General features: G+C 42.0%; 1 protein-coding gene across 1 annotated transcript; it reads left to right on the forward strand.

Moving 5' to 3' along the window:
• The first annotated feature begins 934 nt into the window (after nt 1-934).
• Nucleotides 935-50,998, forward strand: LATS2 (large tumor suppressor kinase 2). The gene is made up of 8 exons (XM_065644336.1): nt 935-1,219; nt 5,793-6,373; nt 36,352-36,484; nt 40,525-42,062; nt 44,808-45,390; nt 46,023-46,205; nt 47,526-47,632; nt 48,375-50,998. The coding sequence occupies exons 2-8, from the start codon at nt 6,035-6,037 to the stop codon at nt 48,867-48,869; spliced, it is 3,378 nt and encodes a 1,125-aa protein (XP_065500408.1). The 5' UTR covers nt 935-1,219; nt 5,793-6,034; the 3' UTR covers nt 48,870-50,998.
• The last annotated feature ends 21,091 nt before the right edge of the window (nt 50,999-72,089 follow it).

Genomic DNA, 72,089 nt, shown 5'->3' on the forward strand with positions numbered 1-72,089 from the left:
TCCCTGCCAAGCAGAGCGCCTCTGCAATGGGTGTCTCCCAGCGTTGCAACAGGATTTCAAGAATTTTGAAGTTTTATTTTCGGACTGCAGGCTTCTTCCTTGTCAATGATCTAGATATATGCACGTATATATAGGAAAGCTTACTTTCTTGTTGTTCTTACTATGTATTAATATTCCCTGGTCATGGCTAGTGTGTGTATCATGCTGAAGGGTCAGAGCCAGCCTCCCACATCCAAACACTGCTGTATTAGAGTGGGATTTTTCTAACCGATAATTGTCTTTAATAAAGACCACAGAGACATATCTAAAATCAGTATGTTCCGACTCTCATGAAAAGCAGGCTCAGATCCAGGCAGCTCCATAATGAGGTCAAGCATGAGTTTTGCATCCAAAAATCCTTTGCAGCTTGGGTCTGCATTTTTGATCCGGATGTGAATTCCCTGGCTGCCCCTCTCTGGCACCTCATAGCCCCCTTGACGCGACAAAATACATGAAAAATAAGTAACCTCTCCTCAAAAAAAAAAAAGAAAGAAAGGCAAGCCAGAAACCAAAAGCAAAGCCCAAACAGGCACTGATTGCCCCGCTACTTCATGTGTGTGGGGTTTAGTTCAGCATGGAAGGAATAATAAAAAAAGATGATCATCGCAAAACTCACACTTAAAATGAGTTTGGGGCGCCCAGCAAGCAGATGGGCGCCTCCAAGCCGCCTCCCTCAGCCCTTTTTACCTCAAGGGGCGCTGGCAGCGCCATTCCCTCACCCCCCTCAGCCACCCCCCTCCCCAAAACCCGGCGCGGGGGGGTGTCTGTGGGGCGGGGGTGTTCTTTGTGAGCGGAAAGAGTGCTACAAGCTGCCAGTAAGCCTCGGGAAGGGCACCTCGGGGAGAGCGGAGGTGAGCCCGCTGTGGCGGGGGCCGCCTGTCCGCCGCCCCCCGGAGGTGCCACAGCCCCGAGCGGCCCTTCCCGCCCTGGAAGCCCCTCCCCCCGCTGGTATGCGCCGGGAGGGGCGGGGGAGGGGGGAGTGGAGTGACGCGGGCGCCGCGGGTCACGTGACGCGAATGGAATGCCAACAATGTAGCGAATGTCCCGACTGCGCCCCGCACTCGCTGCCCGGGACGGCCGAGGGGGAGGATGGAGACCGGCCCGCGCCGTCGGGGTCGCCGTCGAGTGGTTCCGTGACGGCCCCCGGTAGGCGAGCGACGGCGCTGGGCGCCCCGAGGAGGTGAGCGAAGGGGGGTTTGGCGGGGTGCGGCGCCGCGGTTTCCCCTCAGCAGCGAGTGTGAGCGCGCCCCCCACCAGCTGCTGCGGCCTGAGGGGAAGGGGGCGCGAAGGCGAGTCGGTCCTGGAGGCGGGAATGGGCGTCCCGTGTGTGTGTCCCCCTCCCGGGGGCAGCCTGGGCGCTCTGCCCGCACCCTCCGACATTTTCCGGACACCCGTGTGACAGCCCAGCCCTGGCGGGGTGGGAGGGGGGGGTCCTGCCTGCTTGAGGCCTCTGCCCCGGGCTGGGCATCCCGGCTTCCCCGCCGCCGCGGGGTGCCCCAGCAGGCCGGAGCTGCTGGTCAGCGGCCCAAGTTTATTTCGGGAGCTTTCTGCCTGCGAAAGGGCTGGGTTTGGGGCTGGGGGAGAAGGGGGTACTCCCGCCTAGCACGGGGGCTGGAGGCGACGAGCCAGACCCCGCCGGGGTGTCTCTGGGGGCCGGGGAGCCGAGCGGGGGCACCCGGAGCCCGCAAGGTCCCGTCTGGCTGCGGGGGGGCCCCGCTGTTCCCAGCCAGCTGAAGGTCACTGCCAAAATTCAGTACTTCACCACCCTCTCTGCTGCCTCGCGAGTGGTGTGCGTGTTGAAATACCCCCTTCTCCGGCAAAAGCACTCGTGCAAATGACGCGGGAAAAAAAAAAAAAAAAAAAAGCAGCTTATTTTGAGTGTCCAGGCTCTGTGGTCAATTACTGCTGGTGTGCTGTGGATGGGGAAGGTGAGCTGCTCCCACAACGCTGGATTGGGCCAGTGCTTATGGTTGGCAGTGGGACATGGGCAGAGTTACTTTTGGACAGTTCTGTTAGCAGGAGGAAGGAGAGGAGGAATGATTTTTGGGAAAATACTTCAGTTCTTTTCAATTTCACTGTGTGCCCACTTACAAAGGGGAGCACAGTTTCTATAATAACAAAATTCCTGAAACAGCACCCAGCCCCGTTACAATCTTGGGCTTCAGTACAAAGTGCTTCCATGAATTTGTGATCCAAAAAAGCCAAAGCAATACCTGCAAATTGAGAGAGGGAAGGCAGTTGTAGCAGTTTCTTAAAACTTTGCTCCTTCCTTCTGCAGTGATAGCTAGTTCAGCTCACTACAGTGCCTGCACAGCTATAGTGGAGGAAGCAGCTCGCCAGCTTGGAGTTTAGGACTTAGCTCCTAAAACACAACTGAGCTTTGATTTCTTGCCTCTGTCCCAGCTCTGCAGAAACACTAGCACATACAGCCTGTTGGTGAATGAAGAGACAGGAGAGTGAATAGCTAGTGCTGCTGGGGTGACAGACATCAGCATATAATTTCAGTGTTGTTGGTTGGTTGCTGCCAGAGCAGCTATTGGTATTTCTCAAATGAAGAAGAATGATGTTATTCAAAAATTGTTCTAACTTGATGCAATTAAAGTAGTGCTACGCTTATTTGAAATAGTGTCTCTTCAGGATAATGGACAAGCTTCTAATTGGTGCAGAATGCATAACATTTTGGAAAAAAACCCTTAGGTTTGTTTAGTCAGAATGGCTTGAAGCTCAAAAATAATTCTGAAAAATTGTTTCTTGAGATAGCAGGAAGGCTATTGATACATTAATGCTCTAGGCAAGGTGCAGATTAGAAGGATTTGGAGTTGTCCAAATCCAGATGTACAGTCAGAAATCCTCAAACAGAATTAGGCACAGTACATATCTTTTAAAGCATACAACCCTTTTATTTTTTGTTAAAAATGCGAATCACAGGAAGATTTTAAAAAGCAGGCAGCTTGTCTTTCTTTGTAAATCACCTGTAATATTTAATGTTCTGATTTATTGGCTTATCTTACATATTTAGTTAAAAAACCCTTCTGCAAAATATTAAACACGTTTGCAATTAGCTCCAGTACGTACTGCTGTTGCTGTTCTCATTCGTGCTGTCTAAACGATCAATGTTTCTTTCTGGTTTAGCAGTATTGTAAATGTAAGCTGAGGAAGTTGCCAGCTGGCTTGACTTAGCATTATTAGACTCAAGCTAAGGCTAAAGGTCACAAAAGTTCTTTATGTGAAGCATGTGTGTAAGTGGGCAAGCAGTCCTTTGCTGCAAAAAGGTGGGGGGGTTGGAAGCTTTTCCAGCGTGTCCCAGGCCTCAGGATTGGCACAGGGACTGAAAAGGAAGAAAAACTCGGATTCCTAAACCCAGCCATATGGTGCCTGCGGCTGTCAGGAAAAGACAGACAGTTATAGACCCAATTAATTGCTCTGTATATTTTGAGCACTAGCTACTTATGATGTCATCCTAAAAAGGCTGCAATACTATTGGGTTTTGTTTGTTTGCTTGTTTTTTGTTTTTTTTTTTTTTTTTTTAACAAGGCTATGTATTATCTTTTGCTATATTCTGTGTAAGTAGACAAAATCATGTTCTTGGGATCTTTCCGTCGCTTTTGTCTTCATTGAGAACAATGAAAACTTGTTCTGTTATCACCTAGTAGCTGATCTCTTTGTGGAAATATCAAAATCTAGGTGAGCATCTTTAGCACTTCCCTTAAAACAAATGACAAACCCTGTCCAATGTGCATGTGGGCATTTATGTTACTCTTAGTCCCGTATGAGTTAGGGCTGCAGGACATCCTTGGAGAGTACCAAGTGGAGGAGCTCAAGACCTCAAATACATTATAGGTGTCTTTCAGTAAACTGGGCACTTAAATCTTAGAAAAAGAGGTTGACATGGGTGCCCTTCATTGTGTGTTCTCAAGCAGTTTGATCCTAGAGCTTTCAGTGTAGAGCTAATCTACCACCTTTCAGCTAAGATGTGGATCTGGACTGATGTTACACTGTACAGAGATTTCCCATTAGAGCAGTATGTGGCGTGCATTGTAAGAACATAACATGTAGATCATATCTCGAGTGATTTATCTATGCCTCTGCATTTCAAACTGGTGAACCATCATAAAAGTCTGGGGTCTGACTTCACTGTTGCATTTCAGGCCTTGGTTGTAGAGGAAATCTTGTACTAATGAGGAATTGGTGATGGGGTTCAGAGGTGAATGTGCCCAGATTCTCTTGGCCTTCACAACAGTAAGCTGTTCACTTTGTGGTGAGAAGTGATAGTAAGTATCTGGAAATGGTCGTATAGTGTATTGTTGGGAAATACTATAGCTGTCACAGGAAGAGCTGTTGCAATGAGTTAGGTTTTAGTATAAGCATATGAAAGTAAATAACAATACTTTTTGGATAAAACTATAGCTGTCACAGGAAGAGCTGTTGCAATGAGTTAGGTTTTAGTATAAGCATATGAAAGTAAATAACAATACTTTTTGGATAAAACTATAGCTGTCACAGGAAGAGCTGTTGCAATGAGTTAGGTTTTAGTATAAGCATATGAAAGTAAATAACAATACTTTTTGGATAAACTATTTCCAATGATATGTATATTACGATCAGAAGTGAAACTTCTTTTAAAAAAAAAAAGAAAAAGGTCAACTTCTTGACGACCTAAAGGAACATGCAGTGTGTTACCATCTTCTGTATTTGCAATTTGAAAACAACTGAACAAAATTCTAACTTTGCACTTTGCAAGTGCAGATACCAGCAGCAGAAGCAAAGTTGCATAAGCAGCATCAACAGCGAGATGACATTTCTGATTAAGCTATCTTTCTAATCCTCTTCTGAATGCACCATTATTTAATGTTTCTATGATGGTGATGCCACAAAGACTTATTTAAAGTAGGATTCTTGTTGTAACTTGGTGCTGCATGGAGATTGCAAGTTGCACAGTAGCTCAGCTCTGCTGTGTAGTTCTCTGCTGCATGTCAGAAGGGATGCATAAAGCTGTCTCAAAGTCCTCTTTTTGCTGTGTTGGGATGCTAACTGAGCTGATTCTGCCTCTTCTGCTGTTACTGGGTAGCTCCATCTACCCCTCTTTTCCCTTCCCTATAAGGCACAGCTAGTGAAATATCATACATGCATCCCTCCCTTCCCCCTCCCCGCCCCGCCCCTCCCCTCTCTCCCCCCCCCCCCCAATCCTTCTAGTTCTGGGGATAATTCTTACCTTCAGACTTTGCTAAGATATTCACGTGGAAAGGCAAAAAAAATCTTGTCTTGCTGTTACTCACTTTGTTATTGGAATACTAGCAGTTGCTATGGTTAAAGTCATCAATATTTCCATTATAAATCTTCTTCATAAACTTCTGAAACTGAGCTGAGCTAGTGTAAAACAAAATCTTTCATGAGCATACTCTTGCCTAATTATGAAATAGGATAGGCTTGTCCAGGATTTGGTTATGCAATTGTGTAGGAAACTTGCCACAGTAAGGTCCTGTAAAATTCTTAAAGACTGTAGTTTTTAAGAGTTTTGTTTTTATATATTTTGAAAATGAAACTTTAAAGAAAAATGAGTTATTGGTTATGTTGAGAAAGCCTTTTGGAATCCTATTTTTGAAAACAAAGTGAAAATCGTTAAAGAGAATCCAGCTGTGACAGCTTAATAGGTTAAACTGATTCACTCTCATGATTAATTGTCATGCCGTCCCTTCAGAGACATTTATAATATCAACTTAATTGCATGTACTTTCTATTTTCTTTTGTTTCAGACACTGTCAGTCTGCAAAATGATGATTCCAAGGATTTTCATTTTCTGTAGGAAACATGAAGATCGTGAGCTGAAGTAAAACGCTGGCAGAAATTTATTGAGAATTTTGCCTTTTCTTTTTCTCTTCAAAGGATTATGTTTACAAGAAATTGATACCATCAAGCAACACTTTTTTTGAAATAAAGTAATTCAAAAAACCTAAGACTAAAGCTGTATTTATGCTCAGAGAAAACTGGATTAACAATGAGGCCAAAGACTTTTCCTGCTACAACATATTCTGGAAACAGCAGACAAAGGTTACAAGAGATTCGAGAAGGTTTAAAGCAACCATCCAAATCTTCAGGTCAGGGACTACCAATTGGACCAGGCAGTGAAACTTCTCTGGACCATAAGATTTTAATAGGGAAGGATGCTGCAAGGCAGCAGCAGATGAGACAAACGCCCAAGTTTGGACCGTATCAGAAAGCTCTGCGAGAAATTAGGTATTCTTTGCTGCCTTTTGCTAATGAGTCGAGCACTACAGCAGCTGTTGAAGTAAATAGGCAGATGCTTCAGGAGCTGGTGAATGCAGGCTGCGATCAGGTACGTATGAGTTTGGAGGGGGGATTGTCACTACCTTCAAAATGAGTTTATCCTCAGGACTGAGGAAAGGATTTTGATGGAAGTTATCAACAAAATGCACTGAATCTTCTGGCAGTTGTGTTGCTGTATGACTAGCAGAGTAGATGCATTTACTGTTGAGAGATGCGTCTAGTATGGGGTTAATTCATGTTAAAGATGATCACGGTGACCTCTAGGATTCTCTTATGATTTCTCCAGTTGGTATATAAGGTTGAACAGGGTAGCTTGTCTTTCACCTTGCCCCACCCCCACTTTTTTTCCTCTCCATACTGGAACAAGCCTTAGCTATGAGTTGAATTTTATCTAGCACATCTAAACTTGGTTCACTATCAGAAGCAACTAGAAGAAATTACCGAGACTGTATATGCTCTTTGAAAAAGCTCACTCGCTGTTTGCCAGAAGCAAGTGGAATCGTCTAGATGTTCAGCAAGCAGCAGTGGTTGGGTGTACACCTTTTCTTCCTCGCCTTCTCTGTTCTGTCAAGAGGTGGTAGCCCTGTCTCAGATAAAATACTTGGCGCAGAGATGCTTTTGTCATTCCAAGATTGACGCTAGAATGTATTCTTAATTCAAAGACCATTCACCTGGTGCAGAACATGGTCTTTGTGTTGAGCTGCATTCATCTTGCATGTGACTCCAGTGCTGGTGTTGACTTTCACCTCTGTCCAGGAATAGTTCAAAATTTTGCTTTTTAGAGATGAAGTGCTGTTTTGAGTTCAGATTCTGATTGTTAAAGAGGCAACTTTTTTCCCATGTGATTGAATGGCAGTTGTTGACAAACCAAAACATTTCCATTTATAGATCTTGATATAAATTAGAGAGATTTAAAACCAAAATGCTTTCAGAGGCATTTCCTTGATTTCAAAACTTAACCCCCCTCCACTCATGGCAGAGTGTGATTCTCTTGGCTCTCCTAGACTATATTCTGAATCTATGTAACGAAACTAACACCAGGCATTATTATAATCAGTCTGCATTTCTCTGTAGCTATATAGACATTAATTAGTGCTGTTTCTATTCCAAAGAGTTTATGCTATGTGAGATAATCAGAGAGTAGATTGCAGATCCAATGAGAAATGCTACGGTACAACTAAACACTTCCTCGTCCAGTGAACCAAGATGCTGTGCTGAATTATTTTACTGGAGAAGCCAGGGATTTTCTCTGATATTAAGCATCCCATGAAAACACAGTTTTTTAGAACTCCACACTCTAAATTTCCCTAGCAGTTTAGGATGAGAATGCTCCCTATGCATATGAGCCAAGGTTAAATGAGCACAGCTGGATTCTGGATTGGAAACATGGATTTGGTAGGTTACATGGATAAATTGTTCACACACAGAACAAGCTTGTTGGACTGAAATATTGAAAAGTACTTTGAGCATGCTATAGCATAGGAATGTTAAGCCAATGTATAAAACAGAAACACCTGAGCACCTGTTAAAATGTCTTGGTATTAAAGGCAATGAAATGCACTATATATGTGAAGTTTTTGATATCTTTAGCTATTTTGACTTCAGTGTTCATGCAATGTTATTACTTCTCTTGGAACAGTGAGAATGAGCCCAGTTCTGACTGATGTGGAGATTTTTGCTACCTCATTAAATTTGGCTGCACAATTTTGGTTGGTGTTTGGTGTGTGGGGAGGGGTGATGGTGGTGGTGTTGTGTGTGTTGTTTTGGTTTTTTTCCCCCCTCACTGACCATGATGCTTCCATCCTCACATTTAGCTTTTCTCCCTAGCTGTGACTTGTTGCCTCGAGATGACATTATTGAGCCTATCCCTTAGGTGTGTTTGGTGTTCAAACCTAAGCACAAGCAGGATCACATTTGGCTAGAGTCCAGACAGGGTTCCAAAACTGGAGTCTTATGGCTAAAAATGCTGGGTTTCCTAATGTGGGTCCAAGCCATAGGAAGGTTGACTGTCCTGGAGGGTTGTGAATGAATGAAGCTTCTTGAGATGGTGTGAAGGGTATCTGGCCCCAGGAGTGGCATGGTGTAGGGCAACAGACTTGATTACAACTTCTGGATTCTTCTTTTCCTCATAGTGCCTGAGCTGTTATGAATCAAATGCTGAACAGTGTCAGAGCATGATATGTAGTAAAGCGGCCATCACAAGCTACCCTTTCACTGCTTGTGAATCAAAGCCTTTGAATGCCTACTGCAGGGATGTGTTCTGGAGTCAGCTAACAGATCAATAGGACAAGGGGTAATGGTTTTAAACCAAAGGAGGGTAGATTCAGGCTAGATATAAGGAAGAAATTCTTTAAATTGAGGGTCATAAAATACTGGCTCAGATTGCCCAGAGAGGTGGTAGATGCCCCATCCCTGGAAACATTCAAGGCCAGGCTGGATGGGGCTCTGAGCTACCTGATCTAGTTGAAGATGTCCCTGCTCATTGCAGGGGGGTTGGACTAGATGACTTTTAAAGATCCCTTCAAACCCACACTGTTCTATGATTTAAAAGAAAAATGAAGACTGCTTTGGTTTCTTTGGGGATAGTTTTCTTTAACTCTGGACTGACTGCTAGTGTGAAGTTAGTAAATGGATATGGAATCCTCTCCCACTCCCTGAATGCCAGGAGCAAGTATTTAGAGGTTAAGGATTTCAGTCCATGAATACCTAATGGTCTACTTGAGCCTTCCCTTACAGCAATCCTGCAGAGTACAAGATCTTACGCCTCCTCATTGTGCTTCGCAGTGCACTAATCAGCTGTTTCATGGCTGCAAGCATCCTGAAGTTGGCAATTTGTCATGAAAAGCTCTAATCATGTGTGTTATAGGAAGCTGTGAAGAATTCATAGGTTATTCAGTTTGATTTTATGTGAATTCCGCTTTCAAGTTGGATTTGGGCTCATGCTTTTTGGCCTTCTAGATACAGCACTGGAAAGTAATCCTAACCTTGTGGGTAAATTTGTTTTGGTGCATGTTATGCAAGAATCAGGATTCTTCTTCAGTTGGCTTATTGGGCCACAATAAAGATTTTTGGAAGGGTGGAGGGGAGCAGTGCCAGTTAAGGAAGAAGTATGAATTTTAGAGGCTGGGGAAAGGTACTTCTATTTATTTCTTTTATTAGCTCTGCTCATCTAACATATCTGTAGCACGGTTAGATTTTAACAACCACCATTTTACATACTACAAGGTAGTAACATAAATATAGGGTTTATAGCTCCCTGTTCTGCCTTAAGTGACTCTAGGTTTTAAGATAAAATTGAAGTTGGTTTAATTAAATAAAAAGGAAACATCATGACATTTTATTACTTTTTTCTTGCTCTGTGAAAGACCCACACAGGCAGGAAATTGGTTATAAGCTGGTTGGTAAATTTGGCAAGTATAGAAAATGCAGTGTAATTCACGAAGTAAATACAAAATTCTTGTGTCTCTCAGTCATCATAGGTGTTACATGTGAAAACAGACTTATTATTATTATTTTTTTTATATTGATTGGGAAGTTGCCAGTGCCCTTTTAAATGACCCATATTCTTTCACAGAGATTTCTTTTCAGCCATTGTGTAGCTTATGATTTTGTAGTGAAATCCAGCGCCTAAAACATAATGGAGACTTTGCAAATGACCTGAAAGAAACCGGGGTTAGTTTTCTTTTTTTTTAAAGAGATACAAAACAGAATTACACACATAATTAGTCATACTTCTTCTCAAACAAGTGGAGTAACTTCTCTGTGTTTGCTTAAGTCATCTTTTCAACAGTAATTATTTAGCAAATTTCAATCAAAAATAATTAGTGCAGCATAAATTGTTTTGAAACTTGTGGAACATGACTGCGAAAGCCTGGACCTTTTTTGTTTGAAAAGCCTGAATCCAAAAGCAGTGCTAATGCTACTGTTCTTTAGTAAATAAAACTCCTTGGGCTTGGAAGTGTAACTTGCAGTCACTGCAGAGGGACAAGAGTGTGGAGCGTCTGTCATGCAGGCTGGTAAACCGCTAGAATCACCTGGGGCAACTGGATGGGGCTTGGGGTGTGGTGGTAAATGCAGCTGCTGCTGTGGATTGAATTTTTCTAATGAATAGATGCAATTGAGCATATGATCAGGGACATTCCAGCAACCTGAATGGGCTGTACTGTACTTACTGTACTTCCTTAGAGCATAAACAGCCACTGACATTGTAATTTAGAGTGGGCTGCAGCAGTTCTAGATGAACTGTGGAACATTACACTCTTTAACTTTTTTTTTTCCCCCTCGAGCAAACTTCTTTTCTTTGAGTAATGGTGCATTTTCTGGGTGAAGATTTCTAGACATGGTTTGTTTGGACGGCTATTTTTAAGGAAAAAAAAAAAAAGGTTTAAGATTTTTTTACAGGATATCTACTTCCAGTAACATGCGTCATGTACTACATACTGTACAACTATGTGAATATGTGAAGCGGAAAAGTTCTTATGCTTCATTTTTTCCAGAGGCTTTTATAAATACCTCTAATAAAACATGTGCCTCACCTGTGCCAATATGAGAACATTCCAAAGGGGAGGATCTTTGGACACTAATTACAGGGTCTTTCAAGGAAATGGAATGGTGCTTGTGGGTACTGTAATGTGTCTAAGAATATCAGGCTGACCATCTTGTCCTCTGTGTTACACTGACTTCATGGAATTCACTTTGTAGAAGTGGGGTGGTCTTTGTTTTCATTCCTTCTTCTTGCAATCCAGGATTCTTTTGGTCTCTTCATTGTGGATTGCAGCCTTTTTATTCAACCCATGTGGCAAAGGTTCCACATTGATTTGGGAACTACTGCTTGATTTTTGGGAAAATTTGAGAATGAGGAATACAGTACTTATCTCAATTTAAACAAATATTTGCACTTGTCTTAAGGGAAATTCTGCTATGCCAAATAGATCTTGGGCAGAAAGTCCTTTTTATGTTTTGCATGTTGAATTAGTATTCTGGTTTTTCTTTTCTATATAGGGTTTTAGGTCATGCTTGTTCACATATAATCCATGTGTCATATGGCAGTGTGTTACTGAGCAGTATGACTTACTGCTCCAGTGATAGGATGAAGAGAGGAAGCAGATACAGTGCAAAGTTTTGGTTTGGTAACAGGCAATGCATGGCTGGAGTTTTGCTTATAGTAAAGTATCTGTTGTGATGTATTTGTTAAGAGGACAAGTCTGAAAAGACAGCTTGCCTTCAAAGTGGAGGATAGCAAACTTGTAATAGCCCTGAGAAAATGACAGAATTAATTTAATAACATTTAAAAAAATTGTCTTCTGCTTGGGTAGATTTTACCTGTGTTAGAGTTCTGCTTGCCCAACTATTTACCAAAACCTCCAAGATGAACATCTTAGTCGTCTTATGAGTGTTGTAGGTACAGGTTGTTTTTTGTTAACAGCTCATTCTTCAGTCATTTTTCATTAAGATTGCCTGGGTTATTCTGTGGCAAGAGTCATTACAAGCTACATTGCAGGTCAGGAGGAAATAAGTATTCTTGAGTTACAAGGAGAAAAAAAGGGGGCTTCAAATGAGGACAGTCACAGCTGAATGCAGGAGAAGGATTTTATTTTAGCAGTAGGTTTGATAATTCAGGTCAACAGTCTCTTGTGTGTTCATTTGCCTCCCTCATTTGAAGGTAAGTTGTTCACTCTGTCTTTGCTATGTGTGGAGAGCTTGTTCTGTAACCTTTTCCTATGCTTTTTTCTTTCCAACCTCCCTTTTGGGGTTCAACCTTTTTCTTATTTCTGAGAAATTTCCAGTATCATCCAGTGTTCTTCCATCGAGGCATGTAAGGGATTGTTTTCCCACCAGTGTGCCTGAAGTTAGCCCATTAAGTCATTTCAGTTTTCAGCTGCCTCAGAAAAGTTAGTCATAGCTTTCCAGGGTCTGAAAGCACGAGGTGAGGAGCACACCTGAGCTGATACCAGCTGTCACCTCTATCTTCTATGTCATTCTCTGTCTTCACTCTTCCTATGTTGCTGTCACTTCTTCATGACACTGTCTTAGTTAATATACTTAAATCCTCTGTGTTACGATGCAGTTCCTACACTGTATTTGGGAAGGTGCTCTTGGCTTTGTGTAAGTGTAGCTTGGAGTGTGCTCTTGTCCTGCAGAAGGCAGGAAAATAATTTTGTCTTTTCCCTTGCATTTTCATGGTGGTAGGAAGTATTCCTTGGCAGCTGGAGGTGATTCCATGTACTCCTTCACATGACAAGATGTGGCTTCTTGACAGCTGGACATCAATACAGCACTGAATAAGACTGTAGTATGTTTTAGTCTCTGCCTTTTATTATTGTTAGTCTCCTTTCTTCTTTGGCAAACTATTGAATAACTTGCAACTTGGTAGTAGGATGATGTTTGAAATGACAGAACAGGAATCAGATGCCAGACTTCAGCTGTAAATAAGTGTGAATCTTATTTTAAACTAATGCTTCCCTATTCCTCATGTCCCAAAATCATTCTAGAAGCTTGGGAGTAAATATAAAAGTCTAAAATTATATTGCTGTAACAGAGTGTAAGATTAACTTGCATTGGATACTTGAATTGTATTTATTAAAATCTAATCTTCAGGAGAAGGTTGAGCTATGGATTTTTTCTTTTAATAAAAGAGGAAACAGTTTTATTACAGTCACTAAATATTCTGCATAAGCATTAACTTCAGTCTCTGAATAAAAAAGCCCTCGTGACCAAAAGTAAAGATTGCCATTATTATAACAGGAAGTTGATATCACAATAGTAGTAGGGTGTAGCTGTTCCTTTTGCTTTTTTTTGTTGTTGTTGTTCTCAGCCAAAATATCTACTGTTCTTTTCAGCTTGTGTTTGAGAGGAACCAATGTGATTTTATGCTGAGACTGAAAAATAGCATCTCTGCATGGGGGTGGGGTGTTTTTTTGGTTGAGTTTGTGGGGTTTTTTCATTCTCAAAAAATGGAATGATGCCTTTAAGTTTAAATTTCCATAGAGTACTGAATGCAAGGCTTTTGCATGCTGCAGTCTTTAGAGGTAAACCAAGATGTGCATTTAGAACTCTTTTAATTCAGTCTAGGAATGCTTTTCTGATAGTTGCCAAACTAAATAAGAGCTTACGTTAAAGCTACTAATTGAGTATCGATAGAATGCAAATAAAAGCCCGTGACTACTTCTCATGTGATATACAGGTACGTGCCATATTGTGTGGAGTGCTTTTGTTTTTTCCCCTCCCCTAAAGCATGGCTGAATATACATAGAGTAACTTACAGTGGTATTCCTTTTTCCTCACTTTTTTTTTTTCTTGCTGTACCTACAGGAAGAAATGTTTTGCAGATATTTTGAAGTTACTTGATCAGCAGAACTGAAACTAAGTTAACGGGAACTAAAAAAAAAAAATGGGGAATTTCATCTGTATCCTGTGCAGAAATACTAATACTGTCACGAGATAAATGAGTTTATAGTAATTTAAGTTACAAGAATGTAGCCAGGCATTCAGTTGCATAGTATAATCTGCTAAGCTGAAGGGAACTAAACTACCTTTTCTTCCATTTTATAAATAAAATATAATTGCCAGATATTGTCATATTTGCCCAAGGGCAGAATGAAGTTACTGTGACTGCATTTTCTGAAAGCATGGTGGTATTACAGCTGTGTGTCTGTTTTCTGGACATACTCAAGATGCTGGCTGGATTCTTACCAGACCACTGTTGGAAGGAGAAACAGTGACCAGCATGGTCATGCCCAGGAGGCAGGGACTGAGGATCACACCAGTGTTGCTCTGAAGGTGAATGGTTATGTGCTACAAAGCGCAGCAGAAGTGGTTTTTGGTTGTGAGGTTGATTATGTCACTCTTGAGCAGGTCACAGCTTGTTGACGCTCCCTTGGGCGCAGCATTCAAACCCTGCTCAGCCCATGTCTCGTGTGTGTTGTCCGTGTATCTACACAACCTATTATAAATCAGGCTCCAGTACATATGTTCTTTGTTCCTTGGGTACCAGCTGTTTCTGTGACTTGCAAATGCATGTATGCAACACTATCTAAAATCGGTGAGGAGAGACATGAAAGAGACCTTCAAGTCAAGTTTTCGTGGTGATGGCAGCTGCTGGTTTTCTCATCTGTTGGGTATGTTCATTAATTCCCCACTATTGCCTTGTTTGTTTGTTTGTTTTTTAAAAAGTCTGTCTTAACAAACAGCTGGGCAGGCCCAGGTTTTCCTTTATTTGACTTAGGAAAATATTCTGTGGCTGGATTGCAGGCTGCCTCACTATGGATGTAGCTACTCTAGATGTTTTACAACCAAGTACTGCTGGAACAAACACAGCTCAAACTAGTACAGTCTAGGAGGGACAGACACCCTGTTTGTTTGCTTAAAGCTACAGATGTATGTGTTGATTTGGGCCTTATCATTACATAAGTCGTGTAAAATACATTCTGCTTTTTTCACTCCTTCTGCTTATGTTCATAACGCAATCATGAGTATAGCTTAGATCTGACATTTTTATGTTGCTTGGAGCTGAAGCTTAGATTGGAAAATGCTGATCCTTATTTTTAGGTTTTCATAATTCCCTGGCTTTTCAGAAAAAAGTAAAATTGAATATTAAAATGCCTCCAATTACCAAAATAGAGGCTGAAGTTGCTGTGGCATTGTGGTCTTTGGTGTAATCCTACCATAGCAGCAGCAGGCTTGTGTTGTCCAGACTTGAGAGAGATCCCAATTTCCCATCTTCAGAAGATGCGTAAATAAAGCCTGATGAAAGTCAACTGATCAAACTCTTGCTGTCCACCTGCTCTGCACGTCTTCTGCTGGTCACCCAAAACACTGTTGCTGCCAGAGTATTTTCAGCTTCATGTTACTTGGCAGCTGATGTGGCTTCTGCTGAGGTGGTCCTGTCGGCTCTGATCTTGATGGGGTCTCCCAGCTATGGTTGCAGCACAGCAAAGCTGGGTTTGTTCTCATGGTCTTGTCCCGCCATCTGGACTGTCGCTGACAGTCCACGAGAAACTTCTTGTATACAAATGGACACATAGCAATTAGGTTTCACCCCAGAGATGCACGTGTGCATATATGTATTATGATGACTGAAGTGCTTGCATAGTACCAGTTGTTTGTGGAGAACTTAATCTGTAGGATTTGGTACTGCACTGAAGATTTCTTTTTTGGTCTAAGTAAATGAGATTCTAACATTGGAGGCCATGGTCTACTTCCAAGCAGTGTAAGAGAGAGATTTTCCCTGATGAGAAACTTGTACTCTTCATTTTAACTGCATCCAAGCAATTAAAAATATTTGCCCAGGGAGGCAAGGGATGAAGAGAACAGGAGAGGATATGAAAATACTTTAAAAAAAATTTCTAGGTCAATTAATTTCAGAAGGCTGAAGCCAAAGAAAGCTGTGTACCTATAACTTTGTCAGGCAGGTAACGGCTATGGCAGGGACAGCCTGTGAAAATAACTATACTCTGTGCTGCTTTAATTGTTGTCAGTGTATGTGTGTGTATGTGAAAATTACTGAAACACGTTTTCTTCTACACATTTAAAGAAATACAAATGCAATGTAAATGGTAAAATGTTGAGATTTACGTTTAGATTGCCTGAATGACCAAGCTTTTTGCAGCTGTTTTCTATGTCCATCGTTGCTCTAATGCATGATTTGTAAATTATTTCAGCCGAAGCATGCAAAGATACAGTGTGTTACTCCTCACATACATAAAATGCTAGAAAGAAGACTGCTGATCTAGGTGATAATAACTGTTCTTGGGCTTCAAAGAGATTGACTTGATAGCTAGTTATGTAAAATTACTCCTGTGTCTTTATATGGTTAGTTTTGGATTTTATCCACCATTTATGAATCTGTTGGATATGGGTTGTTTCAAAACAGAAGAAAATGTCAGCACAGACTTAGAGATCACAGTTGCTGCTCTGCAGCTTCCTTCTCTCCCTGTCCATTTTGTTCTTCCACTGTATCAACTCTGAACTATCTTCAAGGCTATTCAAATCCATACCTTACTTTACCTGTTGTCTTATTGCCTTGTTTTCTCTGCTCCATTCGTTTGAATGACTAATATTCAACACTTCCTACATGCTTTTCTCCATGTGCTTCTGAATACCCTAAATTAGTTATTTTTTTATAATGGCAAACTATTAAGAAAGAACTCTTCTATAGACTTCAACCTTATTTTTTAGATTTGATGTGACATCCTAAAGAATTATAGATGCAACTGTAATGTGACTTTCACAGCACACTCTGTATATTTTAATTTCTGCATCTCTTCTTCCATTCAGAATCAGGACTCCGTAGTCTGTGCTTAAACTAGCCACCTGTCCCACTTGTGCTTTTCCTCCAGTTTTGCTGCAGTCACTGGGTTCATTCCACCTTCCTGCCAGATGTCAGTTGGATAAAAGTGCATAAAATCTAATTTAATCAATGTAACTGGAACCTTGGAAATATTAATATGTGCAGGGTATCCTGGCTTACAAAACAAATCTTTGACTGTCCTAATTTAAAATATAAAAAGTTGTGGCCTTATGACGGAGAACTTTGAATCAAGACAAATCCACTCCATATTGGGCTATTTTTGCCCTGGCTCCAAGAAGTGCTGAATAATTTTCTCCAGAGATGTGCATTCCACCTTGCTGGGGCCTGTTTTTTCTGATTGTCCCGCACAGTTTCTCGATTGTGTTTTTAGATGATCCCCCGATTGCCTGTGTAATGTGTGCTGTCCAGACATGGTAATGACCAGCTGGCCGTGTGCTGGAGCAGGGTGGAATTCCTGTTCTCTTTCAAGTGCTCCGGCAGTTACTGTGCTGGAAACTCACTTCCAGTTCTTTCCTGTGATCATTTCTTGCACCTTGGCCACCCCTCCCATTCAGAAAATCTTTTTTATTATGTTATCTAATGCTAGCATTAAGTTCATTGAGTGCTTTCTTGAAGGTATGTTATGAAGAACCTGTGAAACACGTGTGTGGTGTTGCAGTCATGCAAATGATGGAGAGAAGATGTTGGTGCAGTGCTCAACAATGCAAATCAAAGACCTAGAGCCTAGAGGGACTTTACAAGTGGGTAAAAGTCATCAGTTTCCACCAGTGCATGTGGCGAGCCAGCTCCCCATACTACAGAAGCAGGACCTCACTGGGAGGTGCCAGCAAATTCAAAAGCAAACCACAAAAATTCTCATTTGCGTTGGTGTGCCTCCCCCACCCCCTCTTTCTCTGTTTACTGACAAAAGTGAACCTGCAGGGATTTTAGCCACATGAAAGTAACCTACAAAAGGTATTTTTCAGTACTACGTTGGTGCTGTAAAACCTTCTGTAACAAATCAGTTCCACTTTTCCAGGAGCTTCCCTGTGGTTCGTAAGTGTTAGAAGCTGCTGGAGGTTGAGAACTTGCTGTTGCAGGCCCTACTCTACACTTACACAGAAATGGGTGCTCAGATTTACTGCCAGGGAGAAGCTGTTGCCTCCTGAGCCTGGAACGCCTCTGCTCAGGAGGCAAGGGAGAGTCTGAGCTGCAGCATGGTCTGAGGCAGAGCTGCCTTCTCCCAGATTCCAGGGAAGGTCAGAACGTCCTGCTATGTGTTGAGCATCTCCAGGAACGCTATTTTGGGCAAATAGCAGCACCATGTCTTTAATGGGATTTTTTTTTTTTTTTTTTTTTTTTTTTTTTTTTTTTTTTTTTTGCAAAGACCCATTTTCTTCCTCTTGCCTTGTGGAGGAGGGTTTGTGCTCCCAAGAATACTACTGTCTGCTGGAATAGTACCTCAGTCATTACCCTGCCCTAAATGGGCCAAACAACAGCAGCCGTAGCATTAGGACAGCATCTAGTGGAGGCCAGTTATTTTACTTCATCTATGCATAAAACTTCCTTCTGTTCCTCTCTCCCATTACTTTGAAATACACCATTGGCTAGCACCAGACAAAACCCTGAGTCAAACTAGCAGGGCACTGTCAACCCTCCTTACACACAAACTTTTGAGCTCATGGATTTGGGGAAAATCCTGCCACTAGACTGCAGATCTGGTTTGTTTTGCCACATTCACATAGTAGTTTTGTGGTTTCCCAGTCTGGGAAGAGGCTCAAGGGAAGTAATTTTTACTTCCCTCTTTTTTTTCTTTTTGACTCTCAGATTATGGCAGCTGATGGATAGAGGAGGTTTAAACTCTGACAGGAAAGTGGTAGCTGACAATCATGAGGGTAAGGCATAAAAAGGGTTAAGCCCCTGCTAAAAAGCAGGAACTGGATGTGTGAGCTGAGAGGATGATGTTTGGTATTTACTTAGGGAGAAGGGCAGTTGGGTCACAGAGCTGGTAATGCTGAGTTCAGCCATTAGAAGGAAACTGGTTTTAACTGGAGGCACATTAGTGCTAATGAAGTATCTGCCTTGAAAATTGGATATGGTTTTTGAAGATGAAAACGCTAGTCACGCGTACTGAAGTGCCGTTTTGGTCTCTTGGCCCGAAGCTGCCTGCACGACCAAACCCAGCACGTGTTCAGTGAGGGCTCAGGCGTTAGTGAAGTCCTGTTCTTCAGCCCTGCAGTGTGGAAGAAACAGCAGCCAGAGCCAGAACTGCTCCCCACACACCAGGGAAAGCAGCAGGGGGTGCCCAGCAGTGCCCCCCAACAGTGGGTGCCTGCTGCTTGCTCTAGCTGGCAGGCACTGCAAAGAAGAGGCATCTTCCCTGACTTCCCAGCCTATTGAATTTAAAAGCTCCAGATTGCCTTGCTTTCTTCTTCCCCACTTCCCTCTTTTCAGTGTTTTTTGTGTGCTTGCTGTCTAAAGTCATGCTTAACCCTTCATCCTGCCCAAATGCTCTGCTCACAAGGCTTAATTGCTTGTTGTAGGTAGCATGTTCCTCTGTTCTAAATGCTTGCCTTCTATGCGTCTTGCAATGGTTCTTGCTTTGGGGAAAATAAAGGATTTGCTTTTCATGTAAAAATAACTTTATTTCCATATGCGAGTAGCAATTGGGGCAGGCATATTTCCAGGTCAGCGTGGAGATGGGCTTGGATAGTGAAACCCTCTGTTCCAAAAATGGGCTGGAACCTGCAACATTTCTCAATGTGCTGAGCAAAGCTAACTGGCTTGGAGAGAAGTGGGATCCTTTTTTGGGTGCACATGCAACATGCTGGTATTCTTCTGCTATGGAGGGGAGCCAAGCATTGACATAATGAGCACTTTACTCTGTTAAATACTTACTTTAGTTCTACAGTTTTCTTATAATCATGTACTTTTGGTTATTGCAGACATGGGTTTTGAATGAAAGATTACAAAGGAAAGTTTCTTAGGGCATAGTCTTTAACTACAAGTGCTTAGAGTATCTGAGTACTATAGAAGGGAAGCTTCCAGGAGCAGTCTGTATTGTTCCACAGGATTGTGCTCAGTTGGGTACTGAGTAAATAAACAGTAAATGTGCAAATCTTGGATAATGTTGCTCTATGCTCGCTTAGATAGTCCAGCTGTACTTTGGATTTTGTTCTCTGTGTTAGCTGTCTTGTGAATCTTCTGGCTCATTTCCATCTATTTCTAGATTTATATGAACATGATGTGGATCGTTTTCATCTTTGCATTTTGCTAGTTCATATTTTTACTTCCTTCAGGCATACTTTGGAGGTCTCTATAGGGCTTTAAAAAACTATTCAGCTTGAATTTTCCCTTTATATTCACTAAAGTCACTACAGAAGTAAGAAAAAAAGCACAGAAGGGGAATTACAGGCAGCATTAAAAATGTTCCTTCAGAACAGAAAAGCAGATTTAATGTGAATTAAAAACTCAGCTCTGTTTCAGAGTTGAAAAACCTCTTTTATTCACCAGAGGACTGTTAAAGCTAGTCATTTTTGGCATAGTATCGGTCAGGGAAGCGTGACAAAGTGCAGTGGAATGCACTGAGCTGCGATCCAGCTTGTAGTGGTATATGACTTCAGTATATGGAGCATTGCAGGAAGTGCTGGGGGGGTGGGGAGGCCTTTTCATTTCATCAGCTACTGAGTAATAGTGTTCTCTTTCCTCAGACCCCGCCTGTGACAACAGAGGGTCCCTTGAATGCTTGGGTCTGAAGACAAAATGTGAAGAGCCTGCACAATCTGAGTTTCTGGTAGAACTTGGCTCTGTTCTCTGAGTGCTGCTGGGCAGAGTGTGGTGAGATTAAAAAGTTGGGAAGAGTAGTGTGTTTGGGATCACAGATCAGCTATGCCTATCTAGACTGGGACCGTATCCCCAGCCCCACCGTGCTGGAAGATGAAGATTGTTGGGCTGAAATTCTGTCCTCACTGAAACCAACAGTAAAATACCTGTTGATTTCATAGGCCAGAGCTTTGCTGCTTGTTTTGGGCAGCAAGAGAGTCCTCCTCAGTATGCACACATGCTAAGTCCATTTACTTAGACTTAAGTTTTGGCACAGATTTTGGCTTTAAATGGAAATCTTTTCAAATCCATTTAATATCAGTAGCTTGGATTTCAGATTACGTGGATGGTTAAACACAGCTATATGTGACAATAACTAGTTACGATATTCCTCTAATTTAAAGCATACCAGGTATTTTCCTTCTTCCTTTTCCGAATCAAGATGTTTGTGTCTACAGAGTTTTCCAAATGTTTGTAATGACATTATAAGAAAACATGATGGGAAAAGCTTGGTGTGGTATGAATCATGTTGCCAGTGAAAATTGCTAACAAGACTTTTACTGTTCACCTTGTGTTTCACATTTGCGTTGTTCCATTACAATTATCAAATACGAAGCCACTGTTATGTTGGCATTGCAGTAAAGCTGTGCGTTGCGACATCATTGCAAAAAATGAGGTCTCTACCTAGAAGACATTACAACCTGAATTGATGCTTCTAGGGTGGGATAATGATATTTAGTGGTTTTATTGTTCTCATAGATATGTCTGTCATTCTTACTGTCTGCTTACTTAATGCTTTTCAAGAGGAGAGTGTGAGGTTATATTGAAAATGTGGGTAAGTGTTAAGAGCAGGAGTAAATAAATAGTGACCTGGTGGGATGTCCCAACCTGTACATTTCAGGTTAGAAAGAATGCAGAAGTTGCTTGGCAGATTGCTTAGATGGGAACTTTGTAATACTCATTGAAAGCTCATTTGGCACTCAGGATATAGATTTTATTTAGAATGTAGGCTATCAGATATTACAGATTAAGGTACTTCTACTCTAGATTCTTAGCTCTGTCCTTTTACAGAGATGAGCTGAATGTTGAAAACGATTAAAATTGATATACAACAATCATTATAGTCATTCAAATAATGATGTGCATATGGAACTACTATGACTATATTACTGTTTTCTTTGCGTGGCAATATTTCAGATAGTTCCAACATCTCAGATATTGCTTGTTCTGGAACATAGAACCTACAAGTTTCAGTTGGAAAAAAAAATACCTAATACACATTTCTATACATGTATGTATATACACATACTTCTAAGCTTGCTTATCATTGACCTCTGTGGTTAGTCTCTGAAGGTAATGGCAGATACTGAAAAGTTTGATTAAAAATAATTAATCATAATGTTGACACTCTTAAGATCTGATGAATGCCTTGCAGAAAAGGAATAGAGTGTTGCAATGCCTGTTACAGGAGGTCAATGTTGACCTTGGAAGCAGCGTGTCCGCTTGAACACTGCTGTTCAGGAATCATTGCATCTGTAATTCTGCGTCTCACAACATTATCCAAGGTGCTGTGCACACAGACAGGAGCCCAAGTAAGATGCACATGCAGCAGAAGTGAGGAAAAAGCATTTCTCTGGAGATATAGCAATTACTCCAGGACAACCTCTCGGACTTTACTGAGGTACCGTGAACTCAGTCATCAAAATACAGACTGTTTCTGTGTATCATTACCATGGAGGCTCAGCTTTGTTTTGGGCTTGGCATGCTCAGGGAGTATGAACACAGATCTTCTCGTGAACATGTGGTGCACTGTGATGCAATGACATCTGTTTAACAGGACTTGGCAATGTGCACACAGGTTAGAAACCAGTAGGAGTACTGTCTCCACTCAGTTCTCATGGGGGGAATTTAGGAATTTGGAACTTGATAGCCTAATCAAATATATATCCTTACCTTTGGCAGTTTTGTCGAACAGGTGCATAGAAACTATATTTTAAAAAATTCATCTAGAAACTGAGATGTTCACCAGTGCGCTACTGCATGTTGTTGAGTCTTAGTTTCTGGCATGCTGTATTCTGAAGCCTCCCAGGCCATGCAGCATTGTGCTCATTACTGCTAATGTTATCCTGTCAAAGCACTGGCCAGGTTTTGTTCTGCATCTGAAATATTCGAGAAGGATTTTTGCCCAGCATGATTTTGCTGTAGACCTCACTTTTAAGAATATGTTTTCTCAAGGAAGAAGAGTGATTACTTGCCTCTTATTGGTTTCTTAATATTTTGCACCCTTAAAGGTCTCAGAAGAAACGTGCTGTCTCTGAATATTATTCATGCAACTGAGCATGTGGCGTAATAATAATAATAATAACGAAGCCTGAAAAACAATTACCATTTGTTCTCCTGTCAAGTGTTAGGGGTTGAGAGCATTGGAAACAACAATCTCCTAAAAGTTTGAGTAAAGGCTTGAAGGAGGCAGGTGAGGAATGTTGATCCACTGCCAGGATTACTGGGAACTAGTAAGCAAATGTGTCAACACTGAGTGACTTGCTCAGGAAAACAGTTTCTTTATCTACTTGAGTCTTCTCAAGCTTCTTGATGCTTCAGTGGTGGAGGAAATATGAGGGGAATCACGTCCTCTGCTCTGCTTTCCTCTCTCTCCTTCGTTTCAGTCTGATCATGTTCAGAATTCTTTAGAGTTCAAAATACTGTATTTTCCTAAGAAATATAGTTGTTATGGAATAGGTCCAATATTTTCTGGAGTCAGTGTTACAGGGTTTTTATTGGCTTGATACAGTGAGATTTTTTTTTTCTTCCTCCCGTGGTTTAAAATTACTTGTCTAACATGTTGATTTATAGCCTGTCATGTAAGACTGTTTCCCCTTGGCTATATCTTTTTAAGATGATCAGATGTATTTCTGAAAAATGTCCTGTTGTTGTCTTGAAATATTAGGTGATAACTGCACAAGTAAGAGAGGGATTAGCTCGTTAAACCTAATATGACACCAACACACAAAATAATGCAATTAAACTTTCTTAAGGCAGCAAAGAGGGAAAAGAAAAAGTAAAGCTTATGGTCTGAGATATCATGAGATATTCCATTCACCTGGGAAGTTTGTAGCTTGGTGTGAAGGAAGGAGAGGAGCCTCCTGGGCTGGGGCTCCAGGAGAGCAGGTTTTGGTGCTGCCAGAGCTGCCCATCTTCCCGCTGCTTCCTCCTGGGTTCATTCCCGCAGGCTGTGCCAGCACAGCACTTGTGGAGCTGAGCAGTGACTGATCAGAGAACTGTTCCAGGTTAAAAATAACTTTTTGGGATTGCTGGGATGGACCTGAGCACAATTGCGGGGTACAGGAAGGGGCACAGAAAGGAGCAGAGAAGTTGAGAGCGGTGGCAGCTGCCTTGGCTATCAACCTCCATCAGAGGAAATGCCGAGAGAAAGCTCAGCCTGTGCTCTCTTCCTTCCAGCTGTGCTCCAGACACGGCCATCTGCTCAGCGCTGTCTCTTCTTGCTCCTCCTCTCACCCAGGTCTTACTGCCCCAGCTGAGCTGCTGCTGGAGTTAACCCTAGCTCACTTGGGTCAGAATGAGCTGAGTTAACTTCAACAGCTAAATCATAGGCCTGTACTAATCCACCTGTCTCTGGCAGAGAGCAAAACCACAGTGTGGTCAGGCAAGAAGGAAGCAGGTGATACCTTGGGCACAGGCAGCCAGGAAAAAGGTTGGAGTATTTTTCTGCTGACACATTTGCAGCTGGAAGATATGTGAATACTAAGTTATGAATGCTGAATGTAGTGATATGGTCATTTTTTTGTGTTGCTGCAGCTGATTTCATTGATGACTAATGGCAGGTTCCTAAGGAGATACTAATGATAAGGCGATGGCATTGAGGAGGATCTTGCGAGAGGATTTCTTTTCTTAAAACAACCTAAAATACATATCACAGCCTTTGCACCTAAATGGAGTATAGCGAGAAAGATGCTTCTTCAGCACTGCGTGTCTTGACTATTGAAGTGTGCCACTTGGCCAGTAGCCCACAGAAGTAACGTTGAAGTGAACTGAGTGAAGATACTGCCAAGGAAACACCAGATTAAAAAAAGGACAATTTAAGAGAGATATTGTGGAAACCTAGAAAGCAATGTTTTTATACTTTCAAAAGATAGTTTTGAAACGAATTATGCAATAAATCAAAGCTGGATGACTGTATTCCTTTCAGGTGTTCTGTTTGATATTATCTAATTTTTTTCCCCCTGTTCTTCTGTGTTTAACTGGACTTGGGAGTCTGCTTAGAAGGTTCCTCCAGGATATCGATCAAAGTGTGCGTTACCAACTGGCTTTATTTATTTATCTATGTATTACACTTCTCTGTTCTCACTGAGCACAGAAAAAGCAGTTGCATGAAGCATTACCATGGAGCAGCAACAGTCTTTCATTTTCTTCCCGCTCTTGGTCAGTTTTGGGGACCCCAGTGGGCATTTCTCCCTCCCCCAGTGGCTCCTGAGCTGAGGAAGATGCAGCTGCTCTCTTGGGGGAATTGTTTGCCTCTCCGTGGAATCTTGTCCCGGTCAGCTATGTGCTAAGAATGTGAATAATTTTGCTGCGGCTGCTTTACATGTAAAAAGCCTGACCTTAAGATATCTTATCCAGCTGGGGTTTTTTCTCTCTCTTTTTCTTTTTGCTTCTAGTGCTGATGGAGTTCAGAGTTTTTATCTTGCAACTTCAGAAAGCTGCAGTGACTAGCAAACATATAAAGCATTTGGTACAAAGGGGTATTTTTGTAGTCTTAGAAACCATTAAGCGTCAGTCAGTGGTGTTCAGCAATTCTTACTTTTGGACCTATAGTTATACACGTGTATTTGATGGAGTTAATGAAATTAAGTGCTGCATGGATACCTCCAGAAAATGTCTGAGATCCCTAGTGCTCCAGAGTTTGAGTGTATTTTATTACAAGGTTGAACATACTGATTTTTTTAAATGATAAGGGCTGAATGCCTTTTTCATATTTTAGAATGAGAATTTTTTTAAAAGGTAGCATCACAATTAATAAACAAAGTTCAAAAAATGCCAGCAAATTTAAAAAAAAATGTTGTATGTAAAAGTTCTACATCTTCCTTTTCTTTGAAGAATAAATATACCAAGTTGTCTTGCCCAATACACTTGTATTCAGGGTGTGTGTGTGTACGTATCTGTACTGAAAAATAGTAGGAATCTCAAGATAAACCCCAGATGTTTGTTCAGTCACGTGAGGCATGCTGTGTTGGACTGTGAGGCTGAGAGAGAAGTAACCTTCATTTGTTTCACAATACTGTATTTCTTGGTTTTGTTGTTTTGTTTTGTTTTCTTTTTTGGCTGTGCATTACTGCTTGATGTCAGTTGAGGTCCCATTGTGGTATAAAGCCTCAAAGGAGAGAACAGTTCAGTGGTAATGCATTCTAACCAGATATCCTGGAGGTTTTATAGTTCTATTAAAGTATTCCCCAAAGAAAAATTAAGGGGAACAAATCTTTCCTAAACTTCTGAAGGCCATATCAGGAATATGCTTGAACCTTGTTTGGAAAATTATGTTAGTATTTGACCTTGAATATGAATGGGCAACTTAATTTTACTGCCTTTACTTGAATTTTTCTTGCCATGGAGGAGAGGTTTTAAAACAACACTTGAAAGTTCTAGTGGTTTAAAACCGGAAAAAAACCCCATATGAACTTACAAGAAAAGGGAGAGGAGTATCACTCTTTAAATGTTAAAATCTTGTGAAATATAAGAAAACTGCCTTAAGTAGGCAGCACTCAGTATAAATGACAGAGACACCGTTAACAGGGATAGATGCAAAATTCCATTTTCAGACTTTAGGTATGGAGAAATGCAAAAAACATTACTAAAGCACTGCAAATGTGCAGGACTGTGACTTTCTGGGGAACAGCTGACTTTGCCAGCGCATAAAGCTCTTCCAGTCTTTGACACAATTCTTTTCTGTGCTTTGGGGCTTTATTCCTGGACAACAAACCTCATAACTCATCTTGCTGAATCTGAACACCCAGTTTACAAGTCCCCTTTATCCAGTTTGGCTAAGAAATCATTTGCAAGCTCTGTGAATATTTGTAAAAATCCTCTTTTATATGTAACTTAATATGTATGTATCTTTATAGTAGAAGGAAGAGCAATGGAAAGTACTCATCTTAGTGTATGTGGCCACTGAAAAGAAATGCTTTGATACACAAATAGCATTATTGTAAATGTAACGTTAGCCAAATGCATTTTTGGCTAATGTGTAAGCAATAAAATTAGCAAACACATCACTTGCTGCTAATGAAGGGGAATAAGCTCATCATGAAACCTTCACTGAACTGCTATTCTATCCATCTTGATTTACTTGCCCTGATAGAGTAAGAAACTACTGTCTCAAAAAAATAAAGGGCGGGGGCAGTGTGGAAGGGGGGTCTATTAGGAAGGAGTCACGCTAACATTCTGACAGCTCAGTATGTCAAAAGCTGGTCTGGAAGAGAGCAAGGGTAGCCTGCTGCTCTTGCAGCAAATGTGCCCTGGCTACTAATAAGTGTGAAATACTGAGACCGCAAAACATCCCACCTGAGAGAAAGAACCTGAAAGAACCTGATTCCAAGAGATTATTTAAAAGTGTTTATATAGTGCTTTTTAAATGGCAGCTGGCCTTTGCACAGCAAGGTGTGGCTCTGCTAGAACCACCATCTTAATGTGTTTAGTCATTAAGATGCGTTATGTCAGGAGTAGGTTGTTTTTTGGTTTTGTTTTTTTAAGTTTGCAGGCCTTGAGTGTAGGGACACTCAGTTGGACTCCCAGAGTACACAGTAGGGGATGCCATTTTTTATTCATGGCTGGATTTCATGCATGAGGGTCCCAGTACACAACTGGAAATAAAGCTATACTGGAGCGTCTTTCTTAAAACAACAGTGCTCTTCTGCAGCATGGTGCACCCTTCCCTCAAGGTTGGATCCAATTCTACCTCAACTTGAAGATGCCTTCTGTGCAAGACTTTTTACTGTGTTCCATGTGTATGAGTTTGGGAGATTTTAGTGGAATCAATAAATTCCTGAAGGTAGCTTGCTACGAATTTTTTCCCCAGGAGCTTGTATTGGTTCTTTGCTTGGTGCTGCAGTGTTTATTAATATTCTCAAATTGGCCTTTAATACTTATATTGATGTTAATGTCAGCGCTGTTGGCCACATTTGTGTGTTTCATGAGGCTGAGTCAGACAAGTGCAGAAGTGGAGTGAGGAGGAATGAATCTGGCTGAACTCTGCCCATTCTATTGAGTGGGAAAACCTTCCGATTGCGTTGGTGAAACGCACAGCACCTCTCCTGCATTCCTGAGTGGTTTCCATACACCTTCTGAAGAAGTGACGGGAAAACATGTCCTGTTCTTCTTGTCTTTTGAAACTGAATTCTGACTTTAAAGGGAGTTTCTGGACCCATTATTGCTTTCTGGATGTAAATTATACCAATCCAGAGGAAGGTTTCAAACCAAATGGTGACTGAGTATTTGAAGGTTCACTGTTTCCTTGCCTGATTGCAATTGTTCTTTCATGACACTTGAGCTTCATGCAGAGTGGAGGTTTGCTCCCCAGGGCAGGACCTCTTTCAGCTTCCTGCAGGCCTTCCCCTTTCCAAATCCTTTCCAGAGTGCCTGATACGCTTCCAGAAATACTATAAAAAATGTTTATGTATAATATGTAACCAAGTTACTTGTCCGATCTGACTGGTGACACAAATAAGAGCCTTATTTCTTCATGAAAGAAGGTGTCATGTCTTTTTTAATACATTACTTTCAAAGGGCTTGCAGGCTTACTCAAAATTAGATTAATTTCAACAGAATCATATACACAGATATGTACACATTATACAATATATCCACATGTGTCTGTACATACACACACTCTCTGGGACATAACAGTAGTTGTCTGATTAAATATTCTGGCTGAATTTGGCAATTGACATTTGCAACACATGTATGTTTTTTCTTTAAACAGATTGTATCTCCTGAATAGTTCAGCAGAGCTTCTTGAAGTGTTTACATATGCACTCTTTGTCTGGAGATGCCCTGTTATAAATATTCCCTTCATTTTACAAGCATTTGTTTGGAAATATGTTGAGCAGTCATGCTTGGTTTATTTCCAAATGTCTTAACTTTGGGACCTTGGATCGGCTTATAGCCTGAAGTTTGTATCTCTGCTTTTCATGCAAAGAGCTGTATTTGAACAACTTGTGGAATGCAAGGACTGGAGCATAAAACGGCAGTTTTCCTTTGTGAAACACCCACTGCCAAACGGTGCGTCTGACAAGGAGCTGCCGTGCGGGACTGTACTGTATGAGTTCAGTTAAAAAAAAAAAAAAAACAAAAAACAAAAATCACCAACTAAAACCACCACCACCAAACATAAACAGAAAGAAGTTATATGCTGCTACTTCGTACAAATTGCATAGTGTTTAAAAAAGTATTTTGATGTAACTGGAGCCTTTTGAGACACCTGCTAAGGAGCTATGTCGTATTTCCAGTTACTGTTCTCAGTTCTTGGTTTTTTTCTCTCCTGCCCTTTCCAGGTTGGTGAAGGTGTTACAGTGGTTGTTCTTTATAAGTACCCTGCTGATAAGTCTATAGAGTATTTTTTTTCTCTTAGAAAAACTTAAATAGCTTTGATTAGTCATGAACTTAAGGAAAAGCAGCTGGGGAAAAGCAGTAGAGAAGTGTTGCTATGGCCCTTTTATTTTGATTGGTTTTTTTGGTGGTACTTGTGAAAGAACTTTGTATTAGTTCTAGGGCTAGTAAAAACCAAAAAACTAAGGTGATAAATTTCAGATGTTGGTTTCATTCGTCTGGTTCATTGTTTGCTTTTTAATTGTCCAGGGCTGTTTTTAAATCTGAAAAGATATTTAAAACATTTTGAACAGCTATAATCTTGATGATGAAAAGATGCTTCTCAATCTCTACTTTTTAAAATTTTACCTCTCTCCTTCTATAGCTACAGGAAATGTGTTATGTCCCATGGCTTAGAGGATTAAGGTAATTTTATTTTAGTGTTGGTTTGTTGTGGTAGTGATACAAGGGTTTCTATCCTGGGACCCAGGAGAGTTGACACTTTAGCCCTCCAACATCTTTTTGCCTGCTACTCCAAGTTGAGTATTTTGGGCTGGACTTAATTACTTTTATAACAAGTTGTCATACTGCCATAAACACAACAATAGCAGGACCCCACTGTACTGGATGCAGCACAAAAACAGAATAGTAAATACACCTACTTTCTGTAGGTGACTGTCTAAATCAAGACTAAAAGAGTTTGAAAGCAAGCAGAATGGTGGCGTAGCAGCGACTGTCATGTTAGTTTGTTTTTATTTCTGACAAGACATTTGCCAGAGCATTGTATCGTTTCCAAAACCCTCCCTCTATCTTTTTGGGCATACTCCCTTTGTTAGTTCTTCAAATATCCCTTGAAAATGTTATATGAAAACCTTCTGGTTTTAGTTGTTCCTTATCTGTAATTCCTGATTCCTAACTTACAGTTCAGTTATGTTTTTTCTTATGTTGATGCGATTTAACTTAGTCTTACATTTCATCACCTATCCATATTCTTTTTCTTTATGTACTACAGGGTGTCTCTTGTGCATACTTTTTCCATTAATAAGTCTGGTATTAAAAAAAAAAGGCACTCTGACAATGTGAAGTGGGAATGCAAATTCAGTGCTGGGGCTGAAGTGCTACCAGAACTGAAAAGAAATTCAGGGGCACAAAGGGTAGAAATGCTGCAAGCAAGGACTAAAACCTGGGATTAAAGCCCTGAACTCAGACTTCCACTGCTGAATTCAACAAAGAAAGTGAATTACTTTGCCATATGGATAACTTTTCCACCACTGCACATCATGGAGAATGTCATCGAGAACAGCGTGTATAACTGTTATCAAAACCATGTCCCACTCTGATCTTTCTTGATACAGAGATGGGCTACTACAGTGATCAAGAGAAAGAAGAGCCTGTTTTACAAGAGAAAACTAAAAGAATGTGATTTGTTTAGCCCAGGAGGCCAAGCTGCAAGCATCCCTTAGGATGAAGTGGCCTTGCTCTCGGTAGATAACAGCAGAACTGCTGAAGTTAAAAGACAATCAAAACTAAAGGCAGAGGGGAATAAACTGACCCTGTGGAATTTAGGCTGAAAGTAAGAGGGAGGCTTATCACCTCCAAAGCTCTAATGCTTTGGAGCACCTTTGTAACAGGAGCACTAGGGACGGAAAACTCTTAACAAGCCACAGGGTAGATCTCCTTTAGTTTCTGAATAGGTTACATGGTTTATGAATGGACTAAGTGATCCTGCGGCAAACAAGTGAGTGCTCAGTAGGTCTCTGCCAGTGCTGATTTTCTCCTGCTTTTTTTATATGCTAAAACTGAAGAGCATTAACGGTCCTCAGAATAGCTTCTTAATTATGTGGCTAGAGTATTTTAATCAGGGTGATAGTTAAGCATGGCAATTTGCAGGCAAAATTTAACCCCTGGTGTTAGCAACCTGAAGACTGGCAAAATAAAAGTAGAGTACAAAACTGCATGAAGCGTCCAACTAGAGAATAATTACAGATAGGTAATGTTACAAAACCAGGTTCTCTGTTCTGTGGGACAGCAGCAATCCTAACAGAGCGTATTGTACACATTGCTTCCTGAATTTCTTAAGCTTTGTAGGAATTTTCATTCACTATTTTAAATGTGCAATGGTGGGCTATTGCAGAAAGGTTCATAATCAATTCTGGATCATCTCTTCTGGCATGAGCTTTAGTTTTTTCCCTTCCGCAGGGAACCTGTATCTGTTTCCTGCATCTGTCACCCATCCTTCTTTGTGAATGGAAAGCAAGTAATTATTTTTTTGTTGTTGTTAGCAATTAATTACTCTTGCCAAATCTTGGAGGACCTATTGTTTCCTTCAGACACAATGTTCTTGGGAAAAAGTCTTACTTATTGTAACCTCTTGTGCAATCTTCACTTGGATGATAAATACATCTTGGCAAGTAGGAGCTTTCTGAATGAAAAATGTTGCTGGACAACCCCGTAGTACAGCAGGAACGCAAGGCTCTGCCAGCACTGGTGGAGCGCAGCCAGGCGGGAGGGTAACGTGGGGAAAGCCTTTCACGTTGCCTACAGAGCATAGAGTGAGGTAAAGGCTGTATATGCACACATCCAAATATCTGTTTACTATCAAACAAGGATTTTCCTTGTTGAGCATCTGAGCTCAAGGGTGGCCTTCCTTCTAGCAAAATCTTGAAATCTCCTGGAAAGTTGCCTTCTACCAGCGCGAGGCTGGGGAGATAACAGAGAGCGTGTTGACTGTGCATGTGTCTGGTTTGGGTAGCCCACTGTAGGAACTGGCTGGGAAATACCCCCCTCCTCATTTTTCTCTATGAACCGACAAATCAGGGATCCTGCAGAGTTGCCTCAATCTGCTTTGTGGTTCATGGTCTTACTTCAGTTTTCCATTAGATCTCTCCAGAACCACAGCTGACCACTGAAACCTCATTTTAATATCACAGCTGCAACATTAATTACGAAGTTATTAGAGTTAATTGTAAAAGCTCATTTTCCCCTTGTATCTTCTCACCTTTACTTTTTCTGGTTTACTTTGTCACCAACAGCTGGTGATATCTGGAAGAAAAAGGTGCATAAAAGCCCTGCACAGAGAGATGTTTGAATCCTCCAAAGGGAACACACAGAATGCAAAGAATGAGCTGGGGCTGGGAGCGCTCTGTTCCCGGGTGGTTTCCGCGCGCTGCCAGTGGCTTGTGTTCCTCCTTGCAGGCTGACAGCTGGCTGTGGGCTCAGCAGAACGCAGCCAGGTTTCTCCAGCCCTCCTGCGGCTGACAGCATTTGCCCTGGGGAAAAGGAGACGATCCGCAGCAGAGGGCCTGATGTAGTGTTCCTTGCAGTTAATGGAAATCTTTGTTGACATCAGTGGGAGCTGGATTTGATCCTGTGCCTACTGGAGTGTTTTGGTGTTGGATATGGCTCCAAGTAGATTTTTTTTTTTCCGTGTCTCATTTCTGGTCTTTTTTTACTACTCTCTCTAAAATGTGCTTAGAGTGGCATAAAATCAAGATATCTATCTGTTTTGGTGTAGCTGTGCGCGCTTTTATCCTTGCACAGTGTCTCCCTCTTGTTTCCTCAGCCATTCTACTGTCTACAGTATCAGTTTGCAAGATTTAGGTATTGATTTCTCTCCTTGAGCCATTCTGCTGCTTCTCACAAACACCTTCCATCTCACTTAAGCCTCTGCTCTCCAACAAGTGCAATTCCTGATACTGCTTAATCCATCTTCTGCCATTCTTCCCATCCTTCAAAACAGTTCTTACATTGATTTCCAGCCCACGCAGCCCAGGCTCTGGCCCTTGCTGCCAGCAGGGAACCACCTTCCCCTTCAGCAGGCTGCTGGAGAACAGCCCTTCGCTGCCTTGTCCCAGCTGTGCTCCCTCACTCAGCACAGCTCTTCTCTGCGTTGTATGGAGGAAGGAGGAGGCCACCAAGCTCCATTAGCCAGTGGCCACCTCAGGCACAGAGCGCACCCTCCATGAGCATCAGCCACGTGTCAGTTTTTCCCCCATCCCTAAAAAAAGGTGCTGGAATGAGCAGAGCCCCATTCGTGTGGCTGCCAGAGAGGAGAGAGCTGTGGGCATGGAGGTTGGCAATGAGAAAAACAATGCAGAGAGGGCCGAAGGCCAGCTTAACAGTGCTGGAGCTTCTTGTTGCCCTGCACTTGCCTGGAGTATTGCATGGCCTCAGAGGGATTTCACTCCTGAGTAGAGACTGATGATTATATGTGATCTGGCTCTGAGAAAAGCCCTTTCCTTTTGTAAGTGAAATGTTTATTTTTTTGTCGGTCATTCTCCATTTGCTTGGAGATGATGCGAAGCTTTCGTGAACCAGCATCAGAAACTGGAGCTATTTGTGTCTCATGATAGCTACAGGGGAAAGGGCCAAAGCTATGGGAGGGTTGATGTACAGGGGCATCACAGGTGTTCTTTTGAACCACAAGAAACACCTTACTTCATTTTTTCCAGCAGTAATGTAAGTGCTAAGCAAACAAGGTGTGTAATGAGGAAACTCTTTGGAGGGTGAAAGATGAGGAGCGGTGAGCTGGAGCTCAGGGCTGCTGCTGCACTGGGGGCTTGCGGGGGTGAGATTCCAGTGACATATCTGCTGGTCCCAAGCTCTTGCTGACCCTCTTAGGTTATTGTGCATTCCACGGTTAAATGTATTGGGCTTTTCCCCTCCCATCGTTGCCACTGAATTTTAAATATGAGTCCCCTAACCTACCTGCTGAAGCTAGAACATTCAGCTTTAAATAGACGATAGTCTTTTTTACTTTGCTTTTCTGATGTAGGCAATGGCAAAAGAGGAGAAAGTAGTGCCACAGTATGGAGGGGGTAAAGGATTGGTTTTGGATATGATATCACTGTGCTCGTGATAAAAAAATAACCCATTTTAACCTCTGAATTGTATTCAGCCAACACAGGTAAGAGAGGGAGAAATGGATTATATGGGCTGGTTTAGTAATCATTAAGATAATTGTTTACCCAGCATTTATTCTCTTGGTACTGCATTACAGGCAAAACTGAAAAATAAATCCCAATGTCCAAGCCAGCCCAAATGAGTGTATGGAGCACAAAGGAAACTTTAATACTTGTGATCTTGTGATCTAAGGCTGATCCAGCTGGTGTAAATGGGCAGAGAGTGTTAAAAGCCCTGCAGAACTGGGCTGTAAAGCCCAGAGTCCCTGGATGATGAGAATGCTGAGTGTTAGGATGCAAATTTCCTAACACTTTATTTTTTCTTCTTTGGATATATTTCTAAAGAGGGGAAAAAACATTGTGGGAAATTCTTTCCTTCACGCATAATAGTTTTCTGTTGATTTAAAATTGCCCTTAGTAATATATTGATGCCAGTGAAATATTTCAGCTATAGGAAATGTGAAACCATCTACTGCCTTTCTATGAATTATGAGTCATAAGTTGTATGAAAAATATTAAAACTTGCTATAGCTATTCCCCAAGCAGAACCTCTGAGTAACGGAGAAAATGCTGCCATTCTGGGGGGAGTAGGAGGGGACTGAGCTAAGCGAAGCAAAATGCCAAGTGCCAGCATGTGGTTCTGTGCAAAGTGTGAATTAGTGTCGTCTGAGATGATCCTCCCTTGCAAAATAAACGGTTGGTGAGTATGTTACTTGTACTTGCAGTTCAGTTGAGCGAAGTTGCTCTTTGCTCCCAATGATATGGGAAAGGGTCATATGTGTGGAGGTTACCTGAGTGCTGTCTGGTGCGCAGAACTGCTCCGTGGAAAGCGACGCGTGTGCCAACCGGCTGCCACAGCTGCAATCAGTAAGCCAAGGCAAGAGGGCACAAACTGCATCTGATTCAGTGCTCAGTGGGCAGACTGTGATGACAGGATTCCCCTAAAAATGGCACTACAGTGGTAAGATAATAGGATACTGATGTTTGCAGGCAAGTCCTTGATGAGGACATAAACTTCATCCAACTTGAGCCATGTTAAGAGCCAGGAGTCCAGTTCAAATTAGTCCTCTAATCTTTTGTCACCAAAGGTCAGTTTATCTCCTGTTGGATCTACTTTTCTACAATCACCTTTTGGAGGTGATTAAAGAAAACTTCTCAGCACCTACTTTCAACTAAGTGTTTAACTTTTTGGTGGCTGAAGTTCAGCAATGTGAATTTGATGTTAAAGCTCTGGATTTCAGTCCTTCCATCATTTCAGGAAAGACAACGCAGCCTTGCAAGGATTTGTGAATTTTACTTTGCAACCAGAGGCTAGAGTCATTGTTGAAAGGTATTCTGTATACCTGAGCTATAGGTAAATGTCTAAACAAACACCAGAAGAGTGTGACTACTGATGTGGCACTGATCTTTCTGGTGACCAATGACAGAACCCAAGGGAATGGCAGGAAGATGTGCCAGGGAAGGTTTAGGTTGGACGTTAGGAAAAGGTTCTTCCCTGAGAGGGTGGTGGAGCACTGGAACAGGCTCCCCAGGGAGGTGTCACGGCCCTAAGCCTGACAGTGTTCAAGAAGAGACTGGACAATGCCCTCAGACACATGGTGTGAACTGTGGGGTTGTCATATGCTGGGACAGGAGTTGGACTCGATGATCCTTGTGGGTCCCTTCCAACTCAGGACATTCTATGATTCTGCAACTTGTCACCTGTAGAGCAGAGGACACTAACCGTGGTTGTGTTAGCGTAGTTTAACTACAGTATTTGTATTTACTCTAGTGTTAATTTTCATGTTGTGTGTCTGGCACCCATTTTAACTTCTCAGTGATGGACGCGTGCCAAATAAAACACAGCTAAAAAGAGTAACATGTGAAATGCAGTTTGGTGTGCTAGTCATTTTCTGAACAGATAGTGATTGATGTCCCAGCTGCACTGAAAACAACAATCTTTCTTCCCCATTGACTCTAGCGGGGTCAGAAAGCAGTCCCTGCGTAATTAGCTTCTTGTGGTGTCTGCAAGACCGTAAAGCTTTTACCTGTGTTCAGGTGTGACTAAAAGACATGCTCTCAAATACCAAAGCTAAATATTTCATTTTGTTTCATACTATGTCAAACTATGCTGCTTTTCCAGATTTGACTCAAAGTTTATTTTAAGGAATCTTAACGCACACATTTCAATTTGATGCTTCTTTAATTGCCAGAGTTTGGGTAGGCTGTGTTTTCTCTTATTTTCTTCTTTTAATTTTTGAGTTGTATAAGGCATGGAAATATTTTCAAAATATGAGTCCATTTGGCTTCAGGCAGCTGTGATCTGGTGTGAATTATAAAATGTTTCTATAAATGTAAGAACACTTACTGCAATCTAGCCTGCAGTACAGTGCTTGTGTTTTATCTCAACCTGATTGAAGTCTTGTTTCCTTTATACAGGAGATGGCTGTCCGGGCACTGAAGCAGACAGGTAGCAGAAGTATTGAAGCAGCTCTGGAGTATATCAGTAAGATGAGCTACTTGGATCCTAGAAATGAACAGATAGTTCGTGTAATTAAGCAGACCTCACCAGGTAAGCAACAACTTTTTAAAAAATTGTGGTGCTCTTCCTTGCAACAAGCTGGTTTTTAAAGTAGAGTCATTGCTGGTGAGAAGTAGTGGATTGGCAGGGTTCAGTTGTACTCTTGTAGGAGACAGTGACATGAACATGGCCCCCACAAGGTGAGCTGAGCTGGAAGCTGAATGCAACTCACCTTCTTTGCAAGAGCACATGCGTAGTCAACCTTCTTAAACACAAAGCTATTTATCCTTCAGTGCAAATCACCTCAAATCATCACAAGTTTACTGCAAAGTAAAAGCTTGCACATAGGTAATTGCTATGGAGTTGTGAGAGAGCTCACCTCCCAGGAATTAATTCATTTTAACATCCTTGAAAGTACACTGCAGAAATAACTTAGGCCAACATAAAAGAAGCTTTTTCCACTCATTCCTGCTAGTCTGCTTCAGTTCTGTTTCGTGTAAATTAGCAAATGGGAGGATTTGGCTCCTGCATATTCTTCATCAGCAAAGATCAGACCACAGCTGACAAAAGGCCTTGCAAGAGTTGTTTCCATTCAGATATTCACAGTTAACAGCCCTGCAGAATGCTTTTGGTTTGTGATCAGGATACACTTGGGTTTGGATAGAGTTTGTTACTTTTTATCTTCTTTCAGTCTCAAAAATTGGCCAAGCAGACAAATAACCATTCTCTGACTGGCTGAACCTGTGTGATGACGCAGTGTGACACGCTGCAGAGGGGTTAGTGGGCAAAGGGTTGAGCTGGTTGGAGAGCTGTTGTCAGCGTCCTGTTTTGCTGGACAAGAAACTTCTCTTGTGTCAGTGGCAACATTTAGACTTAAAAGATCTTGTCCGTGTTGGACTAGCTGAAGCTAACAAATCCATTCAATCAATCTGATTACTGTAGTACGACCATAGTGTGGTCATAAGTTTACTGGGTGCAAGTGATTTCCATGTGACAAATTTTTCTCCTGGGCCACTGCAGCACCACCTTCTTCCTTCTTGTCTCTTGATAAAATTGAAAATCTATGTTGAGAAGGTTGTTAAACTTGAGGTAGTTGATAGAGAGGCATGTCCAGAGGTGAGGAAAGCTGAGGAAGAGAAAACCCATTCAGTTTACAAAGAGAAATCCCTGGACAGGAAGGGGGTATTCAGTAAAGCCATCTCCCTCCTGGGAGACACTGAGGATAGCAATATATAGGGAAGATGGAAAAGGGGAAGGGCGTCATTTTCCAGGTGGTCACTCTCAGTAATGGAGCTTCGAATGTGATGGAAAATGGTGCATGGTTCTGCCCTCTCTATCAGTCTTAGATTTCCTGGTTTATTATTTGTGGAAATTCTGGAAAACTCTTAGAAGATACTTCCTGGAGTGTTACCCTGCGGGATGACCACCTGACGCCGTGGTACGGGCCAGGTTGCTATTTGGAGAGCTCTGTCCTAATACATGCTCAAGTATGGCCTTAACTGAGCCTTGAGGAGAATTTAAAATAGCTGAACTATATTTTGCTTTATATTATAAAGGCTTTATTCCTTAAAGTGAAAGAACACACCCAGCCCTAAAGAGCATACATTTCCTCTGAAAGGGTTGCAAAATCTTTCCAGGGTAACATTTTAAACACTCAGTTATCTTTCGTTTTCATTTGGTTTTGCTTTCTTAACATTCCAGTGCATGCAGCTGTTTTGAATATTTAATCTTTGAGGCTGAAGATCCACCTTTACTTTTAGAATATGTAGAATGTAAAACTTAAATATCATGCAATTGATGCTTGCCTGCCTCAGGTGCCACAAAATCTTAGTGATTTTGTTTGGTGTGGTATTGTTTGTGCTAGGATAGCATGGGTCTCCCCTAGTTGATTAGGAAGCATGTAATGCTACTTAAGAACTTTTCATTTGCAGTTTGCGAATTTATATCTGTTTTTAAATTCCATGTATTTGTCTATGGAAGTAGATTTTTAAATTATTCATTTTTGTCCTGCTTTAACTTCAGTAGTAAAGCTTATAAGAGTTTCAGCATATTGTAACACCAAATAAAACTTACTGGTATTAATGTGGGACAGAAAGCTATGTATAAAAACAGATGATCCCATGAATATAGTTGATTAATCTTAAGAACACACTCTGATCTAAAACCTTGACAGGCAGGAGATCATCATAACAGTTACCATGTTAGATAGGAATGTGTGGAAAAAAAAAATGATCTGCAGCTCAGCTACTACGTTTGGTATCTTCACAAATCCGAATATTCCTCTGTCAGACCAGAACAGACTTACTGGTATACAAATGCAGGAGGTGGAGGTCATATCTCTCTTGACATCAGCAAGATTCCTTGCACAGCTGAACTTGTGTCCCAAAGGAGGACAACTATTGCTGCTACTTTCCTTTATGGCCTCTGATAGGGAAAAACAAGGTCAGTTTGCCCCGGAAGCTCAGCATGAATCCTACTGACAGAGATGACAAATGAGTCTTATGGCTGCTTCCCACTTCCAGGCCAGAGTAGCTACTACTTAGGACACTTTGGGTTGTCACAGCCTCATCATTGAATCTCACTGTGTCCCAACAGATGAGCTATCAGGGAGTGCTGTGATAAGTACAACCTCGGTAAGCATAGCCTTGTATTAACATAGGAAAAAGAGCTGCCAGTTATAGATCTCACTTTAAAGAACACTGATTTTTTTTTTTTTTTTTTTTTTTCCAACTTGATTCCATTTCAAAACATTGCATTGTTTATGAAAGTGTAATTTAGTATGGGGGCAGCCTCTTCAGTGTGCAGAGGTGGCGCACAGACCTCTCCTGAGAACATGTACGTCCTTGTGTGTCTGTCCATTTCAAAACATTGCATTGTTTATGAAAGTGTAATTTAGTATGGGGGCAGCCTCTTCAGTGTGCAGAGGTGGCGCACAGACCTCTCCTGAGAACATGTACGTCCTTGTGTGTCTGTGCATAGCAGGGCTGGTGTGTCTGCAGGTGAGGAGTCAACAGCTATGTGCAAGTGTGTGCATCTGGCCCGGCTGGGGCATGCTGTAACACAACCAACCAGAAAAGCTTGCAGTCCAGTGTTCAAGCCTGTTAGCACAATACGGCTGCTCTTGTGGACCTTATGAAGTCAAGATTTTAAAAGGAGGTTTTTCAGGCATATGTGGGCCATGTTCTGTGATTTGTGAAAGCTAAAGAATCAGAGGGGGAACAAAAAAATAGTGACAGCACAGTCTCCCCTTATCTTTTTAACATAGCCAGTGCTTTATACACCTGCAATTTGTCCTCAGATCAGAGACCTAATGAAAAGTGCCATTGACACTTCCAGTGTAGGAATGGTGCTATCTTGTCTCTGCACATTCTTCAAGCTGAGGTTAACATGTTGACACCCTGAAAGATTTGCCTTCCAAACAGATGGAAGATGAGTAACATGAGGGGATACTTTATGTCTGACACATTATAAAGAATACAGGACAAACTGTACAATGCCTTTGTTGCAAATGAAGGAGAGGGAAACAAGGATTTTTGAGGAGAATGATGGAACAGAGAGATGTAAACAGATCCCCAGTGTGAGCAGTGACCTCACTGTACAGAAGATGTGGACTGTGTGATGACTGAGTAGCTTATAGTGATGTTGACTAAGTTGTATTGACAGTCCTTCCGGGAGCTTTTTTTCTCCCACTGGTGCTGTACTTAACCCCCTGCTCTGTAGCTTTCTCCTATCTGTGAGGAATGACTGGTAATACTGGTCCAGCTTTAAAAAACAGGCTGTAGTGTAATCTGATGATTTCATAGTTAAGGAATTTGTGCTTCTATTTTCATTATTTGATAGGACTCTCTGATGATTCCTGGCATGAGCAGTGTTGTGGGCCAGTAGCTCGTTATCAGTAGTACTTGGCACCTATAACTTTAAATGTTCAGAGTGCTTAATTTAGATTTTGGAAGGTGTTTTTATAACGCATCCTCCCTACACAGTGTATGTGCATGTGTGTGTACGTCTGTATGTATAGATGGATGAGTAATGCAAAGTAATTTGTTCACCTGAATTGTTTCCTAACATTCTTCTGTGTTCTTTTTATAAAGGAAAGGGTATTGTGCCAAATAACGTAACCCGCAGGCCAAGCTTCGAAGGATCAAATGAATCTTTTCCGTCCTACCATCAGATTGGTAACGCAGCATATGAAGGGACAGGCTTTGGAGCAGAAGGTGCAAATATGCTTACTGAAGTTCCCAGGCCGTACATGGACTATTTAATCTCAACTTCGCAGCCTACAGCTATGAATGCTCCTGTGCAGCGACCCTCTGGAGTAGGCACTCACAGCACACCAACAAGCCATCAGCAGAAAACATACCCTGCAAATATTGAGTCTTCTGTGATTAATTATCCGGTGGCTAATCACAGCAGTCAAGCTTTGCAGCTGCAGGCATCCCACGGATCCAGCAGCCAACATTACAATAGGCAGCACATGATGGTGCAGGGGGAACCTATGGGGTATGGTGTTCAGCGGAGTCCATCCTTCCAAAACAAGATGCAGCAGGAGGGAGGATACACCAATCTCCCAAATAAAGGGGCAGTTGTTCAGAATAATTCTGGTCACGCATTTCAGCAGGCACCAGCAAGCCTGTACATATCACATTCTCATCACAAACAGACAAGTCCTTCTTCTCATCAAATACATGTGATATCCAGAGGTCCAGCCTTTACTAATGATTTTTCAGACAGTCCACCACAAAATCTGTTAACTCCGTCTAGAAATAGCCTAAACATGGACCTCTATGACATGAATAATCCTCAAGTGCAGCAGTGGCAGGCAGCAACACCATCACGCCGAGATTCTTTACAAAATCCAGGAATAGAAACATCTCCACGGCAACACGTATCCTTCAGACCCGATGCCACAGTGCCGAGCAGAACAAACTCATTTAACAACCACCAGCAACAGCCACAAGTGTCAGTGTCTATAAGACAGGTCCCTCCTGGAAAACCTGATCCTTCCATTACGTCTCCAAATACGATCACAGCAGTCACATCTGCTCATATTCTCCAGCCAGTGAAGAGCATGCGAGTGATGAGACCTGAGCCCCAGACTGCAGTGGGCCCTTCCCACCCTGGCTGGTTACCTGCGCAGGCACCGGCTGTGGATGGCTTGGAGATCCTTGAGCAGCACGTGCCACCCGTTGGAGCAGCTAATGCCTATCAACTAGATGTGGATTATGGTAACCAGGAACTGCGGTGTCCACCGCCACCGTATCCCAAGCATTTGTTACTTCCCGGTAGCTCTGAGCAGTTTGATATCAACTGCTTATGCATGGGCGTGGAGCAGACCCTCCGTGTGGTCCCCAATTCAACGTGCAATAAGGCTGAGGAGAACAGTGAGCGAAACGATAAAAGCAGCAAGAACGTTAAAGCTGAAAAAGCAAGCAAAGATAAAAAGCAGATTCAGACATCTCCAGTACCTGTGCGAAAAAATGGCAAAGATGAGGAAAAGCGAGAGTCCCGAATAAAGAGCTATTCACCTTTTGCCTTTAAGTTCTACATGGAGCAACATGTTGAAAATGTCATAAAGACCTACCAGCAGAAAATTAACAGAAGGTTACAATTGGAGCAAGAAATGGCTAAAGTAATTCTCCTTGTTTTGTTATAATAAAAGCTAATGGGGTCAAATGGATTATTACTATTTTTAATCATTAAAAAAATTGGTAAAGGCAGACTCCAGTGGAAGTAGCAGGTATCCAACACCTCCCTGTACCAGACTATTTTCACTCAGGAGCATGGAGTAAGGTCTGGGAGGCTGTTTGAAAAACCTGAGCTGTGAAATAATCTGTTACCTTCATACCAGAAAAGTAAAATGAAGCAAAACCCTCATAGTAGGAAAGCATTAGATTTGCTTAGGCAAGAACTCAGAAGCCAGGTTTGAGGCTGAGATAACTCTGGCAATACCTCAGAAGCTCTTGCAAAACCCTGAGGAGGTTTTCTCACTGCTCCAGTTCTTCTTCCTTGTTCCACGATAGTCACTTATTCACCAGAGCCATGGTCCTACTTGGCAGTGTATTCACTGTGCCATATTTTCAGATGAATATGTAATACTTGACTGGAAGTTATCTGTGGAACACATGTAAGTAATAATATCATGCAAGTAATCATATCTTGGCCAGCTTGAACTGTTCGTGGGACCCTTGCTGGAGCTTGTTCTAGAAGCAGGTCTCAGGGAGCTTCACTTTTTGAGTGAGTGAAAGAGTTACTTTCATGCCTAATTGTAGCACTCAAACCTAAGCTGATTCACCGATAGGGCTGCTTAAAACAAAGTGGCTGAGTTCTAATGGTTGCTCTGGCAGTTCTGGTTTTCATTTTTGAATGTGGAAGAGGCTTTTTTCCCAGGCATGACTAGAATATGACTAGTCTACTCTTGTATTTAGGGACAAGCTCTAAGGAAAGCTATTATTAATGCATAATAGGTAATAATTAACTACCCGATCTTCCCTAGTTTCCAGAGTCAATTAAACTGATGCTCACATTGCTCTGGAAAACTCAGCTGTTTGCTTGTTGAGGTTAAAATTAAACTAATATGCTTCTAAACTATCTTGAAAGGTCAGTCATTTTAGTGACAGTTCATAGTTTGTCCTCACTGCAAGTACAGATTGTGTTGCATCACTTGGATTTAGTGAATATTTTTCTGAGTTTGAGATAGGGAATGATCTCTAGAGAAGAAAGAGAGCAGCTAATTGCGTTAGTTCTTTGCTTTGGACTCTTCAGCTTTCCCTCACTTCATAACTCAGAGATAATTCAGATATAAACAAAAACAACTCCTTCCCCTAGCAACCTCATCGCTGACTGGAATAATACACTATGAACTCAGGAGATTTTGGCTGAGTATTGCATTATTCTCAAATTAACCAAGGACACAACAGACTAATTATTTTACCTTAAGACAATAAACACTACTATGGATTGATGCACTTGCCTTACATTTTAAAAACAGTATTACCTGTTTTGATTTGGCTGTTGCCTTCAGTCGGGAAATTCATCCTACCTGTTCCGCAAGTTTCTGCAGAACTCCTCCATGCTTTATTCAAGTAGATTTCATTTTTATACTGTGGGGATCTCACTGAATGGTCTGGCTGCCCACATTCATCTTTAAAGACCTAGACCAGAGATTTGAAATGAAATCAATCTAAGCAGCAGCCCTGTGGGTGTATGCTTGGGTGTCTGGCCTGCTAATCAATCAGTTTCAACTCCTTCCACCCTCCTCCCATTGCCCCTTCCCACCAGGCACTAATCTTCCTCTCAAAGTGCTTCAGTTGATGCCAGTTAATTCAGGACTCTGGAAATCAGGTGTGCAGAAAGAAAGGGGCATGCTGCAGAGGATGAGCTGTCTGAGGATTCTGGGGATCAGCCCGCAGGGTTCTGCTGGTGGAGGCCACCAGTGACTCAGGGGAGGGACAGGAACCAAAATTGGCAGAGCTATGTCTTGATGGGTAGGGAAACTCTGGCTGGATACTGCAGCTTCTCCCTTTTTCAGGTGGTCTCAACCCACAGCCATGTGAAATGTTACTTGGAGGTTCTCTGGGGACAGGAGGTGGGTGGAAAACCCTTAGCTTTTTTTACAGCTTAGGTGCAGAGGGGAAACAATACATTTGGTGGAAATAGCACCAGGGTCTGGGCTGCAGTGTCTGGGGAGAGGCCAGAGTTGAGGGTTACATGCATGTGTTCTGGGAGGGAGAAGGGAGAAGTTTATAGAACAGATGGTTGGGAGAGGTACAAACCTTGAGAGTGGAGGCTGTATATGGCAGAGCAAGAAAAACAGTTTCTAAAGAAGAGGTTTCCCAAGGCACTTCAGAATGTGTAGGTCCAAACCAGCTGCTTAATTACAACACAAAAACAAGTCAATCAGCACCCAAGGTAGGAAGTGTTCGTGTGAGTGACCCTGGAGAACCATTCATGAACAAAGTAGCCTGCTGCATCTAGGTTTACATTTCAGTTTAAATTAAGCTGTAGCTGCAGCGTGCATATATAGAGTGGAGTGCAGTGGCGAAGCATACATTTGAAAGGTGTAAACCAAATCTCATGATCAGGCTTGTTGTGTTATATTCCCCTCTCTGACAGTATTGCCCCATGCCTTTTCATTCAGTCAAATGAGGAACGCAGGCAAATCTCATATATGGCAAATTCAGGTAACAGGGCACAGTGAATTTGCAGATATTTCAGAAATACCTTAACAGACAAGAGGTAATATCTCTCATGAATATCTATTTTTCTGGTTCTTGGTTAATTTTCCTGAGAAGTGTGTTTTGGGAATGCTAGTTTATTGTTCTCTTGCTACGAATGTAACAGTGCCAGCTCTTACAGTTTGCTTTCCTTTGTAAAGGCTGGCCTTTGTGAAGCAGAACAGGAACAAATGAGGAAAATTCTCTACCAGAAGGAGTCCAACTACAACAGACTGAAGAGGGCCAAAATGGACAAATCTATGTTTGTGAAAATCAAGACTCTGGGGATCGGTGCATTTGGAGAAGTATGCCTGGCCTGCAAAGTGGATACCCATGCCCTGTATGCCATGAAGACTCTGCGAAAGAAAGATGTGCTAAACCGGAACCAGGTGGCTCATGTCAAAGCGGAGAGGGACATACTTGCTGAGGCAGACAACGAGTGGGTGGTTAAACTCTATTATTCCTTCCAAGATAAAGAGAACTTGTACTTTGTGATGGACTACATCCCTGGTGGGGATATGATGAGCCTACTCATTCGAATGGAGGTCTTTCCAGAGCGTCTGGCTAGATTTTATATTGCAGAGCTCACTTTGGCTATAGAGAGCGTGCACAAAATGGGATTTATTCATCGAGACATCAAGCCTGACAACATTCTGATAGACCTTGATGGGCATATCAAACTGACTGACTTTGGACTGTGTACTGGATTCAGGTGGACTCACAATTCAAAATACTATCAGAAAGGTAGTGTTCTTTGGCTTTATTTGTGATGGTATTGCATTATTTATTTTGAAACAAGCAGGTACCTCTTGGCAAAAAGGCCAGCTCAGAAAACAGAGGTGCCTACATCGACAAAGGGTCAATGACAATGGGATGGGTCTGTCTCTCACTAACTCATTCAATTAGTTTGTTTCCAGTTTATTTCTGATACTGTTCAAATCCCTGTCAGTCACCTGGCTGACCACTGCACTAGCAGCAATTTTTCAGTTTATATTTGTTTGGAGGGTCTCTTTTGATGGTGAAATAATTTAATCACAGATCGAAAGTTGTCCACACACTTCCTGTGTGTGCCATTGAGGACTATTGATGTCTGTTGGCAAAAAGGTCATAAACAATTGGTATAGCTAATGTAAATATACTCCATTGTTCTTGTCTCCCATAAGGGAGCATGCTTCCTTGCACTGAGACAGACATTTTGCTGGTTATAGAAAACAAATTGTGAAGAGGAGAGCAGAGGGAAGTGCCTTGGGTTTAAAGCTTAAATGCTAGTCTTCAGTGAGAGCAGAAGATGGCACAACTAGATCTAGATAAATACTTTTCTCTTTGTGTGTGGTGTTTTATAACTGTGCATGTAAACTTTCTCTCCCATTCGTAAGGGAGCCATATCAGACAAGACAGCATGGAGCCCAGTGATCTTTGGGATGATGTGTCCAATTGTAGATGTGGAGATAGGCTGAAGACATTGGAACAAAGAGCTAAGAAGCAGCATCAGAGATGCCTAGCCCACTCATTAGTTGGAACCCCTAATTATATTGCTCCTGAAGTCCTGCTTCGGAAAGGTAGATAACTTGTATTTTTCTCTTGTTTAAGTGAAAATGGATGCTTTGAAATGCTTTTCTTTCTTTCTTCTTTTTCTTTTTCTTTTTTTTTTTTTTTCCCTTAAATAAGTTTGCTGCTTTGGAAGATAGTCATCTTGAAGGCCACAAACACTTAGCTCAGATTAAGGAGCTAAAGGTTAAGGATTTCTCTGCATGCTTCACTGTTTAGCATCACATTGCTGACACTGGTGGTGGTCATACTTTGTGTGCCTGTGTATATCTACAGTCTGAGGCCTTTGAATGAGACTGCTAATAAATGTGTCAGATGATGTTGGCAGTGATATTTTGCAAGTATAAAGCAGATTGTCTGTGCTCATGGAGTACAGCTATGACCGCTAGCTAGTTTACGTAGACCAGTTAGTAGCCAGCTGATGGTTCCGAATTACTGATTCAGATTGGCCACTTATAATATGGATGATGGAAACTTGTGGAAACATGTCCTTCAGGTTCCCATCCACAATCTTGGGGAAAACCAACAGAAAGTCTTCCACAGTTTATGCTGGACACCCTGCATTCAAAATCTCAGCCTGAGGAATTTAGACAGTCCTTGGCGGCTATCCATGCAGAACAGATATGGTCACTATAGTAAGGAAATTAGATGTTCAAAGTTGTCTACAAACCAGATCCTAAGCATGATCATTCTCAAGTTGAGAGATTTCACATTGGACCCTGCATCATCCAGTGACACAAATTTCCTTTGAAATCAGTGTTTAAATCCTCCATTCCTTTTCAGAAATCTCAAACATATACGTTGTCTTGTCACAGCAATTAAGTGTTTGAAATTGTTCCCCTGTATAGAACTTGCTCAAAAAATCATCTGTGCCTTTCTTCTGTCTCTAGAGCCAGACTGTCTTTCAGCAGCTTTTCAAACTCGTGGTGTCACCTCCACTGAACCTACGGGGAACATCAGTCACTGAACCTTTTTGTTATTCTTTGAGGTCCAGTTTGTGCTGTGTAGTGATGTAGTTGTGGGACAGGGCACAAAAAAAATCTTAATTCTTTCTAATTCTATTATTTCACCACTGGCTTTTGTTGAGAATTAAACTTCTTGAGAAAGATTCCCAGACAACAGGATTAGATCTTTACTGACAGCAGCAGAATTTAGGTCAGCAAGCAGAAGTGACTTTATGATAAAGGTGGATTTGGAGTCCTTCGTTTTTAGGTCACAAATCACTTCTCTGAGAAAAGACAGAAAGGCGTGCTGTGTGTTTTGATACTTGGTTGCAAGTAGCTCTATACACCTTCTCTGTGGGTGGTGCAGGACAACCTTTTGCCTTTCAGGTTACACTCAGCTCTGTGACTGGTGGAGCGTTGGTGTGATCCTTTTTGAGATGTTAGTGGGACAGCCTCCTTTTCTGGCTCCTACACCCACAGAGACCCAACTGAAGGTAAGTTGAAGCAAAATTCCAATCTGTGATAGCAAAATTTTAACCTTTTCCCTTCCCTTCTCCTCCATGCACAGACCTATCCCCTCTTGTTTTACTAGAGAAAGCAGCAGTGATTACAGAAGGCTGATTTTTAAATAGTTCTATGCAGGGACAAATCCTTTCCTAATCAATGAAGATACTGAATATCAGACTAGAACTGATTGGTCCAACTGCATAGATGGTTATTAGTTTTGTGAGTCTTCTGGGCACAATTCCGATTCCTTAAGCATAAGTTCATCTATCTAAATTCCTTGTAGTGCTTATCAGAATTAAGCTGATATGCCAGTGACAATTACATTTGGCAATGTGTTTCAGAGTCAAGCAGTGAGTAGTTTTTTATTAGAAAGAGTTTATCTCATGACCACCTTTGCTATTTTACATTTGGAGACAAAATGAAGTAATTCCTTGAAGTCATGTGTAAACTGAACATGTTCTCAAACCTGACTGTGGGAGCATTCAGGAAGGAATTTGCCTATTTTATAAATGGAATTGCTCCTTTTATCTGCTATCTGATGATGTTTCTTGATTAATTAAAATAATTATTAGTAGGCAATGCAATCTAATAATTGGGTTCTTGAACCTTTAAAATAACTATGCAGACTGTGAGTTGACTAGTTATGTGTGTATGTCTCTCCAGTTAATGTTGACCATTGGAAGGGTTTTGTTTCCACGTGTAGGAGTTTAATAGCTTTCTTCCCTCCAGGTGATAAATTGGGAAAGCACATTGCACATTCCCTCACAGATCAAGCTAAGCCCTGAGGCAACTGATCTCATCACAAAACTCTGCTGTGCTGCTGAGGACAGGCTTGGAAGAAACGGAGCAGATGATATTAAGGCCCATTCTTTCTTTCACTCTATGGACTTCTCCACCGATATCCGCAGGCAGCCAGCTCCCTACGTTCCAAAGATCAGCCATCCAATGGACACTTCAAATTTTGATCCAGTTGAAGAAGAAAGTCCTTGGAACGATGCTAGTGGTGACAGCACCAGGACATGGGATCCACTAGCCTCCTCCAATAGCAAACACACAGAACATGCGTTTTACGAGTTCACTTTCAGAAGGTTCTTCGATGACAATGGGTATCCGTTCAGGTATCCCAAACCTTCCGGAATGGAAGTTGGTCAGTCTGAGAAATCTGATGTAGAAGACAAAGGTGTGGTGGATCAGACTGGAGCTTGTCAGCCTGTATATGTGTAAATTATTGTATAGAGTATTCCAGATAAGACTAATCTCAAATCCAGTAGGGCCTTTAACTGATCCTTTAGGAGCTGATCCTGCAGCGCTTGTTCAGATGTAACTTCAGCTGAGGCTGGAGTCGTCCTGGGGAGTCAGAAGCTTGCAGGGCCAGGTCCTAAAAATGGCACTCTTGAAAGTTCAGGTCAGTTTTACTGTAAATAACTTTGTTGATAATTACACTTGAAATCCTGGTCTTCACCAAAATCTGCAAGGCCAGCAGTCTGTCGTTTCTAGGCCTATTTTTATTTGAGGTCAGCATCCCCCTACTCAGATTAACATTTACAGACTTCTGCAACTGTCAGCGTTATTTTTTAAATGAATAAAGAGCACTTATATTTTGTTTATAGCAGGGGGGTTTTTCCTACTAAATTATAGGGATTAACTTTGACAAATCATGCTGCTGTTCTTCTTTTCTACATTTTTATTTTATCCATAGCACTTATTTCACGTTTAGGAAGATGTTTAAAGCTGAAGAACATGTGATGAAAGGTCTCTGTGCAATAATGTAAGAAAGAAAAATGAAAAAAAAAAAACAAACCCACTCTCTAATTTTCTAAATTTACTGATGCCATTTTATTCACACCATGATTTTTGTTTATTATATGTATTTTCCACATTTCAAAATTGTGACATAACCTTAAAGCTGCTTTATTTCTTTCTGCTTATTGGAGTGTAATAGAAAGTGTGAGCAAGTGACAATTTGGGTGTGATTTCATTGTCTAGTGTGTGAAGAATGTTGCATGAGCAGTGTTTTTCTATATGAAATGGCCTTTTCTTGCCATTCACAGGCAGGTCCTGTGGATCCTTTTTTACTAAGGGTCTAAAATTAGACCATTTTAAACCGTGTGTTGATAATATATTGTGTGGGTGGTTTCCTCTTATGATTGTATCCAATATTAATTTTGTAAAACAGATTGCAAAGGTTATAACTGAATAGTGATTTTTGTGGTCTGATGTAATAGATCATTTTAGCAAACATGTATCATCAGCACACACGTTTCCCCACGAAGGATCAATAGCAAGACTGTTCTTAGGAAGCTGATTTGTGGCAACAGCCTAAATCGGGCTTGTTCACATAGCAGGCAGCACACTGTCCGCTGTTTAATGCTGGCAGTGATGCAGAGCACCGATACTAACGTATGTGGCGCAATGTCTTCAGACCAGAATGTCCAGCGCTGTGCTTCTGTAACACGTCTGGATCCTGAGAGCGATAAGGCTGATGTCGAGTGCGTGCAGCTCCATGGACATCTACAGAACCTGGAGGTACGTGGCTTTTCCAGACGTCAGGTCCTTACATGTGACTGGTTGTGTATCCGCTTAGGATCCTGATGTTTTAGGCACTGACATCTGAAAACGCTGGCATTGTTCATAGGTCATTCTGTCCTGTTGTCTATAGATAAAAATGTTGCTGTGATGGAGCACAATAGTCCTGCGTTTCTGTCAAATTATAGGCATACTTTGAAATATCAATTCTTAACTATGTTAAAATATGCATTTTTCTTATATGTATAAGTGAGAATTATTCAAGGTGATATCAGAATGCTAAAGATAATTAAGCCATACATATTTGCATATATATTATATATAACTAAATAAGTAAACACACACAAAAATTCTTAATTCAGATTAGTGTAACAGTCCTATTTAAAGTGATTGACGTAATAACATTTGAGGAAAACACTCCTTTAATGTGTTTTTGCTTTATTTTATTTTTAAATCTGGAGCTTCATTATTTTTTCCGTATATTATTCCACATATTAATCCTTAATATTTTAGCATATCCTATTCTATCCATTGTTTAGATATCTAAGCAACAACATATAAATACATCAGCCTAAACTAAACGAAAATGATTGTGTATTTGTTTACATTTGTATGAAAGGAATGTTCTGAGGTATGCAGTGCTTGTGTTGTGACAGTTCATGTAAGATTCAGTATTACTGCTTTTTTATATAGTAATGCCATTTTTGTTATTTACATCTATCTGACATTCTTTCATGTGGTAGGTTCTTTCTCAGGAACTCAATTTAACTGTTATTTATTGATATATCATTGCCTTTGAAAGCTTCTACTGGCACAATTTATTAAAAATCTGAATCAAAATCTAAAATGAGTTATGTGTTCTTGAAAAGAATAATTTCTGCCTGTTTTAAGACAGAATTTTAATGGGTTTCGTTTTGCAATGTTAGTGATGGGTTTGAGTTACTCTCCTGCAGCAGTTGATGTGGGATCTCTGGGTATGTTAAGACAATTTATTCAGTCCTCATGGCCCTTGAGAATAAGGGGTGGAATTTCCAGGTGGAACTTACTTTGATGTGACCAGGTCGGTAGGTGGCATAAAATTCAACGCAGCCACTTTTTCTGCAGTGGTGGTTCTGCCAGGGCAACCACAACCAGTGCGTTTGCCCCCTCTGGCTGTTGCCTCTGCTGTGTTTCTGAAACGTAAATAATTCATCTGCAAATACAGAATCTTTGCAACTAAGCAAAACAAGAGAAACTAGCCCAGAAGGAAACAGGTGCTTCCACAATGGATATATTACTCATTTAAAATCTATGCTGCAGGGAACAGAAGCCAACTCCCATTTCGCCTAAAGAAGAACTGATTTGGAAAACATCTTTCTGGCTTATCAGGTGCTATCTTTAGAAGGCTCGCATCTTTCTCAGTTCAGGAGTAAACAGAAACTTGAAGTAAATGTTAAGAAATTTGGATAAGTAACCAAAATGCCATATATTGGGACTGGCTCTAAGCGTTCTCGGTTCTGATGAACTTCTTGCAAAAGCATCTAATATTCAGTGTTTGTTAAAAAACCAAAACAAAAAAAACCAACCACCTTTTCCTTTTAAAAAAAACTCAAGAGAAGAACAACAAAAAGCCCTTAGTTGTAGCTATTCCTGACTGAAAGTAGAGTTTGTTAATTCTGAAGTAGTGTTCTTGGTTAGTGCCACAGGTGACATTTGAGATGTAATCCTAACTTTACTAAGTCAAGGTTGAACCTGCTGCTGATCTGGGTGAGACAGGAATTTCATTCCTGGGTTTCAGCAGAGACACATATGCACAGTAACACCCCTTACTGTGTGTATGAAAGGCTAAATAATTGCCTTCATAATTGTTATTTCCAGAATGGAAACTTCATAATGCAACGGTGTTGGTGACACAGGAACAGACAGGGCCTCTGCAACCTTTACTATCTCTGTTCTTCAGTATGACTAGATTTGCCAAGAAGCAGCAACAATTCCTGATAAGCAAATTATTCCTAGTTGGATGCAAAAGAACTAGCAGCAGAAGTGATAACCAGGTACCTAACTTGAATAGCATGAAAGCTACATGAGGGAGAGAAACATTTGACTTTTAAATGTGACTGGAGAAATTAGGTTAACTGCAGGAAGCAGGCGATAGCCTGGAACTTAATGGAAAATCATTCTCACAAACATTAGAAAATCCTGCCTTTTTCCCTGTCATTTTTGAGGTATGACATAACTGCCTTAAAGCTTTCCTAGAGAAACTGTAATGAGAAGAGGAATTTAGAACATAGAATTTGGTTTTATCTCAAAATGCAGAAACGTTGGCAGAAAATGGCAACTGTTACTAAAATTATTATTAGATTTAAAACTATTAAATCTTTCCCACAGGAAGTAATCTCTGGAATAGATAATGTGGAAATAGCAACCATTAAAACACACACCGAAAAAAAAGTGTACAAATATTTTTCCTGGCAAAGGAATCTACTGCAGCAAGAATGTGGAAGTTGTGCCTTCCTCTGGTTTCTGTTCTGAGCAGTGAATGAGCAGTGAGTGACATTTGTTAAAAACAGGGTCCTGGGCTCATTCTTATCAAAATAAGCTGAGGAGTTGATGTGTAAAGCTGTGGTCACCTTCTGCAAGTGGAGAAGGAACTGGAGCCCGGTGACATGGACAATTTAAATTCAAATAGACTGATAGATGCACTGACTCTGCCAGCTCTTGTGGTTTGGAAAGCGCCTTTACATCAGTTCCAAAGGATGAAAAATACCTGTGCCTGTGTCTATTGAAGTTCAGATAGGTGAAGGAAATGGAACATCATGAAGCAGGCCTTGTGAGATCTGAAGCGTTTCTTCAACTTCAGTGGGGTGCAAAAAATAGCAGGCTGTAAGGTGCACCTTTTGTCCTTGTCTTGGTCCTGGGATCCCCATGACCCAGGAAAGCACTGGGCACTTGGCCCCTTGGCTGCTGTAAGAAAAGGGGGAATTGAATGCATGGGTGAGGGGAAATAGCTGCTCGCGTTACATCAGGAGTGGCAGCCAGGAAAAAGACTGCAAAGACGGTCTGGCCGTGCTGCAGCAGCTACCCCACGGGGGTGCCTGTGTTCAGGAGAACATCTATGTCAGCACCTCCTGTTTGTCTTGTGCTTGAGGAGGGCATTGTGTGCTCCCAAAAGCAAGTCCTGCTGGGCAGGAGGGAGGTGGCGCACCTGGGCACGCAGCGAGCCAGACCCCAGCCCTGGGTCACACTGTGCGGGGAAGGAAGAAGCTCCCACAGCGGCTCCGTCCTGGCCTGTGTCAAGGGACAGCAGAGCAAGAGCTCGCAGTGGTTCTGCTGGTTCGCCCAGCCACGGGCCACCAAGGAGCTCGCCGTGTGCCGTGAAGGGCTTTCCACACCTGAGGTTTTCCCCTAAGCTCCTGACTCTGCTTCCGAAGGCTGCATCAACTGTCCCATAAATAGGCTTGTCATAAGTTATAGCTTTTATTTTTTTCTTTATTCCCTACTTCTATGCTGCCGGGCAGCTATGGGTGTTTGTTGTTTCTTTTTTTTTTTCCTTCAGGGCAACAGTTGGCTGCACAACTCTGTTCCTTTCCAAATGGACCACTAATAGCTTTCTTTTCTATAAAGGAGAAGGATCTGCAGGTCACTCAGTAACGTGGCAAGTCTGATGGGATCTCTTTAGTAATGCAAAGTCTAAAAATGAAATCACCACTCCTGAGAGCAGCAGCTCAGCCTCTCGTGTCAGTAGCCTCATAGTCTGATGAGTTATCATATCTTCTTGATAATTGCTTTCCACAGCGTTGGTCATTTTTGGCCTTAATAGCAACAGCTTAAGAACCGCCTGTGGCTTTTGTTGGTCTGATGACAGTTTTAGGGTAGTTGATTTCACTAAAAAAATACCTGATTGTGCTGAATAATACAGCCATCAAAAAGGAGAGGAACACACATTTTATGTGTCTAACTTTGCTACTGGGTCCTCGTCACAAGGGCAAATGTTCATTACCACATTCTTATGGAAGGCTTAGTGGTCCAACGAATAGATACGTACCTTACAGGTATGTTCACCAGCTATTTATAGTGTCTGGTTTTAGCTCAACATTGGGGGACCGGGAAGAGGTTTTTTTGTTTTGGTTTGGTTTTCTAGACATGAAATCTAACAGATAAGAAAGGTCAAAATTCGGGGCCGATGTATAGGGTAACAGCTTCAAAAGCATCTGACTAGAGTGTGGTTTAACCTGATAGGATGAAACTCCAACAGAAGGAGGTTTTTTAAAAGAGGAACTCACTTGGATGGAAAGCGGGGAGACCACAGATACCCAAGCCAAACAGGGAGTGACAGAGCAGTGGATATCAAGGCTGGTTTTACAACTTTGGATGGGGCCAGGGGTCAGTAAACAATAGGACCACAGAAATGCCGGTTGGAAGGGTCCTCTGGAGATCCGCAGTCGGACCTGGGTCTGGCCAGCCAGGCTTTGTCCCACAAAAGCCTCTGGGGGCAGCAAGTCCTTCCCCAGCACGAGGGGCTGGGGCTGAGCGGAGCAGGAGGTGGCTGTCGCCAGCCAGATCTGCTGCCCTCCAAGCCCTTCAGAGAAGCCTGGCAGCGGGTCGGCACAGTTGTCATTCTTGGCATCGTGGCACTGCATGAAAGCCTCATTGCCATTGAGCATTGTACCATAGCTGTAGGAACGCACAGAGAGAGAGAGTGTTCAGCCAAAATACCTTGAAAGTATGTACAGCTAAAGGGCTGCATGAAGGATTATGAAGCTGTTGAGATGTTGGTGCACGTGCCATTTTGGCTACGTCCCCAGCCTTTGCCCACCACTGAATGGAGCTGTGCAAAGCCAGAACACGAGTCGCACCCAAAAGGGATCCTTTTCAGAAAACGTGCACCCACATAGCCGGAGGTAGATGGGGTGGCTGCCAGAGACCAGATGCCATTTCACAGATGGAAGTGCCAGACGAATGGCAGAGCCCTGGGAGGGAGGACAACGATCGGCTGCAAGCCTGGCGGGACACCCATGGCATGTCAGCATGTCCCGGCTGTGCAGTAGGGCTGTGACACTGACAAGTCGCTGCTCTGCCCTCCAGATGCTTAATAGTGGTGGAAGTATCTAAATAAAAGTATCTCCCAGAAGAAAGCAACCTTTCCATTCCCAGAGACTGGGTGAGGACAGGCCGTTGCCCTCAGGGAATTCTATCTGTGTTGCTGAAGAACGAGTCACTGGGCAGAAAGAGTAAAATTCAATACCATAGTGTTGTGGTTTTTTCTTCTTTTTTTTTTTTCCCCCTCCAAAGAAAATGCTTCTCATAGGAAAATACTCGTTTGACAAAATGGAAATATTTTGGGGAAACTTACTGGTGCGTTTAAAATCATACTTCCAAAAAATGATAAAAATATTTTGTTTCCAAAAACATTGAAGAACAAAATGTAATAAAAAGGCCAAGGGCTTTTACTGTATATAACACATTATATTCAAAATTATAAAAATAAAAATGGATGGCTGTGACTAGGTCATTTTCATATTTCCAGAAGAGTTTTGGGAAATACAATTTCTTGGAAATTTCCAACTGTGTGTTCCAATTTAGGCCTAAAGGATTTGGTTTTAACATTCCATTTCCCGTATAACAGGACCTGCCAATTTAAACTAGCTCTAAAAATAACAAAAGAGGTCAAACAAATCCAAGTAATACCTGGAAATAAAATGAACTTAATTTGCAGCCTCATCTCACATGTAACTCTGATGCCATCAGTCTTCTTGCCTTCTTTTTAAAGGGCTGGGGATGGAGGTGACGGCAGAAGTGGTTCCGAGGTTGTGATGCGCTGGGCCGGTGTCTGCGCCGTCCTTTGGCAGAGGTGTCACCCGCGGGGGGACAGTCCCCACACAGCAGCGCAGCCGCGACACCCCGATTGACGGGGGTTTAAGCCGAGCTGCTGGACTCGCGCCGTGGCAGCCCACACCTGCGGTGGAGCCGATCGCTGGGAAGCATCACTTTGTAAAGTGCCAACACGAGACAAGCAAAAGCTTATTTACCCAGGCTCACAGCCAAGGGATTGATGCTGCTGTGCACGCATTTTGCTTTAGTTTATTGAAGTGCTGTCGTTTGCTGATTTCTAAGATGTTTTTTGGGGGGGTTTTTTATTATTCAGTTCAGGGTAATGGTTGTCACTGGAATTGATGCCTTGAGTGGCTGCGTGTTTGCAGCGATGCAGGAACACTTTGTTATTGTTGTTTTCAAAATGAACTGTACTCCAGATCTGCTTTGCAGCTTTCCCAATGGGAAGGTTAAAAAGTAATATAAATGACAAGACATAGTGATGTGAAAGCATTTCAGGGTTGGCAAGCTGAAGGCACACTGACGTAGGGCCATGAGCAGACTGGGAGGAGCGAGCATGTCGCAAGGGCATGACTTCTGTGTGGGACAGAAGTGGGCCAGGGACCAGCCACCACTCCTGAAGCCAAGTGGTGCCACCAGGCTCGTGTCCACACTGGCTGGGACTGGTGCCCAATCCCCCAGGGGTGTTTTCCTGTCCGAGCTAGCTGGGACAGTGTGACACAGGGCCAGTGAGCAGCTGAGCAGTGCGGATGGTCCCAGCCCAGGAGATCTGTCATCTCGCTGTTACAGAAGGTCACAGTACGTGGGACATGCAGGCCATCCATGGGTGACAGCCAAGCCTCCATCTCCACTGTCACAGACGAGCAGACGTCAGGCTGAGCACAGCACATGATGCCCACAGGAGGCAGCGTCCTGGGGCACCTCTGTCTTTCCTGTCCCCGCAGAGTGTTGCTGTTTGACAGAGGGGCCTCCCAGTGTTCCTTGGCTGAAAACAAAGCCCACATAGCCACGGCAATCAAGAGAAATCCCTGCCGCACGTAGCTGCCCAGCCAAAGCTAATTCCATGTTCCTAACGATCTTGCACTTGGCCCTGGTAATTAATACAGTCATGACCTTGAAGCCTAATTACTCAAAGTCATGGTAAAATGAAGACCCTCAAGAGGAGTCTGCTGAGCGGCCGTGACCGCGGTGCTTCTGTGGCTACACTGTCTTGCTCTTGTGTTTGCTCTCTATTAAACTGAGCCTACTTCAAAATCTCCTATGTAGGGTGAGCAACTTGCTTGCAAGCAGCGAAATTATAATTGCTTGGTGTGGAGATAGCTTGGAGGGATTTTTAACAGCTGGTTCGGGAATCAGCTGATTTAATAAGAGGTTTTGCCAAAGCACAGTAGATTGCTTCCAGCACATTCCTGCTCTGGTTCCTGTTCCACCTCAGCTGTAAGACACCTTGGGGTGACCTTACGCTGCCCTAAGCAGCCCGGTCTGAATTCAGCAAAGGAGGTTGGACTGAGACCCGGGGCGCCCCTGCCAGCCCTGAGGAGTCTGTGACTCCGGGCCAAGGATGGCCAGGACCTGCCAGAGCCTCCCTGGGCCAGAGGATGGACGTCTCAGCAGCAGCAAAAAGGCTCGGTAGATAAGATGGAAAACAGCTTATCTGGAAGGAAAAATCCTCTTTTCTAGCAGCTGAGGACCAGCAGGGAAAATAAAGCATGGCTGTACCCAGCAAGAAGAAGAAAACGGGGATGATTAGTGAGCTTAGGAGTAACTTTGTGGTTCCCTGCCCAGGAAGAGCCGTGGCACGGCACAGACAGCACAACTCAGTGACAGCAGCTGCAGATCAAGGGACGGGGAGGAAACTTTCCAAAACAGATCACAGATCCCGGTTCTTCCCTCTTTTTTCTAATACATTTAAATTAACTTTGTGCCTAACCAGCTGGCTTAAATTAAATTATTAACAGCCCCACTCTTACACAAAGCCGTCTCATCCCTTTATTATGAATTTAAACGTTACTTTGCATTGTCTGATTGTCAACATACATAATCAGGCTTGACTTCCTTTCGAGCAATATCAATAAAATAACAGCTTCTACTGTCAGGCTCTGGCGTGGTTCCCAGTTATTGAGCTACTTGAAACAGCATTTTTCACTGCTGAAGAACATTTTTAAATATAACATGAAATAAGCCATAGAAGTTTAACTGCTGCCCTCTTTTGGGGAGGACAATCACTGCTCATCTCTGCCACCAGCAGATAGTGAATTATCTCAGCATTGGGAGCACAGTGACAAAATGGTTTTGTACACAGCATATTATCCTTTAATACCCCAGATTCCACATGTTGTTTGCACCTTCCTTTACAATTAACAGTGGCTTGCCTAGGAAAGGTTTCTGCAGTCAGTGATGGTTTCTGTGTCTCCCTGTTCTTCTTCTACAGCTCCTGTGGGCACAGAACAGCTCTGAGCTGCATGACACTGGGATCAAAAACTCACATTGTCGGCATGAGTTTTAATTGCTTACAGAATACCAGGGAGAATAGCGTAGGTTTATCTGGTCTCCGTAGCCTGATTTTCAGATGGCTTTCTCTTGCACTGGGAAGCCCAGAGTTAATATGTACTTATATTAACATGAACATATTGTGCTTCTATTAAGATTCTTTCCCCTAGTGTCTGTATTTATTTTTAAAGTGTACAAACTTAACAGCTGTTAAGTGGTCACAAGGGGGATACCAGAATCTGTCAGAGCAGATACTGGTACATGTCCCAAGACAAAACCCGTAGAAATGTAGAGGCAGAGAAAGATGCTTAAAGCCCAAGGAAAAGACATTCGAGAACACCTGTGCCTTTGCAATTCAGCTCCTAGTTTATTTTTAAATCCTGGGATACAAGTCAAAGGTGAAACATTTCCTTTGAGTCCCTGCACGAGGCAGCTATAGCTGATCAGCCCCCATGAGAAGTGACAAGAGCTGGCTGGTATGGAATTGGCTGAGATTTTGGGGGCAAACACCTGTCCCTGGGTGGCATGCTTCACTGCCTCCTTCACACTTGCTGTCAGTGGACAAAAAGTGAAATGAGGGGAGATGCAGGTTCAGAAAACCTCTTGTCATATGTTCCCTCTCATCTGCTTTGCCTTTGGCTTCACTTTTACCACTGAGGTTAAGCAGAAGAGAAGTGAAGGCTTGTCACTAGGATTACATTCCTTTCTCCATCATGGCTCTTCCTAATAGACTCTTGAGCAGTGGCTTGAAAGATGGATGTCTCATGTCATATCTTCAAAGGGGGCTGAAACTCAGTTCCTAAAAAGTGCTTATAAGCATCTGATTTCTTAGTTGCCTCTTGTCATCATTTAGACAGCTCTTGCAAGTCTCAGGTCACTGCACAGATACCACAAAAGCCCCTCCTAAGTCAAAATCCCATAGGGTCCCCAAATTCAGACACCAAATCTTGCCCCACTCCTTACAAGCAGCTGAAGGTCCTTCTTCAAGCTGATTCCAGGTCGGCACAAAATGAGAATCTCAACCTAGAGAAGGGAGTGCTCACCTGACCATCAGAGCCCATTTCACTAGACATGTTCTGGGTAACTGGCAATTAGAGTGGCTAATTGTGTCTTGCTCATTAGGGTACAGGACTGGGGTGTAAGGTGAAGTTTCTGCTTCAGAGCAAGATTTTTCGGTTTCTTCCATGTCTGAAGGCAGATGCTACTATATAATCTGTACAAACTTATATGGGTCTTTTGCAAGAGAATTTTGGGTGTGTGTATTCATCTTTTAACCAAGTGTCTTGTTAACTGGAAGCAGAGTTGGTCCCGCTCGAGCTTAATATTGTTCTTTCTACAAAATAAAACATCTTTAACTTATGAAACGAAGAGAGCTTCCATGATATGACAGCCAGTGGTCTGATGAGATGGACTGTTACAAGAGGGGTGAGAGAAACTTCTGGTGCCAGGAGAGGTCCAACATGAGCCCCTCTCCCACCTCCAGCCATGAGGCCACCGACTATGGCCAAGCAAAAGCAGCTTCCTATTTGTTCACGGGTGAGAAAGCTGGGCTTTGGGTGGCTGCTGCCCATAAACAGATGCTGATCTCTGCCCAGAGGCACCAAACAGGTGACAAAAGTGTTGTTCTTTTTCTCTAGACTCAGCTGTCTCAGGTGGCTCCCTCAACAAAGTACTGTGTTTATTGTAAGCTTCTAATAAGACACCCACCTCGCCCTAAGAATTACTAATGGGACCTGGCTACGTAATTTAAAGCTATAGAAAATGAGTGACACCACAAGTTCAGGCACCGATGTCCCTTTTGTTGATCTACTCTTGACGATCTTTAAGGCTGCGGTCTGGATGTCCTCAGCAACTTCTGATGCTAATGAGAGCTGAGAGCACCCCACGATCTCAGTAGATTAAGTGCCAACCTTAATAACGGCTGATCTAAGTGTTCCCGCTTCAGCAGGCAAGGAGAGGAAAAATGCTCTGGAAATTTAATTTAATGTCTCAGGACAAGTGTCCTGTGTGCAGCCTCGTGCCCGCTGCTGGGCTGTCTCCTCATAGAACACCTCAGCTACTGCTTTTGAGGGACCTGCTGATATATCTCATCCTGTATCTGATTGTTTTAGATATTGTCCAGTCTCCACTTAACTACAACCAAGTTAACTTGTAAAGAATTTATGTTTGTGATGTTTACCACCTCATGACCTGGGCAGAGAGGACTTGGCATTTAGTCACTGTGGAGCCCAAGGGTAATCACATCCCACAGGCTTGATATGTTGGAAGAGTGCTCTGTAGAGTAAAATGTAATGATAATAATTGCTGGAACCTGTAAGAAACAGAAGCCAAGGGTCGGCGTTTCCACACGGCCAGACGCACGAGCTGCGGTCGGTAGGGGCCATCTTGTGGTAAGATGCTCGTACGATCATTTTTAAAAGGTCCAAAAGGAGATGCCGTTGGGTTAAAAAGAAAAACTGAGCTTCCCCCGACCTTTTTGTGTTACTGATGGTATTTTAGTAGCCAAAAATGAAGATGACTGCGTGATAACCATTTGCATCAAGTGCAGACAGGCCGAGGACCTGCAAACAGCCAGGCCCCAGCAGCAGGCCCAGCTGGACAGCAAAGAAAAACGGATGTTATCTTTTTCGGGTAGATTTTAGAAACTTCTCAGCTTTAACCTTAATTTCCTGGAAGTTTTAAAAATTATGTCCAAGAATACTTTTTAAAACAAATACCATAGTTATGACAACTCCACAGAAATGCTAAAACAGGACTACAACAAATTTGTGACAGACAGGCTACTGCAGTTGGGACCATCATCTTCTCACCAGAGCAGAGTATCACAGATCAATCGAGGAAGTGAAAATAGTGGTGTCAGACCTGAATAACCTTTGAAACTGTGATGGAGTTGCTCTGCTGCTGTGTATTTTGGCCAAAGCGTGAGGGCATGTGCAGCTCAGCTTCCTCTGAAGCAGAACCAGAACAACCATCACCTTGATAGGTGCTTAAAACAAAGTTACACTGTTTTGTAAACAGCAGTTAACTGGTTGTCTTCTGGAATTTTCCAAATATTAATAAACAGTGGGCAAAAAAGTTTTTTTCCTTTAATATATTGGAGTTTGCTAATAAAATTTTGAAAATGATTTATTTTATGTATTACTCTAATATACTGTTCTCACTCTTGCCTGGGCTGGATCATTACTTACAGCTTAATTGATATTGATGTCTAACAAGTGGCACTTACATATCTGGTTTTCAACACCCAGTTTTCAGAAAAGCATCCATCAGAAGAGTTGACTATAAGATAATCCTCTGCTTCAAGTAACTGGCAACAGAAAGATATTTGAAGAATAGTTGCAGTACAAGAAAATAAGGGAAAAGGCACCTGGAAAGGGCACCTTCATGCCAGAAAAACTGGATCAATCACTGCATTACTCTGGAGACTACTATTGCTTTATGGGTCAGCCCTAACCTGCTCTTTTCCAATTCGGACCTCAGTTTAGGGGTGACTGTCCCCAGCTAGCTCCCTTTCCCCCCATGGTCATGTAATAGTTAGGACAGACTGATGTTGCAGAGCAGCTCACCTGCATCAGGCGAGGAAGAGTGTGCACAGGAGCATCACTCAGCTCAGACAGGAGGAGACAATTTTCCATTTGCCTTTAGTTGGGCTCAAGCCGCTGTTCTGCCTCCGCCCACTGTTGCAAACACAGCACCCCTGGGGTAAATACAGCAATGCCTTACATGGAAAGACAACATGAGGAAAGGAAGGATGAGATTCAAACATAGGCAGCTGGTGTTCTCTTAGGCAGCTTCAGGTAGTCCATGGACAAGGTTACCAGCAGTGTCCGGATACAGTCCTGAGTTAATCAGGTCATGAAGGCTGAACCATCCTGTGGTTTCCAGAAGAGATTCCTTCAGTTGAGGATGCCGTTGGTCAGCTGGGAAGCTGGCATGGCTGCTACAATCACAGGAGAGAACATTTGGCTAAAACTGCTTAATGAATAAAGAGAAGGTGGATCCCAGGGTGGGATCCCAACCTGCCCCTGGGATCCCACCTCTCTCTGAACAGTGTCATAGTGTGTCATGAGAAGCTGCCTCCAGCACTGACAGCTGTTGAAGGGGTCCCTCCGCGCTCCTCGTGCTCCATCCTGCCTCTCCCTGCTCACTCTTGTCATTTGCCACAGCATCAGACGGGGCAGCTGCCACCTCTCCGAACACCCTGTGTGACAGCGGCTGCCAGTCCCATTTCATGAGCACTATTTTCACCAAAATATTTGGAGTAGAGAAATTAGACGCACTCCCTCTAAATAAAGGTGAATGTGGTTGTGGGATTGGATGAAAAAAAAAAAGTCTGTTCTCAAACAAAAATTAATGCAGCTGCCATTGTTATTCCAAGGTTTCAACAACACTGAGAAAAGATGACTGATATGTATAGCTATGTTGGAGCTGGTACATCAGCCTCCAATGCATTTCCTGACAACTTGGTAATAACCACTTCCTGGCTAATAAACACAGTCTCAGAGTTTATTTGCCTTAATCACCTTGTCCTTCCGCTTCAGAGTTCATCCAGTCCTAAACAATGCTATTGCATCTCTTTTTTTTTTTTTTCCAGACACATCTTGATGTCAGAACTACAGCTAGCACAGGAAGAGGATGGAGAGCATTGCACTGGTGGATCTCAGCAAAGGGAGCTACTGTTTAGTGGCCTTGCCTGAACTGTCGAAATGTTCCTGTGTTGGATCCTACAGACCTGCTATTGCCTGCTGTGATGTGTTCCTTCCCATATTTCAGCATTTTAGCACCGATACTCATTTTACTTAGATTACCCTGGTTGGATTATTCCTAAACGCAGCTGCTCAATTGTACCTATTGTAGGAAATAAAACAAGTTCTGTAATAACAGCTTTGAAGAATGGAGGGAGTCAAAACAGCAGCGAAAGAACAAAGCAAACACAGTCATAACTTGACTCCTGTCACACTTACTGTCCCAACATCCCGACAGAAAACCTTCTTCAGCATTTAGTTCAATGCGTAAGCCCTCTGGATGCTCGACTGAAACCAAGCAAATCTAACTCAGCATAACAACTTCTTGTTACACATGTGGCATTTCTCCCTCCTTTATCCATACCGAAAGTCAGGTTTGGATGATACCATTTTCTCTAAGACAAGGTAAAGGACAAATTTTAGTCAGTATTTCTGCACAGAAAATGGCACTTCCAAGCTTCAGAAACATATGACTCTGCATTTTTCTGTGCCAACATGAAAATTTGACCCCTCCAGCCTCTTGCGCAATTGGAGTCTGAGGGAAACCATCCTCTGAGTAAATCATCAGTAACGCTATGGTTGAGGCTAAAATGAAACTGTTTATCTGAATAGTTCTAGTCATTTAGACAGACTGTTTACTCTGATGCTCACTTTCAAGAGACACATTATCTAGAATTACTGAAAAATGTGCTGGCAGATGCTACAGCTAAGAATAATGTGAAGCAGTCAGGTGATTTGCACAGGGAAAACCTCTCCTTATGAAGATGAGTAATCCAACAGATAATCTTTGTTTTCTTAAATTAGAATCCTAATCAGGATTATTTTCCTGATGGTAAATTATCAATAAATTATCAATTTGCTTTTTAAATTAAAAGTTTTAAAATAAACTGTTGGAGCATTTACAAATTATATGTAGAGACTGATTATAAATTAGGATTGTTGCCTTCATTTCTCCAAAGCAGGATCCTTATAAACTATTTTAGATCACGCAGGACAATTACTCTCATTATTTAAATTTGACATTGGTTGTTTGCTCACCAAAATTTTTTTATTAAGGGTTACAATTATGTTAGCTTGATAATTTTTCATATATTAAATAATCAAGCATGTTTCTAACGGTAATGCCCCCAAAATCTTCAAACCAAACCCAGCCATCCTCTGAGGTGTAAGAGTGATTCTGTTAATCCCACGGTATTTGGAAAGCAAACTTTAAAATAATGTGTAACATACGAAGCGTACTCCATTATAACATTGTTATGGTTCTTTCCTCGATTAGTATCATTTGGGGGGGCAGACTAGGCTACTTAATTAGGCTGCTTGGCTACCAAAGCTGCGATCTGACGTTCAGTATCTGTACTACCTGAATACATTGCACCGACTTCTCAGCCCCGTGTCACTCACTTCTCAGGACAGGTGCTTGTGTGACCATGGGACTTTCCAGACTGGGGAATTAATCTTGCTGAAAAATAAGGCAACAGAAATGGTAGATTATTTGTTTCAGTCAGGAAATTTTCCCAGCATGGGCCACTGCACAGCCTCACAAATGCTTGTGCCAGAAAAGTGCAGGAGGCAGCAGAGAAGGATTGACAGGATCAAAACGTTGCTCGTTGGCTTTGTGTAGGTGCGGATTGTGCAGCTAATGGCAAACCTACCAAAGCTGAGCTCGACAGTGCTGCTGCTCCCCGCCGCGCCCGCGATGTCCCCTTGGTTGTGCTGGCGTCATTGTGCAACTGGTCAGCAAACCTCGAGCAGAGAGCTTAGGTCAAAAAATTACCCAGTAGAAGAGTGGCTGCTAATTTTGGCTGGATTCATTTTCTGGAACACTTCAGTCATGTGGACGGTCGTGCCGGCACGTGAAGGAGCAGAGTGAACTGGTGGAGCTGGGAGGATGGGGGCAGGACGGGCAGGGTGGGGACTGCCTGAAGTGTCCCGCTTGCTGAAGAGCATCCGTGGAACCGTAATGAGACTGGCTCCGTCACCGCAGGAAAATTCATGAGTACAGTCTGGCCTGTCATGAATCATCATTCTCTGTGTTACTGTGTTTATTTTGGAACAGATCACACATTGATTTCAGGTCATCAGCCTCACCTCTGAGCCCACCCTGGGCACAGGTTTCTGTGGGAATTGCACCTGGAAGAGGTCCTGAGGTTTCACACATGAGACCAGTGGCTTATACATAAAAAAAAAAGATTGCTTCACAAATTCAACATCATGGTTTTATTTATTTCACAAAATGTCTGCAAGGAAACCACAATTTTAACAGACGCAGTTTGGGAAGCTGTGTTTGCAGCACTTTTCAGCTGTTTACTACAAATATTCCTTTGAGAAGTTACTACTCAAGGCTGCTTATCTAAGAGATATGACGCCTTATATCATAATGTAATATTTCAATATCTGACTGGCTAACCAAATTATTACGTATTTGCTTTTCTGGTCAATACAAATAAAATAAACCCACCCTGTGACTAAATAAATCAAAGCCTTTATCTGAAGAAGCAAATGCAATTTCATCTGAATTTATCTGAATAATCATGTGAACGTAACTTCACTGACAACATTATACATGGACAACTAATAACAAAATCCTTGTGGAAACACTTTTTAATATGCATTCCTCTAATACTCTGCTAACTGGGAAAGAAGACAGGGAAGTCATGACACGAGAAAGCTGTGATGGCCTCCAGGAGGTAAAGCACATTCTGACAGTGTGTTGTCTCGTAAAAGCTTCATGGCCACACTGCTAAAAGTGCTCGTCTTTAACCCCGGCCATGATGTGAATGCGTCTCCTACATCAGCTGCAGTGCTCAAGGGGCCAGCCATGATTGTACCCACTTCATAAAATAACTCTAGGTTGGACCCTGAAAAGCAGAGATCAGTAAACCTGTCATACGTATCTGACAAATTTGTTGAAACGATACTTGAGGAAAGAAGGCAAAAATGCCTAGAAAATCCTCAGATGCTATGCTAATGTTTAACTAGCATGTTTTCTGTATAAAACAATCATGTTCCAGTGATCTCACAGCATTGCTTAAAAATTGTGACAAAATGATGGAAAGGGAGAGGTAATTTGTATTTATTTAGTCTTTCAGGAGACTGTTTAAGAAGATAAGTGGCCCTGAAATGAGAGTCCAAACAATATAATAAAAAGGAACTGGTTAAAAAGACAAAAATCTAAAAGAGATTTATGCTGTAACTGATAAAAATTAGGAAGAGGTGCTTCAAGGTTGTGTATTAATTCCATTATTGTTTAAGATATTATCATCTGGAAGAGGAAATATTAGATAAACAATCTGCAGATTGTACATTAATTATTTTGAAAAAAACAGATGCAGGTCATGGTACTTCAGAGACATTTAGTAAGAATATATGAATGGACAACATGATAGCAAATGAAAATTCAATAGCGACAGATACAATATAATAAACACTGGAGACAAAAATGTAAACTATCCATACATCCTCAAAGGGTCTAAATTAATTTGATCAGCTCAAGGAAAGTACCTGTGCATGAACAGAGCCAGCTTCTTGAGTACCTCTGGTAAACAAGCAGGACACCCATGAAAGCATGTAAAATGTTACAGTGGTCAGGGAATATATAATAACACTAAAACCAAATCTGTGGAATATCTCCATGTGGCACCTTTCACCCAGTTCCATATCCTCTCTCAAATTGTTCGGTTTTGATGGAGGTCAAAGGAGCAAAGTGAGCGAGGGCACTTTTGAGGGAGAGCAAAGGGGTCTACGCGTTGCACTGATAACAGGAAACGTATTCGCACACGGAGTACAACGTAGCATGACTCTAAGCAAGTTTCTGAGGGCAAAAAATTAAGAAACACAAAAAGATTAACTATGTGTAAGAATAGTAAAAGTTCACAAGAGCCGTTGCATATTTCTATAACCCAAAGTTAATACTAAAATGCCTTCTGTCTTTTTAAAGGATCTTCAGTTATTAAAGATACACTGAGGACAGATGAGTCCATATCAGCCAGCTGTTCATCTACTTCCACCTTCCTCTTCATTCTTGTTACCTCTAAATATAAGGTACAGTACTAGATCTATAGAAGGTCTAATCCAGAATGAGAATGCTTATATACCTATGCATTTATTTTGTAGAACAAAAAAACTAGAGAGTCAAACCACAATTTTATTCCAGATTAAATTTTCTGGAGTTCAAAACCATTTGTTCTATTGTCACATAGGAAATTATTAGTTAAACTGAAGATGCTTAAGGCTATTAGAACGGAAATTATTGAAGAGAAAACTAGAACAGATTGTATTGGAAAGCAAATGGGAGGAGAGGATCTTGACTGGAAGATTCTAGAGCCATAAAGATCAATCTGTTAATAAGTTTCCTCCTGTTTTCTTGTCAGTGGCAGCTTACAGCAGCCATGAAGTAGGACTAGTGTCTCAGCAGTGGGATAGCTGTACCTTGGCTGGACTGGTCAAAAGTGTAGACAGCACCTGAAATACATAAAGGACAAGCACACAGTAGCAGTCACCTTCCAGAGGAAAACCCCTGAGTAAGGAGGGATATCTATGGGAAGAACTGTGATCTTTCAATTACCCCCCTGGAAAACCAGAGAGCTGCAGAGAGACTTGTTCATCGACCTCCCAGAACTACAACACCAGGTTTGGAGGGCCAACACAAAACTGGGCCTAGGAAAATCAGCTTGAAAGGTTTATCCCCTAGTTCCTGTGTGCTGACGTACCAGAGGCAGAGTGGCAGTGGAAGGACTTGCTGGCCAGTTTCTTCAGCTAAAGTCACAGAATTGGCCACCAAGGTACCACTTGCTACCCTGCCAGACCTCAAACCAGAGAAAGCAAAGCAAGATCAGGTCTCCCATCTGCTGATGGACGGGTCGGCTGGGGGTCTCAGAGAGCTGCCACTAGGAAGGGCTGGGTAAGGAAACAGGAGTTGAGTACATAAATGGGATGGTGGTATAACTTTGGAAAGGGTGGTTGATCTCAAACTGTCTACAGCTGCTTGAGACTTCCAAGGCCCTCCTGCAAGACAGAGAAAAATGAAATTCCTGTTCTGAATTTATTAGAAGGATTAAGAATTCCTTTATGGTTGTTTATATGAAATGTCCTACACAGAGCTGGTTCTAGCACTAGGACAATGTGCAGTGAAGTCCCCAGGGGGCTGCTGATGAAAAGTAGAGATGGTATTTTTGCCACAGAGACTGCACTGCAAAGGGGCATGTTAAGGGGTGGAAAGCCTATAAATAGACCCAACTTTAATACTTTTACAAATGGCTTGAGAACAAAAAGTAGAGCACATTAATGAAATCTGCAAAGAGCATTCAGGCACATTCAGTAAAATACTATTAAAAACACTGTAAAAGGAAAAACTAAATTAATCTGATGCATGGAAGAGCAGAAAAGGCATGAAGATTTTTTACTCTAAGACTTCTGGGATTAACACCTCAAAATTCCTGCTGTAATGCATGTATGCATATCAGGTGATTTGGGGATGACTAAGCCACTAAAATGATGCATATGTGAAACTAGTAGGAGCAATTTTACAGGCTTGGTCTATGCATTTCCAGCAGAGCTACAGAAAAAGCAATGCCCTCATAAAACATGGTCTGGAGTATCACCATTCCGGTTGTCATTTTTTGAGACAGATCAACTCATGTTAGAATAGGAGAAGCACTATTTATAGGAAGGAATTTATTTATGGCAATAAAATTATTCTAATTCTATATGAACTCACAAAATGAAGAACAAGGGCAACATAACTTTCTAAATATACCTAGAATAAACATGAGGAAGGAAGAAAATCTAATTTGGATAAAGAACAATATCTATTCCTGTGCCAGCAAGCTGGCAGTAAACAGAAAGAGAGTAAATAAACTGGAAGTCAGAAGGATTTACAATTCTGAAAAGTCAAAATCTGGAACAGCTCTTCAAAAAGAGGTGCGAGAACAAGAAACCTAACTCACCTTAGACACTATTAGCTTATGCATGGCTGCACATGGCTCTGCAAAGTGGGGGGCTTAAACTTAGAAATGTAATGCACTTCTAATTTATCATGTTCATCTCACAGATGATATTTTTTCCTGGTTGACTTCATTAGGTTGTCACAGATCTGGTCATACCAGCTATCCAGATGGACAACTAACCTCTGACAAGGCTAGCAAATGTTTGCATTACCTGGTATAACTGGAGCTGCTGAAGGATCTTTCTAATATCTCAACACACCAGGAAAAGCAATGCTATTTTTTTCAATAAACCAGTCAAATCCATTTCAGACTAATAAGAAGAGTTAATTTTTAACAGTGCAGTGTTGCAGTGTGTTGCAGGAGCCAGCAGAGAGATGCAAAATCGAGGCAAGACTTTAATTGATTCAAAACCGCAGTGATTCAAAATTGATTTAATTGATTCAAAACAGCGGTGGGGTTATCCCCCCTGGAAACACGGCAGGTAAGAGTGATGCCTACAGTTCATACTAAGCCATCATCCGGGAATCTCCAAGTCATACCGCTATGTTCCCTCCGTACAACTCAAGGAAGAGGAGCAAGAAACCCTTTGAAAATCCTAGTTTATTCCAGAACTGCTAAAGCTGAGAAATCTCCTCATCTTCAGGATAAGCTCAGACAAGCACTGTACTCTGTCATTTGGTTTTCAGGGAGCTTATGCAAGCTACAGACCCAAGCTGAAGCAGCAGACTGGTGATATGTGATAACCATTTTGCCTGTGTCCCCCCCAGCTACTAGAGACTCTGTAACTAGCAGGGCAGTTGCTTTCTACTACTCGCCTCTTGTGTATACAGAACATCTGTATCTGTATACAGATACAGAACAGAATTAGAGAAACTAAGTTATGAGTCCTGTTGCATATTTCTGCTGTGACTTCAGAAGTTGACCACATTTAGATAGCCAATGTCCAAGTAACTACTGGACCTTTCTTTATTGCAATTGATTTGTTTACATGTCACACACTTATGGCAGTAGCAGAGAGGACAGGTCAGTGGAGTCACTGGCTTGCTTTCCTCTGATTGCCTTCAGAAGAGGAAATGGATAGATGAGGAATCAGCTTTGCAAGTACTCCACAGTATTTCTGCAGCCGGGAGGAAAAGTTTCAGGCAAAAGTTCTCAGCTTGTGTCAGGGCTGCTTAAGTGAAAACCTCCAAAGTAGCACAGCAGCGTTTCAAAATTCTACAAATAAAACAAGTGCATGCATGCCTGTGTGGGTTTTAAGCTGCAAAGTCTTCCTTGGCAGCTTCTTCTGTGAGCTAGCACGGATGTTTCAGCTGTCACCTTTTCCAAACCCCATGCTTTTGTACCTATCTAACACACAGGGAGAGTCAGACATTCAGTTTAGGCCCATGAATTCCCCTAACACTAAGATGGGCAGCCTTACATAAGGGTCTTGCTGAAGACTTCCAATTAGGTCCTTGCTTTTAATGCAGGACCAGTGAGAACTTGGCTGTGACTTGCAAGATACTGAGAGGAAGGAAAAGCCATCTCCTAAATAAATGGCCTTAGGAATGAAGTCTTAGGAGTAGGAAACCCTTTGCAGGCATCTTTAGAGCGGGACCAGAAGAGAATGATCTCAGGGGAGAGATGAAAGCATCAGTACTGTAGCCTATGCTAATCTAAAGCATGACTTATTCTTGAGTGAATGACCCTTATATGAAATAAGTGTTTAGAGACAGTAGCCTAAAATACGCTAGTGCTGCATTGATCCCTTTTGAGGTGGCACGTTTGCCTCCACAACAGTCTTGAGATGTAAGAGGCAGTAAGCTGGCAATCGGAGTTGGCATTTTGTGTGCTTGAACACAGATATCTGCTGCGTAAAGATTTTAAAGTGTTTGTTACAAACAAGATGAAACAGGCTAGCTCAAGCTATCATCCCACCATTTAGTGCACCAGTAAAGTGTTCCTGAATACCAGAGAAGACCATAATAGAGGCAGCACAGAGACTGTGTGAAGGAAAGCATGCATGTTTTCCAAATACTTAGTGTAAGCTACTGCTGATAAACTTGCAAGTGTGAATCATAAGCAACGTGCTCTGGTCAACCAGTTATAAATCCTAAAGATAACTTTGAAGGTCAAAATAGCTACACTTAGTGACTGTGATGTTCAGCTCCCCCTTTCTCTGTACACTGAAGTGCTAACCGACACCGTGGTTGCTAGACAAGTAGAGCCAGGAAGAAACAGAATGAAAGCAGATACAAAACCAAATACAGCAGGTTTCCTGTAAAACAATTAAGGCACTCATTTGTTTTAAACAATGCTTAAACTCTTACTATTACAGCTTCAAATACAGGAATAAGTGTCACAAGATACCAAAAGCCTAGATCTAGTAAAACTGTCCAACTAGCCTACATGCTGACAGTTTGGCTCCCAGTGTCAATCATATCTACCCCAATATAATGCCTTGCTTGTGAAAAGCCAGATTAAGTGAGAAATACGTGCCTCAATTCTTGGGTGGAATATAGTTTAAGAAATACTGAGTGTGACTCAGTCATCTGCGTGTCTGACATCCTCCCGAATTTCCCTTCTGCAGGCGGCTGTTGTGGCAACCTGGCCACTGCTCTGGGTGTGCTGTGACTGCTCCCGGCCGATGTCACTCCTCACTGCTCTGACAGTGTCACATGTACTGCAAACGCACAGATACACAATGCACCAGTTCCCTATAACCTCATTCTTATCCCATGTATCTTTGTCTGTCTAACCCTGGTTAATATAGTTTGTACCTCCCAGTAAGACCCAGTCTTACAATGTGGAGGTTGTTCACTTAAGTAAATACCTAAGATTTTACCTTTTTACAGTTAACCTCACTTATGACACACTCCATTCCTAGTCAAACTCCATTCTTAACAAAACTGAGATCTTGAAATTAATTACTTGAATGATTAACCTAG

This window comes from Caloenas nicobarica, chromosome 1 (genome assembly GCF_036013445.1).
Source record: "Caloenas nicobarica isolate bCalNic1 chromosome 1, bCalNic1.hap1, whole genome shotgun sequence".
In the NCBI taxonomy this organism is placed as follows: Eukaryota; Metazoa; Chordata; class Aves; order Columbiformes; family Columbidae; genus Caloenas; species Caloenas nicobarica.

Bases quoted from the DNA above. Each gene is read 5' to 3' on its own strand.
- LATS2 (XM_065644336.1), top strand. From the start codon at position 6,035: ATGAGGCCAAAGACTTTTCCTGCTACAACATATTCTGGAAACAGCAGA. The intron at 6,374-36,351 runs GTACGTATGAGT...TCCTTTATACAG, and splicing joins TGAATGCAGGCTGCGATCAG to GAGATGGCTGTCCGGGCACT. The intron at 36,485-40,524 runs GTAAGCAACAAC...CTTTTTATAAAG, and splicing joins AATTAAGCAGACCTCACCAG to GAAAGGGTATTGTGCCAAAT.